General features: G+C 41.5%; 1 protein-coding gene across 1 annotated transcript; it reads left to right on the top strand.

Annotated features, from left to right (window-relative positions):
• Nucleotides 1-35,356: 35,356 nt before the first annotated feature.
• Nucleotides 35,357-63,060, top strand: LOC113595086 (uncharacterized). Its single transcript, XM_053203700.1, has 5 exons — nt 35,357-35,497; nt 40,088-40,801; nt 44,501-44,559; nt 50,688-50,848; nt 60,983-63,060. The coding sequence occupies exons 1-5, from the start codon at nt 35,357-35,359 to the stop codon at nt 61,030-61,032; spliced, it is 1,125 nt and encodes a 374-aa protein (XP_053059675.1). The 3' UTR covers nt 61,033-63,060.
• The last annotated feature ends 9,029 nt before the right edge of the window (nt 63,061-72,089 follow it).

Here is a 72,089-nt window from a genome sequence, read left to right as displayed (position 1 = left end):
TCCAGCTTGCCTTTTTTCTTTTTTGTGAAACATGCTGAATGTACTGTTTGTCTTGATGCAGACTGTGTTATTTATGAAAGGTCTGCATGGAGGAAGAAAACATAGGCAGTATTGTTCAAAGAATCATTAAGGAGATATTATTTCAGATAATAATGTAATTAGATTCCGTTAGAGGGAAATGTAAGTATTCGTATTTTTAGCTTTTCTATAGGAATGTAGCTGTGGCTAATTAAGGGGAAAGTCAACTAATTCACAATGTTTAAATTTAGTGTTAAACCTGATAATATATCTGAAATTACAAAAACCAAAACAACTCCAGTGTTGGCTCAAAAGCAGTTCTTTAATTCGGGGTCAGATAAACACTGTGTATAGTAATCAAAATTCTAATTTTATAGAGCCTTCTCGGTCTTAAAAGAAGTCAAAGGCAAAAGAAAATTCCCTACAAATCTGCCATGTTCAAAGTATCCACTTCAAAAGAGAACTTTTTTTTACGTCCAATTTATCCCGACAAAAATTCTCTTGGGTTTTTATTTCAAGAGATGAAAAATGAGCCATGGCAGTCAATAGTGTATGGTGACTATTTATCTGTTTACACCTATCCATGTGATTGCTAAGAAAACCAGATTAGACTTTGAATGTGATATAAAGAATGTATGCTATTCACAAGCCCCTATTCCCCAGAGGAGAAATAGGTTAAAAACACAAAATTAAGTTTTAGAAACCATACATTTCATTTTGGGGAACAATAACTCAAAGCCTGATTTTTTTTCCAGGTAAAATATATAGGCCCAATTTTTAAATAAACATATCATACAGCAAATCAACCCATGGTTTATACTTTATCCCAACAACAACAAAAAAAGCACAAAGCAAATTATTTAATGATGTCCACATTTTAATTTATGTGACAGGTGTCTATCTGAACAATCCCTATACATCTGCTTTTGATTAATTGAAGAATATCATAAATGCACTAGAGAAGCCTTTTATTTACAGCCTTCTTCAGCAAGTATCTTTACAAAGCAAAGGGCACTTTATCAAATTAATAATAGCCCTGAATCAGTCCCATTCTCAGTTGCCAATTTTCATAGATTGCATTTCTTTAAGAGGGTGTGCACCTGTAGGAAATTTTATACGGCAGGCGGCCACACTGCCATAATCAGAAACCAAATTCATTTTCAGAGGAAAGGAGGAAATACACAATGGCATACGTGCCTCTTTTACGGCCACATCTGCACAGCTCAGGGAGAAGTTTGCAGATATGTCTGGTGATCACATTACGGGGCTGTTATGAGAGAATAAAGTTGCACCTTTGATGGGCCATTGTGGCTGAGTTAGAGGTCCCCAGTTATTAGAAGTTTTGCATGTCACGCAGCGGAGCAGATTGGAGACCCAGAAATACTTTATGCAACTCGCTGAATTTTTGGTCATTCCCATCAAATATCAATGGACTTGTTAAACAGAGATGAACCACACACACACACACACACACACACACACACCAGTAATAAAGATGACTCTAGCTTATTTCTGACTTTCACCTCCATAATAGAAAGTCCCTTGTGCTCATACAGTGCCTTCAGGACACCAGCTGAGAACAAAGCTGCTTTCAGAAGCAGCAAGTGATTTCATTCTATTAATGTCCAGGTGATATGTGAAGCCCATTATCACATCACTAACGTGGCAGCAGACATTTCCTGGCCAACCCAAGGTAGCTCAAATGTTGGCAAAATGCGTAACTGGAAGAGGTAGTCCTAAGAAACCCTCTCTATTTTTTAACCAGTGTCCCTAAATGCTAAACACAACCAAAGAACTGATCTTTTAAATTTCAAAAAAAAAAAAAAAAAAAAAAGTTGAACACATAAAAGATCACAGGAGATACCGAAACGAAACAATTTGTAGAATTTAATTGAAGGGTTTGGGGGGAAGCGTTTGTGTTCCAGATGTAATGGATGGCGTGTTATCAGAGAGAGCCTAGAATATGAGGGGGAAAAGCTATTAATGTAAAAAATGAGAAATTCCGGGTCGCTGTCAGAACACACAGAGTGAACAGGAATCATCCCTAACTGTCCATTGTTCTCCTGAGGACATATCATAACACATCGGGGGCCACGTGTGTGGATTCCAAGCAGGCAGTGTGCCCTGTAAAATTAATGTAAGTTGTGAGCAGGAGAATCCGCTCCTCGACACGTCAGGCATACTGAAATACAGAAGCAAATCGCGAGGCTAAAAACAGAATCTGCAACATGATTAAAAACGACAACTGCTACCTACTTTTGAGAAGGTCTTGGGAAACAGCACACACGTGCTTGTTTAATATTTTTCAACCATTCCAAGTCCATATGACCCGGGACTATCACTTCTTTGAGAACCCACCTCAAATAAATGAAAAGTTGTCATTTTCCACATGGCAACACAGGTCGATCCAACACGTCTGATTTGTTTAAATGAGATATGTTACTTTAAAAACAATTAGGATTAGAATTCTAGGTAAAAATTTTAAGATCCAAAATGAATACAGTAAAATCAATATTGATTATTAGGCGTAAAAGTGCTAATTGAGGCTGTTAAATCTTTTAAGAACTAAGAGGAGAAAATTTCCGGTAAAACTACAATAAATTACTATTATTAAATAACCAGGATATTTGTGTGTAATTTAATGTCAGTACATCAGGCTCCCTGTAATTTTTTTTTTTTAAGTAGTGTATTACTGATTCAGTCCGGAAGACTATTCCAGTAATATTACAAGAGCAATGTCACTTTGGCAAGTTACCTTTTCAACTGATATTTCATTACATTCTAAAGAAACCTACTTTTCAGATTTCTTAGGCTTTTAAGAATTCATTTTTAATTATTGCTTTTTTTTTTTGGCCCTCAGGTCTTTCGGAGCTTAATATCTACTGTTCTCACACTAGTTAAAGCCAAGCGATTTTATTGATGGACCACATTTTAATATTTAACACAACATTCTCACAGCAGATATTCTTGATGGCAATTTGGAAGAATAAGAAGGGCTCTATTCTTTACCGTGTTCTTACAAGGTCTGACCCAAATTTTCAGTAAGCTGCCTTGAATGGGCACATGTTAGCAAGGTCCAAATCCCCTAGAAAAGCTGCTTTAATCAGGGCAGAAGCTGGTGCTGATTTCGGGTCAAAGAACCCCCACATTAAATCTGCATGTTAGCATTTAAACACTCCACTTAAGAACTTTTCATTCCAGAACACTCCAAGGGCTCCACCTAGGCTGAAATCCACAGTCTGGAGCAGCATTTAAATGCCCTGTAATATATTATTGTTCCCTTTAGAGGCATAAGGAATTCTGGTCTTTCTCAACAGCTGCTTCTCTGTCTTTGCTCCCTCTCATTTAGTCTCATCTTTGCCATTTGATCTATCTGCTTCATATCTTCCCAAAAAAGAATTCACATTTCTCACTTTCTAGCCATATTTGAGGTTTCATCCATCCACACACACCCCAAAAATAAGAGGAAAATGGAGACACTGCAAACTGGGCAACAAACTGTTCCTTATAATCTTTATTGACTTGGTCCCCTTCCAGCATCTTATGGGTGACATGGAGTGACAGTGTTGTTCAAGATTCTTGAAGGCCCCCCAGAAATACTGTGGGAAGTGCCCTGAGCTGATGTCAAGCAGGCCTCACCTTCCTGATTGGTCCCTTTTGGTGTTCAAAGAGCCCGCTGAAACATAGATTGAGCACAGATCCATAAAAGCCAGACCTGGAATCTACCTCAAAGACTATCTCTTCAAATAGGTCCTTTTGCAGATGAGAAAACTGAGGCCTATGAAAGTAAAAAGTTAACAGAGAACTGGGACTAATCTCCTGCCCTGGTCTCCATCCCAGAAGTCTCTTTTCAGGACATAGGCTACCCCATGGCTTTTGTGGGCCCCTGTGGTTTTGCTGGAATAGGAGCCTTTGGTGGAAATTGTGTAAGTGGCCCTAAGCATGTAGGCATTATGGGTAGTCTGTGGTCATCCGGAGCTCCCAAGCAGCTTCTGAACAGGCAGGTGGGCAAACCCCAATAACATAAGGCAGATGCTTCAGACTTACTAGGATTTCTGCACATAATCCCAGAATCCTTCAGGCATGTTGTCAGTACATTACAAACAACTCACACAATTGTCAAATGCTCTGCCATGAACAGGTTCTATTTTTAAAATTTTTTTAATGTTTATTTTTGAGAGAGAGAGACAGAGTGCGAGTGGGGGAGGGACAGAGAGAGAGAGAGGCACAGAATCTGAACCAGGCTCCAGGCTCCAAGCTGTAGGCACAGAGCCCAATGTGGGACTCCAACTCAGAAGTGGTAAGATCGTGACCTGGGCCGAAGTCTGACACTTAACCGACTGACCCACCCAGGCGCCCTTGTATTATCTTTTTAATAAAAAACACTAAACATTATAAAAATATCATCACTGATAATAACACCTGTTTGATATCCCTTTATAGTTTATGAAGACTTTTCATGTAGTTATCCTCACAAAACTGTGAGATTCCTCGCAAAAACTGTAACGTAGTCACAGTGTCCCCATTTTCCAGATGAGGAACCTGAAGTTCAGAGGAAATAAGAGATCTGCCTAAAGATACTCAGCCACTAGGAGGCAGAACAAAAACGTAAAACCCAAGTCCTCTGATCCTAAATCACAATCCCCCTTGACATGAGCTTTAAAATGTCCTCTTTACAAGTTTTCGTGAGCCTCTTGCTGAACCCAGGTCTCCGAGAAGCCCAAATGTGTTTTCTAGCTACTGTCTGGCTTCTCATTCTCTTTTTAACGTCCTCTTTTTACTCTTTTGAACTTAATTTTGAGAGAATAAGGCCCCGAGGAGCCCAACTGTGTCCAGGAGACACAGACACGTGAGGACTGGAAGCCAGGAAGCCCACACTTGGGGACCCCGCCCGAGGCAGGACTTAAAAGCTACGTGCCTACCGGGAGCACATCTTTTTAGGCCTCAAGCACTTTATCTGCGCACTTTAAATTTTACCATCTTGTGAATTCACGGAAACCCCCTTTTACTGTAAGTATGTTGAACAAATACAATTGTCCAAGGACACAAATCAGTAAGAGCAACCACAACAAAACCCCCGAGGAATTCAGCAATTTACCTACTACTCACTTAACATTCAGTGTGCCTCAGGGAACATCTATCAGCTTGGGTTGCCCAAATGTTCTTCTCCACAAGATGCCTTAGAATGCAATTTACGACCAGGCCTGATGGCGGAGCTCTTGGGAGAAAATCGGGAGCTGGAGTGTCTGAGAACTTGAAGTGAGCTGTGTTTTCTGCCTCTCATGCTTCAAGGAAGTCTTTCTGTCACCCACAGCTTTAGCAGGGAAGGAGAGCTGCATGAAAAGGGCCACTTTGGGGTCCTTAGACGGAGATTATCTGGGAGCACTGTCCGCCACTACTTTTACTAACGTTCAGCTGGGTCACGGCCATAGCTCCAATGAGGAAAAAATAAGACTCAACTGTCCAACTGCATGAATGGCGGCCATATTGACTCCCTGCAGTGAAGCTCTGGTGTAAATATTTGTGGTTCTCTAGTTTTTCTGGTCATGTTTCTAGAAGAGAAAAGCTACGAGATACATGCCTGCGCATGTGTATACACACACATGTACTCACGCGTGTGAAGTAAACATGACTTAGAGTTGGAATCTGGTTCAGGGATCGACTCTGCCCCGGATTGCATAAAAATAACAGTAGCATAATCTTTTAAACCATTATTTTCCTTTCTAGTTTATCTTTGTGTTGTTCCTTAAGCTTTTTTTTTTTTTTTTAACATTTCATCATTTCTGCTTTGTTTTTCTAAGTATTCACACTTCTCGCATATTTCTACTCTAGTTTCTAGTTTTCACTTCAGGCCAAGAACATATTCAGTGACCTCAAAGCTTCCAAGTAGAATTTAACATGCTAAATTAATGTCTTCTTTATTTGAAGTGTTATTATAACAGTAAATGTGAAAACGCTTAACAAATTGTAAAGCAATATACAAATGCAAGATGATATAATCACAAATCTAATTCCTTGACTGAATTCACATATTCATTTATTAAACAAATATTTATGCAGTGTCCATGGTGAAGCAGTATAATGACAAGTGTTTGATGCTGTCAGGGTTGCCTGAAGACCCCTATGATCCTGGTGTGTGGGCAATAATTTATCAGTGGGTAATATGCCTTTGACATTATTCCTAAGTAAAAAGGATAGCATAGGCAAAACCTTTCAATTTTAAATTTGCAAACAATTGAATTTGACTAAGACTTTGAAAACACACTATTCTATTCAAAGCATGAGTAATTTCTTTTTTTTTTTAATGTCTGTTTACTTATTTCTGAGACCGAGAGAGAGAGAGAGAGAGAGAGAGAGAGAGAGAGACAGAGACAGAGAGAGAGAGGAAGAGCACAAGTAGGGGAGAGGCAGGGAGAAAGGGAGACACAGAATCTGAAGCAGCCTCCAGGCTCTTGAGCTGTCAGCGCAGAGCCCAACATGGGGCTTGAACCCACAAACTGTGAGATCATGACCTGCGCTGAAGTCAAACATTTAACAGACTGAGCCACCAGGAGCCCCCAAAGCACAAGTAATTTCTTAGCCTCATCAGCTGCAACAAATTTTATCTGGTAAACAAAGGCTAGGTCCACACAGTGCAAAATAATATAGCTATTTGGTAAGTGTTTACTTAATTTTATTATTACAGAAAGCAAATTAGAATAACTTATGCCCTTAAGGGGATTTTTCTTCCTTTCTCCCTTTCTTTTTCTATATTGTTGTTGTTAGTGGGTGGGGTATTTTGAGAAGAGGGGATCACTGATTATCTTGGTGAACTGCGTTGATCAAGTGAACAGATTCCATGGGCTGGGCACGCTCTAAATGTTGTTTGGCGTTTGATGCCCCTAAGTCACAGTAGATTTTGTTATTTGGATTTCATGGTCAATTTTATCAAATTGAATAACTTCAACCTAACTTTATCAAAAACAGGGTTTCTCTGATTAATACAGAGGAAAAAAGAAAGGCAGAGATATGGTGAGCAAAGAAAGAGAATCGTTCCCCAATAAGCCTGCATTTGGGATCTATAGACAAACACTCATTCTGCAATTTCTGCCTGTGTTCTGTATAATGTGCCTTTTGTGCCTCATGGCATCAAAAGGGGGATACACATTTTTTAAATAACAGGCTCTTTAAAAGCAGTTTCAAGTTCCCTGAGGTTAGCAAGTTTATTTTATCTCTCTAGCACACAGCTTGGGTGCATCCAGGTTTGCTAAATAAACAAATGAGTGAATGAACAAACCAAAGACAAATAAGGGAAGCATGACCTTCTAAACACAATTTGATGAATAATAATAATGTAGTATTTTCCTCATGTCTTGAGATACAGCACAGTGTTTGATCCATATTATATTTCCAACAAGTGTTTGGTATGTGGTGAATTCCACTGGCAAACGTTAGCAACCTTTGTAAGCAAAGAACGAAACAAAAACCTTATTCAGTCACACATTCACTCAGATTAAGAACACTGAGGGGCGCCTGAGTGGCTCAGTCGGTTGAGCACCCGACTTTGACTCAGGTCATGATCTCGCGGTTCGTGGGTTCGAGCCCTGCATCGGGCTCTGTGCTGACAGCTCAGAGCCTGGACTCTGCTTCGGATTCTGTGTCTCCCTCTCTCTCTGCACCTCCCCCATGTGTACCTGTCTCTTTCTCTCTCTCAAAAATAAATAAAACATTGGGGCGCCTGGGTGGCTCAGTCGGTTAAGCGTCCGACTTCAGCTCAGGTCACCATCTCGCGGTCCGTGAGTTCGAGCCCCGCATCGGGCTCTGGGCTGATGGCCCAGAGCCTGGAGCCTGCTTCCGATTCTGTGTCTCCCTCTCTCTCTGCCCCTCCCCCGTTCATGCTCTGTCTCTCTCTGTCTCAAAAATAAATAAACGTTAAAAAAATTTTTTTTAATAAATAAAACATTTTAAAAGAATAAATAAAATAAAATAAGATAAAATAAAATAAAAAGAACTGAGGGTCTAGGAGTATCCAGTAAATAACAGTTTCCAGAATGTGGCTGGTGGTGTTATCCCCATTTTATATACTAGAGAACTGAGATCCAGAGAGTTTAAATTATTTTCTCAGAATCTCCTAGCTAAGTGATAGAATGTCAGATGGTAGCCGAGGTACCTAATCCCTTGCAGAGAGTTTTTGTGACATCTCAATATGCCAGCCCAACCGTAGGCCTTTAGAAACTCAGGCCTTGTTCACTAGATGGCAAGTAGGAGCTTCTAGAAACAGTGGGGCCATCCAGGGCTCCGCTCTTGTGATATGGAACTGGGTGTTGAATCAGAAGCTGGGTCTTTGCAAGTATTACCCTGAATTAGAGCAGTCTTATGTATTTGTGAATAACTGAATCATGTTAACACCCGCAGCCTCCACCAGAGCCAGCGAACAAGGCTCCAGCCAGTACTAATTGACAAGCCACCAGAATTTTAAAGATCAAGCACACAGAAAGTTAGCCTGAGCTAGGAACAAAGCTATACTAAGGTCATAAGCAGTGAGAATTTTGTGATGCTGCTCAGCATACAGCAGTGACTTCCCAAAGGCAGGTCTGTGCAAAGATTTTCAGAGGTCCATAGCAAAATGAGAGCATTTTTTTTTAAAGGGAGACAACCTAGGGACTCCTTCCTAAAATTAAATGTAGGCAATTTGAAGGACTTCATTGTCAGATTATGGTCTTATACTGCAGTACTAAAATTCCCCTTTTTTGTATGAAACATGAATGTGAGGAGACTGGGTAGCTTCAATGTTTTCACTGGTCTACACGTGGGAGGGAGTTGGCAATTCTTTGTGAGTCCGAGGATTCTTTCTGGAAACTTGGCTAATTCATGAAATGCTATGGTGAGGTAACCAATGAGCCACAGAACTTCACCTGTCTGCCTGCTCTCATGCGAGTCAATAAAGCCTGTGACCACAAGTCACAATGACCCCCTATCACTCTCATGACTGCCTGCAGCAAGGTGGTGACACCCGGACCATCCTCTCCTCCTGGTGTCTACAAATTTCTGGGCGTGTTACTGACTGCACGTGAGGTTTTTCCCAGTCTGTTTTGAATTCATTCCTACGCTGACACAGGCTACATTTTCAACCATGTTTTTCCTACTAAATGCTTCGTTGGATTCCCCGTGATTGGAGGGACTTCAGAATCACTTGGTTCCCGAATCCAAAAAAGCATTCCAATGCGCTGGGATCAGGCGAGGCAGAAGAGGGAATGCTTCAAATGACAGTGGAGGCTGCCACCAACCTCCCCATCCACGGTCCTGCTTTTCATGACGGGATGCTAATTTCAAACCAGAAAGTCTCCTGAGTCAAAAAACAGAAACTCCCCATGTGACACTGGGGCTGTTTAAGATCACACAGTCTATTACTCTGATCACACACACATGGGGCTCTGAAATCATTAAAGAAAAATCACGCCAATTCTGGGCACCCCAGCTGCCTGAACATTCAAAAGCTTAGATTGTCATGTGCTTTTTTGCTGTTATTCGTGCTGAGAAGACCTTTTCATCTTTTTTTTTTTTTTTAAGTTGGTCAGAGAAAATGGGTGGTGCTTTTCCTTAAAAGAACTGGAACAAAAGCTAGAAACAAGATAACATCTGTGACAACTGGAAACTCTATATTGTACTCATTCACTGAAAGCTCTTCTGGCAGGGTCTGGAGGGCCGGCCAGGCCTGGAAATGAGGCTGGACAAGACCGTGAGGCTGGACCAGAAGTGACATTGGGCTGTGAACCTATATACCCCTCATCCAACAGAGCTCATCATTCTCGGTGAACTCAGGGAGAACTTTGGTTCAGCAGAGAAATTCCGTAATGGCAGAGAGCCCCGGACTCGCTGAGCTGTGTGTCTGAGAATGCTCAGGACGGTCCTCCGGACCAAATGTACGATTCACTGACTCGGTTTTCCCAAACCAGAATAGTAGTGGATGATGACTTATTTCCCAAGCCTTCTGCTTTGACTTTCTCTAAGAAGCCTACAAACCATGGCTTCTGGGGGAAAGAATCACATGTTCAAGAGAAGGCAGAACACCCAGATGTTGTACAGGAAGGTCCAGAGCCACTGACTGATACCAGCACATGTACGCTGATGTTAACATCAGATGGCATGCTAAAAAGAGAGTTCTGGACTTAGAAGTAGTGAAATTGGAATTCTGGCCCAAATTCTATCATTAATTAGCAGTGTGTCTCAGACAAGTGATTTTGCCTCTTGGAGCCTTACTCAGTTTCATTATATGTAAAACAGAGCTTGGACTAGAACATCTCCAGGGTCTCAAGCATCTCTAACAATTTCTGATTCAAGTTGTTAATCAAATGTCAAGAGAGGACTGTTAAGGACTAGCATGGTTTTCAAGATCAATTTACATCATCCTCCTCGATCCGTGTTGATCATCTTTTATGGTAGAATACAGCCTAAGGGTCTGGGGGAAGTGGGCCCAAAAGTTTAAATCCAATCTTCACCTAGGAAGGGTCTGACATTCTGGTGTAGGAGATATGACACATGCATCAACTGCAAAGTGCCAATGCTTAGCACAGGTACTGCACGGAATCCAAAGGAAGGAAAGCTGTGCCAACGTTTGGGGCAGAAGGAATTATTTTCAAGAGAGGCAGAGCTCTAGCCTAATCTTCCTTGAAGGCTGGGGGGCCTGGGTGGCTCAGTTGATTAAGTGTCTGACTCTTGATTTCAGCTCAGGTTATGATCTCATGGGCTCATGGGTTCGAGCCCTGTATGGGACTCTTCAGGGACAGTGCAGAGTCTGCTTGAGATTCTCTCTCTCTCTCTCTCTCTCTCTCTCTCTCTCTCTCCTCTCTGTCCCCTGCTCATTCTCTCTCTCAAAATAAATAAATAAATAACCTAAAAAACATCTTCTTTGAAGGTAAGAAGCTAGATTGGACCAGTTCTCTGGATCCTTAGAATTCTAAGATTAGAACGAATCAGAGACAATTAATGTTCATGGTACATAAAGGCTCCACTCTAATAGGTATAACTATAATTATTTGTACCATGAATATTAGTAGAATTTATAAAGGACTTGTGTTTCTAGTACAGATATTTCAGGATAGTAAATTACAAATTCATTTGACTAATTGTATCATACGGGCTAACTGCCTTATATGTGACTTAATAACTAATTCTGGTTTACATAATTGTTTACAAATAAATTGAAGATGATTGCTGAAAACTCTTGCTGCTAAACCATTAGGATGTCATTTCTTGACTTTCCAGTAACCATCTTCTCACCATTGGTCATTCTGGGGTGGCACACGGGCAATTAAAAAGAATTAAAACAGGGGGTGTCTGGGTGGCTCAGTGGGGTAAGCGTCTGAGTCTTGATCTTGGCTCATGTCATGATCTCACAGTTTCATGAGTTCAAGCCCTGCGACTGGCTCTGCACTGACAGTGTGGAGCCTGCTTAGAATCTCTCCCTCTCTCCCTCTCCACCTCCCCCTACCCCGCTCACACTCTCTCTGTCTCTCTCAAAGTAAGTAACTAAACTTAAAAAATTTAAAAAAAAATTAAAACAGCTATTTGGCAACCATAAAGAAGTCCTCTCTTGCCATACCACCAACCTTTTTGTTTTTAAACTGGTGGATAGGGAGAAGAGTAGATTTTACAGTTCTCATAAAGCAGCTTTGTTATGTTGGGCACCTAGAAATTTGATAAGGACGCAAACACAACCTTCTGCCTGGCAAGTGGCAGAGAGATGAGCGGGTGTCCCCTCCTTGCAGTGTTCCCCAAACGCGACAGCAGAACTCCCACTGGCCGTTTTCAGGGTGGAACTTAAAGTGTGTCAAATTTAGAAATAGAAACAGAGACAAAAGGCTAATTTCACATAATTGAGCCGTCCCAGATCTGCAGCTCTGATAATGGCTAGAAAGGGAAAGATTTTAAAAAATAAAAAGAAAGAAGTACAATGGGAAAAGGCTTACTTAAAATTAATGTCACACCTCATTTTCAATTAGTCTCTCATGAACTTTGCCTCACTCCCACACCCGTGCTTGTATATGCTGAAACCTGCAGATGACCATAAAATTAGTTTACATAAAAACGCTAATTAACATACACCGCTGGAGGATAACAAACCCATCTTTTCATCTATTTTTAAATTCTTATTGTGAATCCTTAAAATATGCCCCATTTTAAAGCATCACTGACTCAATTTGAAAACATTGCCAAAACCTGCTTTGCTAATCTGCAAACTCGATAATTCTACCCCAAACCTCAGCACACTCAGCAACAATTTAATAGCAAATATCTCTAGTGGGACCTCGTATTACTAAGATTCTATTACTTTTTATATTACACAAAAAGTGCTAGTACACTCTAAAATATTATAAATAGTTCAGACCGGGCAATGCTTGTCAAAATACGTGGAAGTTTATTTTTTTGCACTCGGTAACCTGGGATTTTTATCTTGTGTGTTTATAATCTATAATGTGCCTCCCATAATTAGTATGAAATGTAGATTACCAATCAACTTCCTAAAGTTTCTGGACATTTTATTTCTGTTAATATGATTACTAAGGGTGATATGTTGTATGGTTAATAACCCAATCCTGCTACTAAATGCAAATTCTAAACATATCTTAAAATAATTGCATAGATGCCGAAAATGGGCTTCTTTAATTATATTCTTCTTAGACTGCTAAGCAGCCTTTTTTGATTAAAGGCATTTGTGTTTATGGTTCTTGAAGAGGTTTAGTTTGAGGTTTTAAGAGACAGCTATTAATTTGGTGCTTATTTAATAGATGTTGTAATACATCTTAAATGACATATAAGAAGTATACATCCCCCTTTATTAATACTTCATATCTTGACAGAAGTCTCTGTAAAACTGTTCAGTTTTTGAAATGTTCGAGTTTTTTCATCATTAATATTAGTCCAACGAGAAGTATATGAAAGTAGGTCAATCTATAAATACAGAGATCTTTCCATATAGAAGAGATTTTATAAGGCTCCTATCTTTTCAGCGAATTCATGCTAGTTCAATTTTTAAATTGACCTTTCCTCATTTATTGTGCGACCACGATGCTATTTATTTATTTATTTGTAATAAATACTATTCACAATGCAAATCGGTTTTTAATAAACAATTCACACTCTTTAATAGAGATGAATTGCAATACGCCACTTTCACCACGAAGCAAATCCACCGCTGACATTTGCACCAAGTGGGAATTGACGTGCTTGGCAGCATGGACCTATCGGTTTCCCACGCTGCACAAAATGTCCCCAAGGGTCACAGAACGTCTTTCTTTTGGCTCAGCTCTCTGCCCCTCCTCCGCCCTTCCCTGTCTCCCTAGTATGTTCTATCGCTTTAAATTCCCTCTCCACATTAATATTGTTACTACTCTTCTTTTAAAAGCATTTACAAGGAACTATAGCTGTCACAGGAACCAAAATACTCCAGCTTCTTTTCTCCCTGTAGGCGGATCCAACCAGCCAGCCAAGTCATAAGGAATGGCTCCTTGATGAACCCTGACTCAAACAAAGGAGGGTTAACTGGAAATCTTACATTTAACACACAAAGCGCATCCCGAGCCCTGGAGTGGTCTTGCTCACAGGAATGGAATTTTCCACCTCCCCACTGAGGGAAGCATAAAACTGCTCTGGGTTCCCTTTGGCAAACGTGCAGCCCTACTTCCTTACCATTTCCGTGGCATAATCTGGACTGTGCCCCAGAATGGGATTGATTGAAATGCAAAACCGGGACGGCACGCTTGGTCTCTGATCCACTAGTCAGGTGCCTGGAAGCGACAAAAGTCAGAATAGCTTTTGTAGGTTGACAAGCAGATGCTATCCTATCAATTTCTTATGCAAACAGTTCTGACAAACCCAAAACCCGCTACTGTTCCAAAAAGGCATTTTTGCTACAGGTGTAGTATTCAATAAGCTTGATGCCCAGTGGCTTGGAATCATCAAAATTCCAAGGTCCTTCTTTTACAGACACAGAAAATAAGACACAGAGAAGTTAAATGATTTTCCAAAATTTGACAGCTAGCTAGAATGCTCCTGCTTTTCTTTATAGGCATTTTTTTTTTTTTTTTTTGGATGAGACTTCATCAACTTTACTGGTTTTACAGCTACGAAGTAAATTAGACCACAAGTGATGATTGCAGCCAGGCAGGTGGGGGCAGAGCGAACAACAGTGTGCTCAACTTTGGTTTCAGAAGTTAATGGGGGTACCTTTATGTTGTTGTTAATGAAAATACCTGCAGCCTGAATAAAAACTGTTGAACTCAAGGTTAGCCCCCTCATAATGAGTCTCTAAATTCTGACTCCAAAACCAAGAAAAAGCCATGTACCTATAGATCATGATTTGTGGGGAACAGTGAAGAGGGGATACATGGATTAACACACAGCCAATGCCCCCCAACTCCTCTTCCTGGTTATTACCAAGTCTCACAACCTATGAGTGTTTCTCCAAATTCTCTCTCCTCCCTCTAAAACTCCTTCGAGGCATTTATCCACTCTCCCAGGGATGCTTCTGCTCTTGAACCCTGCCCAACTATGTTGCTTATATGAAATAGGCGGTTCTTCTCTGGGCTTCTCAAATCTACATTTCTACTTTGTGTGTGTGTGTGTGTGTGTGTGTGTGTGTGTGTATGAGTGCGCGCGTGTGTGGGTGCACGGGTATGTGCGTGTGATCCGTCCTTGCTACCTTTCTAATCTTGAGTCATATACATAAAAAGAATATTTTTATATATTTTCAAGCTTCTATAACTAGAGCCGATGTCAACTGTGACAGTAACTAGAATAAATGGGTTGGCTGTGTCATGGAAAGATTTTTCGACTGGACTAGAGAGAGGATAATCTTTCCCTGTCCTGGTCCTCAGTGTCCACCTCCCCGCCCCATCCCCGCCAGATTAACAGAGGGCATATTTAAGTTATTAAAGTTATTTCCTCCTACTAGTGACATCAGTTATGATGGAAGATGTTCAAGCATCTCCCTTCTGTAATGAAAAAGATTAGAATCTACTGTTCGTGTCAGAAGATATTTATGAACTCTTAGAGTCCTGCTAATTATACCATGTATACAATTCTATATAAATGAACCAAGCAGTCAAAACGTCCAGGATGATACTATAACCAGATAACAATCTGTTCAGATTTAGGTGCTTCTTAACACTGGAAGTGACCCGCAAGGCTCTTGATTGCACCTACCCAAAAGCCTCACGTGCGTCTGCCCCTTCGCATTCCTTTGGTTAAACCAGTCAAGTGTTAGATCAAAACCAGCCCGCGAGGAAGTTGTTCAAGAGTTAAGTATCGATGCCAGAGATAGAAAAAGTAATGAAGACATTTTGGTTGTAAAAAGGCATTTGGCTTTCTGCCATTGGCCAATTTCTCCCTTCAGTAGTGACTGCTGAGCCTTCCTTATTTCTCTTCCATTGTTTTTCTACTTTTTTCAGGAATTATATCACTTCTGACAAAAAGAACTCGAAATGGTCTGCAAGGTTTTCATTAGGCCCTGAGGATACAGCTGTTGGTGCGTAACTCAATTCCCATACCCCCCATCCTGGCTCATCAAGGGGAGATGCAAAGTGTTGTGCTATAGGTTTGTAACAGCAGGTGAGAAAGAATACATTTTAGAAAGGCTTCATCATGAAGTATCCAAAACTAAGGTAAAGTCCCCAAATCTTAAACTCTTCAGAAAACACAAATGCAAAGATCTGAGATTTGGGGTTCTGAAGGATTTTGTGACCACCACATGTTGCTCTATTTGACAGATAAGAATATTGTCAACTGAAAGGGCGAGGATCATTAGTTCTCTGAGATTTTTAAGAGATTAAAATGAGAAAGAGGAAGCATTAATTGGTGCCATTTTAAAAAGTAAACTTTTGTCTGCACAGATCTTCTTATATAAGCCAATTTCTAGTTATTGTATAAATATTAATGCCATGGATCTATTCAGGAAAATAACCATGCTAAGTTACAGAGAACATCTAGTAATGCTGACTTTTCTTAAATACTAAACTGTCAGCTTTTTTTTAAGTTTTTTTTTTAAATTTATTAATTATTTATTTTTTGAGGGAGAGAGGGCAGGTGTTAGTGAGGGGGAGAGAGAGAGGGAGAGAGAATCGCATGAGGGGCAGAGAGAGACGGAGAAAAAGAGAACACACATTGATAGCACGGAGTCCAAAGCAAGGCTCGAGCTCACAAACTGTGAGATCGTGGCCTGAGCCAAAGGCGGATGCTTAACCGACTGAACTACCCAGGCACTCCTAAACTGTCGGTTTTTAAGGACCAGTGTCTCAGCAGAGAAGGTGCCCAGGCCCCCTGACAACTTCAGAGCAGGACCAAACTGGGAGGGCTGATAAGAACATAGAGCCTCTATTGCCTTCTCTGACAGTCTTTTCTGGAGGAAGCAACAGAATCCTAGGAAAGAAGCAGCCTCGGTCCAGTTTTAGATCTGCCACTAAGCAACTGTATGGTCTTGGGCAAGACATCCAGTCTCTCAGTCTTGATTTTTATGTGCAAATTAAAAACTTTAAAACCCCTAAACACTTCCTTCCAGCTCTGAAATTCTGTAAATTCACTACGCAGAGCTAGGGAGTGATCTCATAATCACCATGTGTGTGCTCAGGGCAAATGTTTGGTCCAAACACAGAATTAAGAGGGCAGGAAGGGGTTAAGGAGGTAAGCATGTTGGAACAGCAGCTGAACATAGGAGGGCCCCAGCTCCTGTGTATTTCATGTAGCCATTTTATTGACAGGAGCGGTTATAGAGAAAGGCCTGTCGGTTTTCCAGGCGAAATCAATAGAAACCAAGGTATCCGACTCAAGAGTTCAAGAAGATTGGAGAGAGGAGATGGGCAGGGTGAGGATGACAGTGATATGGGACCACACAAAGACATAACTCAAGGGGTACGCACGAATAGAGAGATCGGCCCAATACAGTCATGCCTCTGTCATCTACTACCGGCATGGTCAGAGAATTTTCAAACTTCTGGCTCTGGAATTCTCTTGTGGCAGCCACTATTGTTAAAAGAACCCATGGCCATTTCTTTCTCTCCCTGCTTCCTGTCCCCCTACACCAAATCTCAGGCCAGCATCAGCTGCAGGTATATGGGGTTCCTTCTCAGACCCAAAGTGCAAAATCGAAGAATCCCATGTTGTATTTAACACCCAGATGTTAATTTTAGTGTTTTGTCCAGGGCCACAGCTACCTCGACACAGATTATACAGCTGGCTTTCAAAAGGGAGTAGCCGGGTGATGTCGGTGCTGGGTAAACCAACACTCCATGACTGCCCTTCTACTCATCGTTTCAACACAGAAATGACAGAGGATGGGAAAATGAGATCCACTTGCAATGAGGAAGAAAGACGGAGACACAGCTAGCCACACACTCCTACCTCATTCGTGAAAGGAGGAGCCTAGGGTAGCAGAAACCTTGCCACACCACCCAGACGTGGCAGGCTGGAGATGCAGGGCCGGTTTGTTTATGGAGTTTGATGGTTTGCTCACTTAAAAATTTTTTTTTCATGTTCATTTATTTACGTGGGGGGGGGGGGCGGGAGGGGCAGAGAGAGAATCTTAAGCAGACTCCATGCCGTGTCAGCACAGAGCCCCCGACACAGAACCACCCCCCCCCCCCCCGCCCCCGACGCGGGGCTCGATCTCTGGAACCGTGAGCTCGTGACCTGAGTTGAAATCAAGAGAGGAGCTTAACCGCCTGAGCCACGCAGGCACCCCTACTTGCTCACTTCTTAATGAAAACAAAAAAGTGGTATTTTCTGTGATTTCTATGTTTTTGTGGTTTTTCAGAATTAAAAATGTATTACTTTCATTGTTAGAACACTAACCCATAAATATCCAGCTAGTAGTGCAAAGTATGAATTTGATAACTACTATTCCTAAGAATACATGAATTTCTTTTAAAACATGATATATAAAGTAATATATATATGAGTGTGCATATATATTTTAAAGGAACCAGTAGTTAGCATAGTATTTCAGAGGGAAAAAATTGTGAATATTGATTTCTTTTTCCTGATGACATATTACCTGGGAACCACAGCCAAGGTAGGACTATTTAGACTACTTTATTCTTAACCTTTCTTCACATGTAAATTCACAGACATCGGACTATAAAATACACTTGCTGCTTCTCCCAAGGGACCTGAAGTCTGGTACAAGCTCTTATTTTGAAAATGAATGGTTCTTATACCGAAAGCACTCCAAAAATTCTTGGGATAGCCCATTCACGAGTTCAGTCATATTTACAGACCATTAAGTCTTCCTGTGTCTAAAAACAGACTCTTTCCTGGTGCCGTTTAGTGAAACTCACTTTCTTCTGCTCTGTCCAGTGAGGTGAAGAAGGCTAGTTGCCCAGAGGTTAATTTTGTCTCTCTTCAGCCTCCTCTTCTCCAGGATAAATAACCCACCTCCTTTCCTTGTGTACATAGTCTCCAAGCCCTGTCGTCATTTTCCTCTTTCTCTACATGAATTCTATGCAATTTTCATACATATGTTTTAAGTTACAGACGCAAAGTGTAGTGTTCAAATAAGAACCCAACCTACGATGAATTTACACAAGGATTATTTCCTAGCTACACATGGTACTCGTCTTAACACAGTTCAGGATAATATTGCTTTCTTAATGCCATCACTAGGTTAATGACTCGTGTATTTCTGGAATACCAGGTCTTTTCCAGACAAGTTTATGTCAAATTATACTCCCCCTATAGCCCTTTCTCCTACCACCAACTACTCCCCCAAAGAAAGTCACTGTTAATAAATTTAGATGTTAGTTCTTTTAGTGGTTTTCACTGAAACGTCAAGTAAATAATATATCCACACCTCTTTCTCTTGGTTTTTCAACCTTAGGCAGTCAGTAGCTATTGACTTCTCTACATGAACGATGAAAACGTTCACTCATTTATATGCCTCCCTTCTCTATCTTCTCCCCAGTTTAGGTTAGTTCATGATATTTTACTTCTTCAGTTGAGGAGCTGCATACTTTTAAGTGATATAATTATACTTTTAAATGTATACTCTTAAATGATATGATTATCCCTCCATTCCTGGATCCAGCAGCTTTACAAAATATTTATTGACCTTGGTACTCTAAAATAAGGAAGTTAATACAACACTCTACCTCCGGACATCTGTTAGGGTACAGCTTTTAGACTGCCAAAGTTTATAATATTTACATTCTGTTTTATAAATATTATGACTTCTGATACTATTATTATATAAATATTATTTATTGCAGATGCAAGAAAAGGGAAATTAATCCTAGGTCACCAAACGCATACTGTTCAAGATATAGTGCTCTAAGCATCACCATCAAATGGATTCTCTATCCTGAAATGCCACCAAACCCTTAAAACCATGCCACAATTTAGTTTACTTCTTATTTGAGTCCTGGCTTTTTGGCAGTTTTAGAAGTATCATGACTGGTTGCAAGCAGTTGAAACTGATCAACAATGAATTTGTTGAAAGAATACGGTGTAACTGTCAAAATGAAAAGAAAATCTAGGGATGAAGCAACTACAGGTTTCCAAGATACTAGATTATGAAACTACAGAGAGAGCTCACCAATTCTTGGGAAAGAGCACCTGATTGGCCTGCTTTGGATCACAAGCTAGGGGCAGAGCACCCTGACTGACAGTCCCGTCAAGGTTACATGCAGTGGTGAAGAGTGGTTCTCAAAAATAAAAGCTGGGGCACCTGGTGGCTCAGTCGGTTGAGCATCCAACTTCAGCTCACGTCGTGATCTCCTGGATCATGGGTTTCAGCCCCTCACTGGGCTCTGGGCTGACAGCTCAGAGCCTGGAACCTGCTTCATATCTCCCCGTCTCTCTCTACCCCTCCCCTGCTGGCAGTCTGTCTCTGTCTCTCTCTCTCTCAAAAATAAATAAAGATTAAAAAAAATTTTTTTAATTTAATAGAACAAATAAAATAAAAGCAAGTTGATATCATCAGAACCAGAAAGAATAGAAGCAGAGTAAGCAAAAGAGTAACATTTATTATGCACAATAACACTTGTTGCATTTTAATTAATAATTTACATAGTTCATTGTTTGATATTGTCCTTCCCCATCAGGTTTGATGTTCCACAGGGAACATAAAATCCACATGCTTAGCACAGTATACAGCATATATAAGCACTTACTAAATATTTGTTGAATATTGTTTTAAAAAAAGAAATGCCAAGGGTTTCTGGCATATGCTGCATAGACTATCTGTATTCCTTTATTTTAATAACAAATACTTTCAGATGGCTGAATTACATATTAAAGTAGGAAATACTCTTTCCAAAGTTTTCTATTATAAGTGTTGTATTTTAAAATAAACTCACCTCTCAAAACCTCTAGACCATGGCAGGATCCCACGATCTTGTCTACTTCCAAACAACTAATAGTATACAATTACCTGATGCAAAGAACTGGTCGGTAATTTGAATTTTCATTATGCATTCAGGACGCAACAGCCTCTGGATCTCTGCAGCTGGATTTGATAAAGTAATATTTAAGACCTGATCTAATATCTCCTCTGTAAATCTCCTTGCCTTCCCAAGGAATCAATCCTTCTCCCCCACTCCTCTGTGTGCCACTCTTCCCAGTTCGTAACAAATTCAGTGAGAGTTATTTGTTTATGTACCTGCCTCTACAGCTAAACTATGAGTCCTGTTAACAGAAGAAAGTATGTCAGATTCATCTTTATATCGCCAGTGCCTATCACAGAACTTGAAAGTAGGAAGTATGTTTAAATGTTCATTGACTCTGAATCACCATCAAGCAAGAAAGTCTTTAACAAAGAAATAGAATTAGTTCATAGAAACACTAGTCCAGACTCTAAGGAGAGATTTCATCTTCATTTAAAATAATAAGATCAAAAAGGAAAAGAAGGAAAAGAGGGAGGGAGGGAGGGAGGGAGGAAGGATGGGGAGTTTTAGTTCTTTAAGTTGTAGAGAAATTGTAAGTTATTTTTCAAGTGAACCCATTCACGGATTGGCCAGAGAGGTATAATGTCTCTAAATCAAATGATGACAAAAGCAACAACAAAGAACGCAGAAATTCGCCTCTCTAAAATTTCCATTTGTTTCTATCAATCAAGAAGAATGTTAATAAGGAAGTTTCAGCAGGAGTCACTAATTCCTCACCAATGTCGGAAATTTAGTTTCACTTTTCAGAAGCTGCTCGTGGCCATGCTTGCAAAATCAAAACTGTAATGCGTCTCTAGACAATACCTAATTATTACTGATTACTAAGAAATAAGTCAACAAAGATATTTTCCTGTTTACATTCTTATCAGACTGTATCAGAACCATCTGTTTTCAAGTTTGTTGGTTGCTGGGGGTTTTTTTATCCCAAGGGATAAATACTCCACATTGTTCTCCAAATATATGCATGCAAAACTGCCTCTTGCTGCACAGCTGCAATGTTCACTGAAACATTTGGGTAGGGGAAAAAAGAAACACATATTCTTCTGGGAATGAAAATGAAAAGAAAATTTGATATCTCACTAAATTCACCTTCAAACGAGGGACACGTCTGTCCCATCTCTAAGTACCATCTCCTCACCTGCATGGGTAACTATTGATTCTGTTAAAATATATGTGTAGCTTTAACACATTAACGTAACACCAACCTAGAAAACATAGTAAAAGACTCTCTAACATGAGAAAGATCCCGCAATTTTAAAACAAATAATATGTGACCTCTTTGTTCCATTGTTCATCAGCTCTAATTTCCTGTGATACACACGATAAATTTTCCTTCTTTAAAGAGAGGCATAATTGTTCCATTGCCAAAGAAGCAAGAGTAGGAGATTAAAATTGTGGTATAGACTGAGTTGCTACATGGCTTCAGGCAAGCAATTAACCTTTGGTGTCTCAGTTACTTCATCTGTAAAATAGGGATAAGGGTTTTAGCACAGGTGTGACGCCTGGACTAATTACTATAATTAGCATTATTGATGGGAAAATAAGGTTGACCACTGATTTCACATCTCATGTTAACATCCAAGATCATTTCTATCTCCTCTACACTGAATCACTTTTTTAAGAAGTCTGTAAAAAAAAAAAATGATGACAAAAGCCACATATGGAGGCTGGGACAATACAATTACAATGGTCCATACTTACATAGGCATGTATCCATTAAGGTGGATTATGTTTTGGTCATCTGTATTTCTCACTTAGATGTTTTCTACACTTAGACTAATTATGTAAACCACAAAAATACAAGGAAACCTCACAAGATACGCATTCAACAGGTAACGTGCACCTGCTGCAAAATGCTCTCCAGCTCGTTGGTAGGCGACATGATGACAGTACTATAGTGGTTTCGGCTTGAACTATAGAAATTAGGGTAAGTGAAGTCAAGTAAAAATATACACTGAAGACCTTGCTCTTACACCATCAATACTCTCTACTTCCTTGTGCATCATCTGCCTTGCAAGAACCCCAGCTCAAATAGCCAGGACAGAGGACAGGGGTACATGAGGTGCCACCTCTACAAGCATGGGAGGGAGCATTGAAGCTGGGTACAGTAGGGGATCCTTACACAAGAGCGCAGATAATGACTGTGCTCTGCGTCAAGGAGAGAGACGGAAGACAAAAATGGGGATTCCCTGGGTTCTCATCTAGGACTCTCCCCCCCCATTCTTACTACGTGCAGCCGCTTTGAAAGAAATTACCTTTGCATGCTGGCGAAAGTGGCAACGAACCACAGAGGGAAACATGAACATTAGAAAGTGCTCCAAAGATCGGTGCTCAACATTATGACCTCTGCATCCTTTTGTGTAAACACGTGTTGTTTGCAGAGCCAAAATGCCTCTCCATGGCTTCCGATACTAGGATTTCTCACCGCAGAGAATTCTCTTTTCTTGAACTGAGTAGACCTCAAGCTCCAAATCTCCCGTGTCTTTGAAGAAGTTAGCCTCTCGACAAGTCCTTCATAACTAAGGACTCTATCCCCTGCCTCCATACTTGCCTCAAAATTATAGGCAACAATTTCCAAATTGGAACACTGAAGCTGTTGCCAGTTTCATACTCTCCTCACCTATCATAGGCAACATAACAATTAGCATTTTAGCAGGACTAAAACTGCTAACACAACTTCTTATGTCCTACACCATTAAACTCGATTAGAAATCCCTTCACGATTAACATTCATCTCGCTGTATCGCGCTTGAAGGTTAATAATACCCACCATCTCCGGAGAATGGGGGGGGGAGGGGGGCGAGGAGGGGAGCGTACGCAGGAAAAGAGGAGCCGCGGAGGCGGCGGGAGAGGGAATTTCCCCTTCAGTCCACTAGAGGGTGGCTCGGCAGGCGGGACGCCTGAGACCGAGGGAGGCACGGCTCCCCGTCTGGCTCGCCTGCCTTGACTTGGTAAGATGAACAACATTAGTATTCATCGTTCTCTGTGCTTCACTCTCCGTAGGTTTTAATTTCTAATAAGCCCCTTCACAAATGCCAGAAGTCATTGTTGGCTGGGCCAAAGCGCGACGGGGGAAAAAATATCCACCTACGATATTAGACTGCTTAAAATGACATCCCGTCTAATTCTTCTCCATCAACACTGGGTAAGAGAAATACATAACATGTATTAGCAGAACCTAAGTTTAAGACCTTCATACGTTATGCAGCAGTACGCGTGTGCTGCGGACGTGGCTATGGGGTGAACCGTGCATGTACGTTATAGGGCAGGGCAGTTACATTACAGACAATGCATAAAGAAATGTACCTAACCTTTAGCACGCCGGCCAGTTCTGCTTCATAGGACCGAGTTATCCATGAAATGCAGTAGGACATTTTGTAGTGAATATCCTACTTAATGGACTTTCTTAGACCCAGCCACCTATGCGGATTTATATAACGGAGGAAGAAACAGAAATGTTACCAGTGAAAGAGAAACCGCCAAATTTTCCCTCGTCAAAATATGTGCTAAGAAAGAAGGCATGGGGGAATGAGCCTGTTTTGGTGGACTCCACACAGAGGTTAAAGCAAAATATAATACCTTTCTCTATCTGTAATATTGTTCAGTGTAGCAAACCCTTTTTCTTGTTACAGTACAGTAAATGGGGTGTTTAATTTGGGATTCAATGTAGTCTAGAGTCAAGGTGCAGCAGTTTTATTACAGAAATGCAATTTTATTGGAGGCTGAAGATTTAATTTCCACCTTACGTAGAGAGCCATAAACGTCATATGCCTATTTTACATTTTGCATAGCATTTGATATATGTAATTTCTGGTCTAATTTTAGAGTTTGAAAAGGTGGAAGAGTCACAATATGTCGATTCAAATTCTCCAACATTTTAGCCACAAATGCCATTGAAAAACGAGCAATTTTCTGTTTCTCAGTCCTGGATTTGAAATTATTTCTTCCCTCCGCTGATTGAATTCTGGATCACATCCTTTCCAGTTCCAACTAATTAGGTTCACCGCAAAGCCACCCACAGAACACCTTTGCGTGGGAGCAAATGCTTCCTTTGTTTAAATTTGTCTACTAGTTAGTATTGTACTTAAAAGTAAGATGGTCACATGATATGGATAGTTTCTCTATTGTGCTTAATATCTGTCTGGGTCACATGTTAATGGCTGTTCCGATGGATGCATTTGGAATACAACAATTTGGAAATGTATTGGGAGGGTTGAATTTGAAGAAAATAATCAAATGAAGTTAGCTGTAAAGCTATATAAACACTGAAGTCCAAATTTGGGAACTGTGTCATTCTCTTTCCATCAAACGTATTCGTTACAGGAAACACACTAAACACTGCCTTTCCCATCTGTTTCCCTTTGCAGCGTTAGTTCTCTTCAACATTTCATACCGTCTCTTGGCCGCCAGGTGGAGCCCTTTGTTTATGGACATCTGTCCATTTCCTTTTTCTCGAAGATGCTACCAGATAAATAGCTCCAAAGCTAAAATACTGTTGCAAACACGAAAATTTAACACCCACAGATAAAAAAGTAAAGCTTTTCCAGGCGCTGGTATAATAAACCTTGCCTTAAGAGTCCTATTGCTACTAGATTTAATAGCGTACACATTTTCCTATTTACAACTTCTGCACGCCAAACAGCAGAAAATAATACTATTGTGTGTGCCATAAACAGTGTTGCTGCAGGTCTGTTTTATGTAGCATCATCGTTTTTATAATCTCAAATGTTTAGCAACTGCGATCAAAAGGCAAAAAAAAAAAAAAAAAAAAACAACAGCCCGCAAACCTATATGCTATGAGCCTCAGTTTTCTTCAGTCTTAAAAAATATACACCTCATTAAGAAGAAAAGGTTTTCCTTCAGACAAAAGAGAGTGGTAATTCAGCCGTAGGTAATAGAGGGCAATGTCAAATTCTTCTCTTATTCAAATTCATCTGTCTTCTATTTGAGATGCAGTTGAAGGTAAGTCAAAATCTGTCTTACCTTTGGTTCTATTTAGCAGCTAATAAAAAAATGAATGCTACTAGCAATGTTTAATTCTTACATTGTTCAATTATTTTGATATCCTTATTTTAAAGAATCAGTTAAAGATCTTCTCATGAACAAAAGGCAGTACTATAAGAAAAAATTAGAGCCCTGATTTGCATGCACAAATAACTATGGAATGAGTTCACCTAAACTAGTTTGCCAATGACCTCAACCTTGATCTGGAAAGATCATTTAGTCACGAGTAAAACATTCACATTCTCTACGCTAACTCTGTCTTGGATCTTTTCTCAAGGTGGATTACTAACTGTGACGTTCCCGGGTCTAGGTCTATTAATAACGTATGCATTTAACAACACTAGGGCGTTCTGTGTTTGATTGAACTATCATTTCTGTTGCATTTTTTTCTTTTAATCAGGATTTTCTTTGTTTTATATATATGTGCGTATATATAAAATTTTGCTTAAGCATCTGCTAAGCAGAGAGTGGAGGAGAATTTGTGGGTCTGCTTTACTGAATCGGTCTCTGCGCCTGAGAAAGGTGGCTTTTCTTTTGGTATCCAAACTGGTTCTGCAATCTGCCATCAGAAGCTAGCTGCGTAGGAGCCCTCATACAACAAAATGCTGGAACCACCATTTTGCTGTCCGCTCGCACACCATAAAATGGTGGGACAGAAAACAGTTAACACATTGTGCCCGCGAGAGTTGTCTTTCAAAGTATTCTACTCTCTGATCCAAATATCGAGCTGCTTTTTTAAAATATTGTTACCAAGGGACTAAAGGTATTCATTTTTCTTTAATATATAGAAACTCTGTGTGTGTGTGTGTGTGTGTGTGTGTGATGCTGGAAGAATCGGCAGTATACATTCCACCAAAGAATAGAAAGAACTGGTGAAAAATAAACACTAGAGCTCAGAGGGAAAGCAAACCTAAATAAAAAACGCAGATCCTGAAATTACTTCTCACAGCTCACAAAAGCCTTGTGGTGAATTTGGCCTCGATGCCTCCTTTCATTTCAGCATCCACTCGGTGCAATTTAGAGTTAGGAAATTTAAGAGGAAATTCTTTCTTTATCTTCATCTTCTTTTTTTTTCTTTTTTTAGAGTAAATGTCCTGTAAAAATTAAGAGCAAGCCCATATTTGACTCTCACCTGGGAACCCCACGCTCATTTTTTATAGGAGAAAAAAACAAAACCAAACAAAACAAAGACCCATCGTCCCCTCTTCTTCCATTTCTTCTGCTCTTAGTTTTAGTCATTAAAAAATGCCACCTTCGCTCTGTTTAAGTGTGGAAATTCTCATTTTTCTGCAGTGCCTCAGACGCTCATAGACTCCTTGGGGACATAGCGAGGAGCTAACCAAGTGCACATGGGAAATGAGAATTTTCGTGGTTAGGAAGACTGCAGCGTTTGGTAATTTTCCACATGGAGTACGAGTCAGCAGTGACTTTTTTCTTTTAAACATAATGACTTTACTCAAGCACTTGGCATGTAGAGTTGTAGGTTCGAATTTGAACACGTGGGAAGTTCTTACAAAATTTAACTAGACCCATCTTTATAAACATTGTCACTGTTTCCGAGTGCATAACAAATAGGTTAGAAGAGGATCCCCTCCCTTCTCCCCGCCACCCCGGACAGAATTATAAAAGGCTACTGTCTATACATGAGAAATAACCCTGGAGGACCCACCAGCCGGTCATGCAGTATGTGACACAGGCCACCAGGGGCTGAAATGAAACCACTAATACTTTTTTCATAGGATCATTAGCTAGAGTGAAACAAGGTGTCAGAGTGAAAAGATGGGAAGGTTGACCTGGCTCCTTACCTTTGCGTTTCTTCACTTTAATTATTTTTTGCATTAAAATTAAACACTAATATTCCATTTTATCATTTAAACCCGTCGTCACCCAAAGACAATACGCCGCTTTTCATGTTGGTAAACGATTCATAATGTATTATTCTGTGGCTACTATTTATGGCCGGTTTTCAATAGATACTAACAATCTTGTGAAAATGCCAATTTAGATTTAAGGCTAAGGGGGGTTATTTTTAAAATTTTCCCTGTTGTACTTTATGAGGCAAAATTAATTGATTGGTTTTGAAATTTGGGTCTTAAGTTAAAATCTGCCTCCAATGAAGATGGGTAGGTCTAGGGTTCACGGAGTGAGTTAGCTTAAGTTCTTGACCTTGTACTGACAGTCACTGGGAAGAATATGTTCTCTTTGTATTAGCTGCTTTACAATTTCAGAGACATTGCTAAGCTCTCGCATGTGCCAATACTAGTTGCCCCCTGTACCTTAAGTAAAGCCAATCCAATAAATTTACGATTGTGGTTGGGAAATAAATGTCACGTCAGTAACTCTCAACCAGGTATCAGAAGAAGGAGTATGTGATTGTTTAGTCCAAAAATTAAGTTTCGTGTGTTTAATTGGTGTCATATCCTGTCCCAAGTCTATAGTGCTTCTATCAAAGGCACCCATATTAACCTGAAAGGGAATCATGATAGCAACTCCTTTTATCCCCTGGCTCAAATGTTTGCGTGTGCAACCCTAATTTTTGTTAAAACACTTTCAGGCCAAGGCAACAGGAAATCGTAAACGTGGCTACACCATGAAAATAATTTTCGAGTGCGTTATTTCTCTCCGTGTTCAGAGTGAGTTGTGCAAGCTGCAGAGGAAACTGTTGTATCATTAAACCCAGTGCGACGAAAACAGCCACTCTCCCAGCAAAATAACTACCCTCCTCCTTTCATAAATCTTGATTCCAACTAGACGGAGGCCAGAAATTGACTCTGTCTCTCACATCAATGGCTTAAAACTGTTGCATCACAGTAGTATGTTCAAAGGGAATCAGAACTATCCAACAACAACTTCAGGGGCAGGGAGGCAATTATAACTGACAGCCAGATGTCTGGCCTGGCTGCTTTAATACCCATCAAGACTGCAGATGGTCTTGAGACCTCTGCATCCAAACAGTGAGTCCCAGTGAATGATAAACAACAATACCACAAATCATCAGCGCAAACCAAAAATGCTGCTGGGACTGATCAAGATTTCAGATGTCAAGAGTTGGCCACCTTCTCTCCCTTCTTCTCCCCCTCCCCCACGCCTGACCCCTCTCCCAAACAAAAAGCTTGTTAGTGGTGGAGGGCCCAGCAGGAAATGTTTTTACACCCAGGGCCAAATGCTAATCCTTCACTGAAGCTTTTAATATATTTAAATGTTTAGATGAAGGAGGCAAAAAAACGGATTCCAGTAGAAATCGCTCGACATGTGGGATATGGAGATTTCATAAGTTGGTTAAGTCTATATTACATTCAGTGGCCTTCCTCTTCAATTTAGGATTACCTTAAAGGAGCACATTCTAACTCAAAGAGAAAGGGAATTGGCTTGAATTATCCTTTAAGCAACTACCAGCATGAAACTTTTCGTTCCTTAAATGCGTGTTTCTGGGACAAAGCACGAATAACTTCTATACCTATCCAGGTGCACGTATTTCTTCATTTCTTCATTTTCACCGGCTGCACATTGTGTTGTCTTGAAACACTTCTTTGCGCATAACTAGACTTGACATGTACTTGCGATTCATAAACTATTACAAATATCAGACCACGCTCCTCCAAATACGGCTAAAGGATTCTGGGCAAAACTCGGTAACATTGTCTTGGTTTGCAAAGTGGTTTGAATTTTTCACGATGGCATCAAATAGTTGCAAACCTGAACGAGCTAGGTTCTTCCAGTAAGCAGTGGTGGATTTTTCAGTGCCGTGACGGGTTTGGCCGTTTTCACTCGTGTCTCTGAAAGTAACTACACATATGCCTTCTCGAGCAAATTCCTTTCTACGAAGTCTTCACAAAGGTGTTTCGAGTTCCCATTTCAGATGCGTCTCCCTTTTGTGACCTTCTCCCCAAGGGCTGCGGTGCACACTCCTGTAGTTATCTGTCCCAAACCCATTTTGAAACTCGGCTTTCTCAATAAAAATGTCAAAACCAGGGGCCTTTCAGAGTAGCTGCTATGAACACGGGCCCTGTCTTCACAGCCGGCCTGACCGTGTCTTCAGTCTCCATCAGAGACCTGCTGCAGTTTTCCCGACAGAGACGCGTCGAATGCCCTTTTCCGGAAACAACACTTCCGGAAATGTGCTGACCAAGAAGAAACAGCAGGGGTGAGAGAGGTGGCCAAAGCGCTCACAACATCTTAACAAGCACTAATTAAATGTCTTTCTTTAAAAATATGGCTTAAGAAAGCCAAATACAATAACTTCTTACAGATGGTTTTAGGAACTAACAAGACCCATAGGAAATGGTGCAGTCATTAAGATTAGTGTCCCCAAAGTCTCCTACAACCATTAGCGACTGGAGGTGCTGTGCACTTTAGGAAGACATGATGAGAGTCTGTCTGATGTGAAGTGCGCCCCCCCCCCCCCACCCACCACCACCATTTGTCTCCGAAGGGAACTTTGCATCTGTGTGAGTGCATTACACAGTCAGTTATTGAAAGAGCTAGTCAACTGAATATAAAAAGAGTATTAGCAGCCTTGAAATCTAGTTTTCTGTCGGGGGCCAAAGTTATCGTGAAAAAGGATCGCCAGTACCAAAAAGGCAGGAACTGTGTGTTATCATATCGATACCTCAAGTTCCAACACATAGTGGGCATGTGGTAAGTGCTCATTCATTTATTGGACAAATATTCCTTTAGTGGTTACCCTGTGCAGGCACGGGCGAAGCTTCGGAAATAAAGTAAACGAGAAGACAGATAAGGCACCTACCTTTTAGAATAGATAGCCTGTGTGAAGATGTTTGTTAAAGGGATGGATGGATGGATGGATGGATAAATGATCTAATAAAAGTATTTCTCAGACGCACTTCTGACTTTCCTTTAGGGATAAGAGCCTTGGGCTGAGCTCATTCAAAGAAATGTAGAGCCAGGTTCCCAAGAGAGATGGCTCAGGACAATCCCCGTGGCAGTGATTGGCTTCAGCATGGGCTTGGAAATAGACGCTTCCATGGCAATCTGAGTTTCAGACGAAGGAGCTACTAGTGTGAAATGAAGTTTAAAGGATCTTAGAACCCCTTCAAGATTACTATCAGCGCTAGCGTTCTTAATAGGATCTGAAGACGCGCTTCTGGTAATAAAGGAAAACACAGGCCTAACACTCAGAAAAAAGATTTTCACCTTCAAAATATAACTAAAAGACTAAAAGGTAAGTGTGTGTCCGAATGTATGATTCAGAAAAGACCTCTTGTTTCTAGCTATGTGTGTAATCCCCCTCTGGAAGACGTGTCTTGACAGCCCCCAACTGCTTTTCCCTCTGGCAGGCTTCTTGATCTCTTTGCTGTTTTGTTTTTCTTAAAAAATTCGATTCCCATTTGCCATTATTCAGCTGCTTAATGCTGATGTTCCACAGCTTGTAGATGCAGGCTTCATGATGCAAACTGGAGTCCAGGAGCAAAATGACTGTTTGGAACCAGTAAGACCAGGGGGACAGGAGACCGTCACACCCGCTTCCCAGGGCAGTTGGCTGAGTGCTTTGGGGACGTAGGCCCTGTCACAGAAAGCATCGGGTAAAACTTGTTGGTGGGAAACAATGAGTCAACCTAGCCTGGCCGTGGGGGAGGTGGGGGAAGGGTTTCAGGGGGAAAACTCCTGCCTAGGTGTTTTCTGTAAAACGACTAGTGAACTGGATGGTTGCTGGTTGCTTTGCAGTATGATGAGAGAGAATTTCCAGGTTATCGGGTTGATGGGCCAGCACCGGACCCCACAGAAACACCTGTGCCAAGTCACTCCATTTGTCAACATGACTTACCAACCACCACCACCACCCTTCACAAACAAAGAATCCTTGCGGCGACCGATGGGAGAAAACAAACTCGCTTTGGATGTGGTGTGATTTATTTCATGTGTTCACTCAACAAACACTTACTAAGAAACTCTTCAGTGTCATTTGCCAAGTAACGCTACCTGAGCAAGTTGGCAGGAAACAAAGAGCTGCTAAAGAAGCTATTAAGGGAGAACATTAAAATTATAGCATTACAAATCAAATCTTCAGGCTTGGGGACAGAGTTGGGGGAACAGTTGCGTGTGGCTACCATTCACAAGGTGATTGCTCTCCACAAGACCGCACTGCACTCCATTCCTTCCTTTCGTTTTGTTGTTTAATGGCTACAACAAATCTGTTAAGTAGGACTCATTATTCTCATCCTATAGATGAAGAAACTGACAGCCAAAGAGGTTCAGTAACATCTAGTAAGTGGGAAGATGTGGTTTGCACTTTCAGTCTCTGCAAACCTCCCTCCAAAGCCCACAGGACTCCCCGGCTTCTCTCACATGCTCTACTGCTCACATTTGAGGCCAATTAATATTCAAGTCGAAACTTTAGGTGATTGTCACTAACACATCTCACACATGTGAGAGTTGAGTGAGTGTCTTTTAAATGAATATGTTAAATGCAACATTCACAGGTATGGTCCAAAAATGTTAGTAATATTTTATGAGCTCCAAATCTCATTCTTTGTGCTCTCTTTTACATCAGACCTCTCTCAGAGGGGCTATAGATACAACGTTTCAGATCAAAAGTTGTTGATCTTGAGGGCATTTTGCTAAGTGAAATATGCCAGACAAAGAAAGAGGAATGCAGCGCAATCTCACTTACATGTGGAATTTTTAAAAATCAGATATGGTGGAAACGGGGATCAGATTTGTAGTTGGTGGGAGTGGGGCAGGAGGGTGATTTAGGTAAAGGGGGCCAAACGGTACAAACTTCCAGTTGTGAGATAAATAAGTCCTGGAGACGTAATGTACAACGTGACAGCTATGGTTAGCAATGCTGTATTGTATATTTGAGAGATGCTAAGAGGTGTGTGTGTGTGTGTGTGTGTGTGTGTGTGTGTGTGAGGTGGGGTGCAGAGACAGAGGGAGAATCTTAAGCAGGTTCCATGCCTAGCGCAGAGCCCAATAAGGAACTTGATCTCATGACTGTGAGAGCATGACTTCCACCGAAATCAAGAGTCAGGTGCTTAACTGACTGAACCACCCAGGCTCCTGGAGGGTAGATCTTAAACGTTCTCCTCATATGTAAGAACTAGTGATTGGATGGGGCCCCTATGTGTGGTGATAAATATTAACTAATCTTATTGTGGTAGTCATGTTGCAATCTAGACAAATATCAAATCATTCTGGTGTGCATCTTAAACATACACAATGCCATATGTTAATTCTGCCTCAATAAAAATGAGGAGGGGGAAGGTGTTGCCTTTTCCTCTCCCCGACAGCACAGTCTTGCCTATGTTCCTACGGCAGCTGTGATGGTCAAGGAGCCCACATACGTGATGCCTGACAGGGAATGTCCCTCAGGGGTCTGAGGTGCTGGTAGGGAAGAGGAAAGAGGAGGGAAGGAAAAGCAAAGCTAGCAAAGCAGAGGGAGAAGCAAGGCAGAAGGAGAGAGAAAACCGCTCTCCTGCCTTCCTCTCGCATCCTTGTAGCCAGTTCTGTGGTCACATCACCAACAGCTGGCCATTTGTCACCATCTTCCAGGTGGCCTCCCCCCTCACCCAGGCTGCTTTCAGAAATGAGCAAAAGAGGTGTGTGGGGGCAGAAGACCCAGAAATATTGGCTTGTCATCTGAAGCTTTTGAACCCAGGCAAACCGTGAGCCTCTCTGGGTCTGTTTCCTCATCTGTAAAAGTAATAAGGTGCACTTCACCGAATATTGAACATCTAATGAGATTGTGCATTTTCAATAGTTTCATTGGGTTAAAATTGATACATGATAAACTGCATATATTTAAGAGACGGCACATTTAAAAGAGCATTTGTAAACCATAGAATTTTCTTCTCCACCAGGCTTAAAATCTCTCAGTAGTGCCTGAATTTTTGAAGACAGTTTCTGCTTAATCTTTTTGATGTTTGTTTGTTTGTTTGTTTGAGACAAAGCACAAGCAAGGAAGGGGCAGAGAGAGAGAGAGGGAGACAGAGGATCCAAAGTGGACTCCCAGCACCCCTTTATTATTTATTTATTTATTTTTATTTTTTTAAGTGTTGAGACAGAGAGAGAGAGAGAAGAAGGGAAGGAAGGAGGGGGAGGGGCAGAGAGAGGAGGGAAGGAGAGAATCCCAAGCAGGCTCCACACTGTCAGTGCAGAGCCTGACATGGGGCTCGAACTCACAAACCGTGAGATCATGACCTGAGCCGAAATCAAGTCAGATGCCTGACCAACTGAGCCACCCAGGCGCCCCTTCCTTCCTTCCTTTATTCATTCTTTTTTCTTTTTTTTTTTTTTCTTAAATCTGCTTAATTTTTAAGAGCCTTCATAACCAGGCTGCACCTTAGCTGGTCAACCTCATTTCTCACCACTTCCTGATGCAGTCACTCTGATACAATAAGACTAACCTTCCTCATTTCACATTCTTTCAGCTGGCTTTTCCCTGGAACACTACCATAAACTCCAAGCTCCCACCACTCATGGGCCAGCACCTTCATAGTCCTGCATTCATTCAGCCCTTGACTGAGCACAGACTGCCTGCCAAGCACTGATCCAGGCCCTGGGGGTGCTTCTGTGAGCCAGCAAGACAAGTCTGCTGTCCTCAAGGACCTCCGAGAGGGCCCTCTGCAGTCTACCTGGTGCTCTCTTGCCGGAATCGTCCCTCCCTGGACAAGTCCTCCCAGCTTCCAGTTCCCTCTCCTCTATGAAGCCTTTCCGAATTCCTATTAACTCATGATCTTGTCCCTCTTTTTTCCCTACGGCACCTGAAGGCTGTTTCATACAATTCGATGTGTGTCATTTTATTTCATAAAATTCCCACAGATTGAAAGCACCGTGCAGGAATCTATTTTTCCACATCCTCACAACCCCAGGTAGACGCACGAAATGCCTATTGATTTCAGAAGAGTACACCAGAAAGGCGGGGCATGTGGGAGAAACTTTCTGAGGGAACAGAACCCCCCATGGCCACTCTGTGTCACATGCACGATGGGCTGGTTGGCTCCTTGGGAAGGGCAGCACCAGCGAGGACAGACTGATTCATGGCTTGTCCAAAGCCAACCACAGGGGAAGCCACGCTCAAGGACATGTTCCTGCCGCCAGCGAAAGACGAGTGTCTCCTAGCAACCAGATTCCAGTGGCTTCCTGGCCTCCAGAGTTTGCCCCTGCTCACTGCTTTGTTGCCTCTGGGTTTGCATTTTGGCATTTGCTGACCACGGCATTCATTCTTGATTCCAAAACTTGAGGAAGAATGTCTGATCCGCAAGCTAGCTGACTGGACTAGCTCTGAGAACCATTTCATTCATGACATCCTTTCGGTAATGCTAGAACTTTCAAAGAACAGAATGTTTGCTCTTAGCTTAAAAAGGGTGAATACATTTTCCCCCAAGATTGTTATTTATATCAGAGCAGCTGGTTTGAAAGATACATAAAAAGGGAAGAGCATACATTCTTTCCATCAAATAATCAAAAAGTACTCAGACATTTTCAAAAAAGATACACTGTCATTCAAAACCTGTTTCAGCAATAAACTTTAACTTGGCAAATTCACAGATGCAGAAGGAAAGGCAAGTCGAATTTGAAGAAAATGACTCAAGGTCCTTAAAAGTTTGGATGGCTAATAAAATTATGTCTGCTGCAATATATGGCCTCAGCATCAATTCTTTCAGGGTTCTTTCTAGAGATTTCCAGCCTCAGCTCTGTTGTAGGTAGTGCTGCGTTTTTAAACTAGCGGGATGAAATTTAGCAGCTAACGTTGTCTTTTTTGTTTTCTCTTGTTCTAATCAAATATTCATCAAGACACAGTCAGTTACTCATCCATTTTTTAAAAAATGTAGTTCAGACTTCATGGTGAGGAGCTCAAAACCAACTCTAAATATAGCCTTAATTCCCCAAGCCCCATAAATGCGCGTGAAAATTCGGATGACTTTTCTTTCAAAAATAACAACTTGGAGACTGAAAGGTGAATGAAGTGCCTGCGTCATGTTCTCAGAGGACTGGTACCCCCTGATACCCGAGCCAACCCCGAACCACTGCTGCCTGAAATTGCCTTTGATTCGCGAGGAGCAACCCCAGGCTTGCAGAGCCCCTGCTTGTCCATTCGCACAGTGAGCTTGGTCTCTGTCGAGTTATGAGTCCTTTGGAGGCATCTCTCCGTTTCCTCTCCCTTTCCCTCCCCTTCCCCCAGCAAGAACAGTCACAAAGTCTCAAGTTGAAGATTCATTCTAACTATTTCAGTGGTGGGGGAGGAGTCTCACTAAACCTAAAATCAAGACTTTGAGGGATGGGTTTTTACTAAAGCAGTGTTGAATATTCCCTAGAACAACTTAACGAGCTCTTTGATACGCTCTTCTGGGGCTCTGTGCACGTTCGTTTTAAGGGTGCAGAATTCATCACGTGGTTAAAACCATGCACCCCTGCGTTACCCACGGCTTGCTCGTTGAGAGACCTTATTTGTGAATGGAGGCTTTTCTTATTGTCTCAGGTTGTTCTTCTTTCCCTGAAATAGTTAGGACACCCACCAACTCTCTTTGGAGAGTGGGTATCCTCAAAGTCCCCCGGTGAAAAGGAAAACCTGTGCTGTCCTGCACTTGTCTAAGGTCTGGTTCCTCACTCTCTTTTCCATGCAACTCCATTCACGTGTTGCATGAGGACTAAGTCAGCTAAGTTCAGCATCGTCATGGCTTTTCAAAGGGGGAAAAGTAATCCTGACTTCTCTGCAGGCCCTTTTTAAGCACCAGTTGGGGATAGCCCCTGGGAGGCAGCGCTGTATCTCACTCCCTTGAGCCCAGCATTCAGATCACTGCACAAGACACAGATGATTCAAGAACAGTGGGCCTAGGTTTCAGCCTTAATCATTTTCCATTTTTACCAGGGCTTATACAATCGTAAATGACCAGATTGCTTAGGGGTTCTATAAAGCCAAGCAGACTGGGAGGCAGTGTAGAATAGTGGTCAACTGACTGCATAGCTTTTACATTCCCATGGCCCTGGGTTAAACTTCCACGTCTGTCATTTCCTAGCTGTGTGACCTTGGGAAAGTCCCTTGACTTCTCTGAGCTTCATCTGCCTTACCTGTAAAACACACATTGATAACTCCCTGTATGAAGGTCAGCGTGAGGAGGAAGTAAAATGACATATCGAAGAATTCAGCATAGTGCCTGCGATTGTTGCTTATTAAATCATAGATTATACCGGAGAATGCTTTGATATGTATTGGTACATTGACTTATCAGTTTTCTGTTACTTCGATACAAGCCACTGTGCTTAGTATAAGGACTTCCTCCCCACCCCTCACCCCGACCCTGCAATTTGAACTCTCTCTTTCCCTAAAAACTATAAGCTAATTGTTAATTGAGAAACAATATAGAATTCCACAGGAAAAGTAAAAGAGCAGTTGGGCACAACTTTTCCTGGGGCTCTATCTATTCTCAGTAGCGTCAGGTCGAGACCTGAGGCTGATAACATGTGTCCCCATGGGTCACACCTGAACAACCAGTGCAGTCAATGAAATAACATTCAACACTCATCCAACAAACATTTATTGACATCGACTATGTGCCAGGTGATGGATATGTCAATCTCCCTGGGGTTTGTTTTAAGCAGCGCTCAAGGTCTGTTTTAAACATTTTCATATAAATTAACTCTTTTATAAATTGTTGTAATGTTCATTTATTTGACAGAGAGAGAGAGAGAGAGAGAGAGAGAGAGAGAGAGAGATGGAGACAGAGACAGAGTGTGAGCAGGGCAGGGGCAGAGAGAGAGGGAGAAACAGGCTCCAGGCTCTGAGCTGCCAGAGCCAGAGCCCGATGTGGGGCTTAAACCCACAAGCTGTGAGATCATGACCTGAGCTGAAGTCAGATGCTTAACCAACTGAGCCACCCAGGCGACCCTAAATGAGCTCTTTTCACCCTTCAACCAAAGGTGGGAGGTACTAGCATTGGTCCCATTTTACAGATGAAGAAACTGAGCACAGAGAGGTAACGTGTCCAGGGCCACACAAGTATTATGCAGAATTGGATCAAGACCCAGCAAAGTAGTTGTAGGGTCTTTCCTCATCATCCCCATGTCTTACTGCTAACTGCATTTGTTCATCTGAGCGGCCAATGTCATGCCTCCAGCTTGGTTTCTTTACTCCCCTTTTCGAAGCTGGATTCCCTAGATGATAGGATTGGGGCTTCACTCTTTCCTCTCTGCTCTGAATACCTCAGAAGGGGCTGTAAAATCCCCCTGGACGCTGGTTAGGCCCTCCATTGATCAAGCCGTGTGTCATCGGTTACTGTGTTCAAGACAATCTCTTGCTCTTTCGAATAAGAATTATAAACGTACTTTGATGCATTAAAAATATCTACCTTAGGGGAGGTTTGCTTCATAATCTAATAAAACAGATTTCTAACTTGCAGGTTATTACAGCCTTTGAAGTATTATTTAAATTGTCCTAGACACAAATTACTTATAAAATTGAACTGTCACTTTATAGTAGAATTAAAATTAATATGCTCCTCTTGATTCCCGTACTTGGGTATAAATTCCCTTATGTAAAATGCTCTGAAATTTGGAAAGCTCAAAATCTGCACCCATTTCTCTGTCCACTCTTGTGTCTCTTGGTAAAAGGGAAAGAATACAAACTGTCAGTAACAACCAGAGTGAAGGAAGAATGTTTATTCAGAGCCAAATGTCACTTTCTTTCAGCTATGTTAAAAAACATCACTTGAAAAAGAGGGAAAAAAAAGCCCTCTCATATTTGCAGATGGAAAACACTATAAAAAAGAGAAAATTGGCTGCCCAAATAATCCCAAGACATAAATTTTTCTTAAGGGGTGGGTGCTATCCTTCATATGCTCTTTTCAGAACCAAGACCGTCCTGCACACACAGTAGACTATTAGACCAGGCACTAAGTTTCATCCCTGGTTAGCAAATGACATACAAAGAACAAAATTGCTCCCTTGAAGTTGAAATCAAAGAGCCCTGGTGAGCAGCCGTATGTCCATCAGGACGGGAGAGCACACACATGTGGGTGATGGAGGCAATCCAGAGAGGGGCATGCCTCCCAGGGGTTGTTTTAAACAATGACAGACTGCAAAATCTGAAAGTGATGTGTTGGAACATGAAACACACACGCACGCATGCACACACACACACACACACACACACACTTGTAAAAAAGATCACCAAAGTCCCTCAGAGCCAAAGTTTAAAAGAACACGTGCTCTGGACATAGTAACAGTAATTTCAAAATCACTCCATTTATGACTCTATTCCTCATCTCTTTGATCACTTTGGCACACTATTCAGGAAATAACAGAAAAAGAAATATGAAGCTGGAGACAGAAAATTTGATTATAAAACAAAGCCACCCACCTTGCTTTCGGGGTCAGGAAGTACAATGGCCTTCTTTTGCAGCAAGAATGAACTTAACACCAGTGTATTAAATAATCATGTATATATTTAAAGGAAAAGGAAATGGTTCTTTAAAAAAAAAACTGCAACATCTCAGTCCTCTTAGCAAGTCTTACCAAAAAAATAAAAATAAAATAAAAGCAGCATACTGTGGTTCTTTGGCACAAGGCAGAGAGCGGCGTCTTCAAGTCACTATTTCCCTGTTTTGCAAAACCGAACAAAAAGCAACGGCAGAAGATGCGGGGAAGGACCTTCAAACATCTCTTGCCCTCCTGGGTCCCTCCCAGTGCCTCCTCTCCGTAAGGGCTGTAGCAGCCGCAAAGATCAACACCAATGTCACCATCGGCTGCTTAAATGCCACAAAAGTACACTTAGAAATGAGAGGAAAGTGACTGACACGGATTTGCTGAGCCAGCCCCACTGCCACTGAAACAGCCTTAAATGCCCACACAAGGAGAATAAAAAGAAAAGCACATTTTGCAATAGAATAAATTCTTTTTTTTTTTTTATTGAGACCGCGGAAAGTCACATGACCCTGCATGTAGCCTTTTAGGAAAGCAACCGAAATGGTAAAGAAAGGCGTGGGGGCTGCCTCCTTCCTCCCGCCGCCTCTCAGCCGGTCCCGCCGCGTGTCCGCATTCTTCTGGGCGCATCTGTGGAGCTATTAAGTGGGATAATCCCTCTGGCCTTTGATACATTTCTGGACATGATTATTTCATTACTCGCAGTATATCAGTAGGATCATAATAAAAAGGACTTCTGACAACCTGCCAAGAGTTTTGTGGCCTTGTAAACACAAAAGTGCTCTAATAAAATTTTATTAAGTGTTAAAAAGTCATAAAAAGTGAAATAACATAAACTACAAAATTTACTGTCCTCAGCAAATGCTGAAAATATCGTCCACAGTAAAATTAAATTAGCATGTAATAGACAGAGAAGCAGTGTGGAGTGGATTTAAAAGAGGATCCAGGGAAAATGACACTGTAACCCAATCTGGGTCACGGGGATTTAATTCGGATTCTTCTCCCTAAATGTGAATAAATGTGCTGATTACAGACAAGAGCTCCGGGGTTATTGGAGTCTCACACATTGTCAATACTTTGGGAGAAATAATATATTGCAGATTGTAATGAGCGGGGGAGCCCGAGCGAGCGCGGCGCGGAGCGGGCTAGGGGCAGGGCGTCCACTAGGGCGCGCTGCGAGACCGGGAATCCCCGCCCGGCGCCCGCGGGGCCGCGCCGCCCCAGCCGCGCGCGCACGCCTCGGCCCTCGCCCCCTCCCCCGAAATCATATCTAGAGGGTTTTTTTCTTTCTTTCTTCATACCCCCCTCCTGTGACATTTTCTCCAAATCGGATAGTGAAGTGTAAGTCGAGCTTCGCCGCAGGCAACCCTGGGTCTCCGCCTTCAGACTCAGGGTCCCTGAGTGGGGTGCGCTGCCCCGGCGCTGCTAACCCAGGGGACCGGGTGGGATCCCCCCACACACCCCCACCCAGCCGAGCGCCGTGGGCCCGGCCGTTCCACCAAGTGAGGCCGAGGAGCCCACGTGTGAGGCCCACGCCCGTCTCGGGCCGGGGCACTGGTGCGCTCCGAGCACGACGGGTGGCCGGCCTCGCGGCGGGTTCAAGTGCACGCCCGGGGTTGGAGCCAGCGGCTCGGCGAGCGAGTTCTCTCCTGTTCGGCCCCCTCTCCGGAGTTCAGTGTGCCCCGCTGCTCTTGGGACGCCCTCTCCCAGCCCTCCCAGTCGCGATGAGCCGCCGGCCTGGGGCGCGAACCCGGGCGCGGTCCTCCCCGGGCCCCAGCCCACGGCGCGGGCTCCTCAAGAGCAACGTGGAGGCTCCGCCTGGAAAAGAAGTCCGACTTCCTCTCCGCGCTGCTCTGGTGCGATCTGGAATCGGCAGGAAATGGCTCGAACACCCGTCCCGCGCCTTTGCAGTCAGCCCTCGCTTTGCTGAAGGGAAGCAGCTCCCACCAAAGTCTTACCGCCCCCTCCCCCACGAAAGACCCGCGCAGGTTTGTAAAGAAGGGTGCGAGATCTGAAAAGTATTTGTCTTCTAGGGAGAAAGATGTTGGTGACGGAGCCCAATGAAAGATGGGGTGCTTTTTAGGTAGAGATGATCAGTGGGCCACATCTTGTTTTGCAGCTCCAAAATGATGCAAACGCGGCCAGCTGCGGAGTCAATATTAGGAGCGTATTGATGAGAAGTTAGTGATATAGGAAATAAATGGGAGTGACATTTCGTGGCATCGTTTTTCCTCCCGGATGTTCAAGGTTTTAAGCTGCACTTAACAATTAGCTACATTCTGCCAGAAAGTAAATATTAAGTAAACTGGTTGCCGAAGCTCAGAAGAGGTAAGTGCAGCTTCCCATATAAGACCTTCCAGTTTCCTGTTGAGGCTTGCACAGGTTACTGGGATGAGGATACCTGGTATTTGTGATTTGACAGATGGCAAGAACGTTTGATTTTGATGTGGCAAGGTAATGTTTAAAGCAAACGGAGCACCCAAGGATCTTTTTGATAAAGTAGTGTTCACTTCTAGCCCGAAAGAAATGTAACTCATTTATAGTGGTAGTAGTTATAGCCCCATGTTTTAGATTTTTTTTGTGTGTGTGTTATAACACACATGAAAAAAAAAGCGGTCTTTTAATAATTTTTTTAAACAATGTCTGTTGTCATTTGCGAAGTATTGAATTCAAAATAGCCTGGATGGGATCATTGGAGTTAAAAAAGCAAACAAGTCCATTTAACTACAGTTTGACATTTGCTAGCCAAGGCTTTGAGAGCTACTAAAAACAGAATTAAAAGAGGAATTGAGCCATTCCCTGCAAACAGCAATTGTAATGTGGTCAGTCAGTGTTGCCTTTGAAAACGAAGGCCAAGTATGTTTATGGAAGTACGGAAACAAATACTTTATTGCATAAGATTTTCTCAGTTCAGACTAAAAGTTTTGTATTTAAAATTTTATGATACACATTTTTTCGTTCATTTATGAAGTCCAAAAGGAAACTTTCTGTGTTCACATTTCAGATTGAAGTTCATCTGTCCTTCAGAAAAAGTATTTTCATAACTACTAAAAACACCATCATGACTAGTATTTTTAATTCTCTTCAGATAGATATATGACTGGTGTAAGTAATTTTTTTTTTTTTAAACAAGATTCGTACAGCCCTCCTCAAGGAGTTTAGGGGAGTGAACAAGGTTTCCAAACCTGTAAGTGCATCTGTGTAAAATGGTAAAATCAAAGATTTTTGTAAGGAAACTTGGGAATTAACACATTTTAAATGAATATAAAAACATTTTTGAGAGGGGTTCTTCCCCACTATTTCTGTCTTCCAGAAAAAAAAATCAGAGGCTGTTTTCCATTCTATAGATCTACTATAATCAGGTATAAGAACAATTATTACATAACAACAGGTCTATCAAGATGGTGGATACTTTGAATGTATTATGAAGGAAAAAGAGCATCTTGGCCTTTGGTATGTTGGAGGTACTTGAAAAGGCAAGAAGTTTGTAGAAATATTTTACTACTGAAATCGACAAGACCATTAAAATGTGCAAGTAATTATATTCTAAGTGGCTGAGAAGTATTTTTTCCAACTGCTTTTTAAACTTGAAAAATTTTGTGTGTACTTTAATTAGTACCTTTGTTAAATGTTCCAAATATTTTGTTATATGAGCTGTATGATGAAACTATTATTGGACTTTGTGGTTTTCCTTTGTACATGAACAGTTAAGAAATGTTTTATTTAAATCTTCTCTTATATGTACCATGGGATAAATTTGAACATGTACCCTGTTGGGGTAAAGATCAACCCAAGTTCATTTTTCTCTCCAAAACCTGACATTGATCCTGATCTCACAGTTTTTATGTACACAATCTGCTTTTGAAATCAATTTGGACATCCCAGTTTGTAGGGAAATTTTAAGACAGTGCAAGTTTTCCATGGAAGAATATATATTAAGGCAGGAACTAGCTAATAACCAAAATTAAATCAGGAGGTGTGTTTGTAGCATTCACTCATTTGGATGATAACTTTTAAAGGTAGTTTTGCACTCAGGAAGGATTTCCTTGTGCTCTGTATTTATGTATATCTAAAGTATGCTACCCTGCAATGTAAAAACTCAGTAACCAGATAGCAAATTTATGTATTTTGAAGGTAACTAAGGCCAAGGCTATGAGGAGCAGATTGGCTCCAAGAAAGAAAGTGAGCATTTAAAATTATATTTTAAAATATAAACTTAATTTTAGTTTCTGACAGAAATCTTGTGGCCAGCTCATCAGTTTTCCAGATCAGTTTTAAAGCAGCATGTAAAAACTACCTTTTCCACATTAGAAGTTCATATTTAAGTTTCCTTAGCTGCAAAATCACTCTGAAACAGAGTGTTTTATGTTAAGGACCGTTCATGTGTTGGTCTCATTGATTACATACGAATGTATAAAAATCTTGTTTAAAGACCAGTAAAAGTGAGGAAATTCCAAGTCAAGTTGGCTAATTCCATTCATAATTCATCCCGAGTGCCTGACTTAAGAAACTTGCAAACAGTTTATAGCTATACATACAAAATCGGTTGACTTGCTTTGTAAGCGGGGAAGCAGGGTCAACTTTGACCTCCTTGTTCAGAGAGGCTTAAGTTGATAAAACTATGGAATGTAGGTTAAGCTTTTCGGTTACGCAGGAATTTTCCAATCTCACCCTTTTTTTGGTTTTCACTTTTTGAAAATGTAAACAGGGAAGGACAACTTTTGTGCTCTGAAATGGGATTGACTTTCACCCACCCATTTCCTTCCCGCTTGCACATTTGTTCAGTAATACTTCTGAGTGCTGGGAGAGCGAGAGGCCCTACAAGGAGAAAACAGCATGCACCGTAGCTCTGTCCCCTTCAGCCATGCCTATCCCCAGCCCTTTTATTCTGAGAGAACTGGACGCGAATTTAGTACTCCTATTAACATGGTTCAAACTGCTGCATCTGCGGCCATAAGTCCTTTTGGGGATTGGCAAGAAATCCCTGGAGACTTTGCGTTCTGAGTGGGGGTGGGGAGCTACTGGGGAGTCCTGTGCCTTGATAATGGGGAGCTTCTGGGCTGACCTTCAAACTGAAGCAATCATCGCTCATTTTCCAAGGCTGCACCATAGGCCAATGCCTTCCCCGAGTTTTCATGTTCAGGAAGACATTAAGACATTTTCAGAGTTTCTTAAACATTCTGAGCTACTGTAATCTTAAACCAGACGAATTTTAAGAGTGAAAACTGGCCCAGAGAGAGTCTTTACGTAGTAACCTCAATCTGATGTGAACTCCAGCGACTTTTTAAAAATAAGGTCTTGAAAAGGTGGGTTTCTGGTGGAAAGGCTGCGGTCTCCTTGGAGTAGGGATCCTCGAGACCCGTTAATATCCACCAGACACGCTTCATTAAACCGGAACAAACATGACTCTGAATCACCGGCTCCCCGTTTTCCTGAATGTAGGTCATTTCGTGTCCTTACAATTTAACGTCCGAAGGGATTTCCTGTCTTTGAAGTGTAGCACTTTGTCACCTGTTTGGATAGGCTCCCTAAAAGTAAGGGCTCTGTTCCTACTTTGCAAGACTTAGTGACTCCATGTTCCCTGGCTGGAGTTTCCCAGATCACTGAAGGCCGCACACTGCAGGTGTGGGTCTTTCCTTTACAAGTCGGCGCCTGCAGATCCCATATTCCAGACTTCATTCCTCTAGGTCAGAGCCTACGAGAAAAGCCCGGAGCCATCCACTCACCTGGGTGAGGCCATAAAGAGGTAAGCTTTCATAATGAGGAGCCATCTATCAAAATTCATAGCTTCTGAGAACCGGAATAACTAGTGCTTAGGCATTAGAGTCTCTTGCTAGAGCAAAACACAACAACTGGGGATAAATGTGCCACAGTGGGCGACACCCATTTAAGTAACGACCCACGTTCAAATGTGCTTTTAAAAATGTATTATTTTTACCTAAGAATGCATATTATTTCATCACCTTTTAGTATATGGATCCTACAGTTAAATATTTTTAGTGAAAATTTGCATATTTACGAGGAAAATGCGATTCCCGTTGAATAACGTGTTAGGAGACGGCCATGAATTGATTCTAGGAACTGCAGGTATGCTTATTTTTGCCAAATGATGCAACATGTGCCAAACCTCTTTATAAACTATAACACACCCTGCGAAGGAAAAGGTATTTGTGTAGATTTAAATGACCATTTAGCTTTAGTATGTCCACCAACTGATCTGTTAGTTAGGCACCTCCACCAACGAATCACTACAAAGACTCAACTTGTTCTCTTTTGGAGAGGTTCACTACTTGTTTGAAAGCTTGGGCACAAATCAGGCATCTTCACAGTATCCCTCACCAAGAGTGTTTTCATGTGAATATTAAGTAAACTATCAGAAGTTTACACATTTGGGGTGCTTTCTTTTCAGAGAACTGGATGCTCGGATACATGAAATTAAGACCTTTTGGTTAAGTAAGAGGGAGAAAGTCAAGGTAGATTTCTACACAGTTCCGGTTTAAGGTCATGATCAGAGAAGAAACTGAGCATGCCTAAAGGAAGGAGTATGGGGCTAAATATGTATCTGATTTTTTCATAATGAATGGAAATGCAGTTTTGATGTCTAGACATTTTTCTTTTGGTGGGTATTAATCACTTTGATCCATTTGATTTCTCGGGAAGAAATTGTAGCCGTTGTAACTGAGTCCATCCTACTGGGTTGCTTTCTCACGAGTGGCATAGGAATCATCTAGAAAGAAACATCACGTGCACAAAGCATCCACCCAAGGGGCACACCTCTCTCATCTCTCACAAAGCAAATGGTAGGCTGTCCAGCAGAGGAAGTAGACTCAGATTCATGCACTTGTCTCATGTTTTTGGTGATCTTCTCCCTGGTCCCTGCTCTTGGTAACTGTAAGCCAAGTGTGTGTGTATCAGATGGATTCTCTAGCTCCCAAATGAAAATTCTGTCTTTAGTCACACACTCCCGCACCTTTCACATTGGGAAAATGTTCCAATTATTCCTTGATTACATCACAGATCATATGAGAACCAGCGGGTGGAAACAGGGTACAGAGCAGCTGAATATCTCTGCAAACTCGGAGCACTTAAAAATACTTTGAAGACACACAGCTGCTCTCTCTTTTTTTAATTGTTTTCAGTAAAACTCCAAAAACCCCACAATGTGTACCTTAAAAGCATCAGGAGTATTTTAATTGGGTAATAACCATCCATATTTTCCTTCTGATAAAAGGATTTAAGAATGAAATTTTATGATGATTATAAACTGTATTACTGACCCAAGGGACAAGAACAATTATGAAAAACATGTCCTACATATTTGGCGTGATGTGAATTTAGACTTCGAAATCATTCATCTTAAATGCTCCAGCATCTTATTAAAGCTTATAAAATAATATTCACATAATGACAACAGGGTAACTTACAATCATGATTGAGATGATGTCATCAATATTGCAGTGGGGCTCCTCACCAAAGACTGAAGCTGACTTGGTCTTTGCCCCTTGGGCTTCTGATAAAACTAGATATACAATAAAAGAGGTCAAAGACGGTAACAGATTTTGTGTATCCGAGATCCCCTTTTGGTCGATGACTGTTTTACAAATGCTTTTAGCACATCATATCGTTTCCCCTTCTCCCCCTCCTGTTCTCTTCTCTTTCTTTCTTTCTTTTTTTTCTTTTCTCCTCCAGTTAAAATTACCAACCACGAGAAGGAAAAGTGATTTTTGGCAAACATGAAACATTGGTGAATTGGAGTCTGACCACTAAATTTGGGAGTGGATCTGGACAAAATGAAAGTTTACATCTAGCAGCTGAGCAGCTGAGAATGAGTTCGGCTCATGTGAACGTGAATCCCCAAGTGAGGGTAAACCACCACACTTAGCCCAGCTTCAGCCAGGCCCCAGGATGAGAGTCCTCTCTGAGGGCAGGAGCATGTCTAGCTTTGAGTCAGTGCTTGCTGCCGGCCCTCCTGATACATTAATTCTCACAATAACCCTTTTCTTTTTTTAACATTTATATTTATTTTTGAAAGAGAGAGAGACAGAGCGTGAGCAGAGGAGGGGCAGACAGAGAGGGAGGCACAGAATCCGAAGCAGGCTCTGGGCCCTGAGCTGTCAGCCCAGAGCCCGATGCGGGGCTCGAACCCACAGACTGTGAGGTTGTGACCTGAGCCGAAGTCGGACGCTCGAGCCCCCCAGGCGCCCCTCTCACAGTAAACTTTCTGAATGAATTTAAGACCGCTAGGGAAACTGCCAGATTTCCACGATGTGGGCGAGAATGGGCATGCTAAGTGGAGGGGCTGCCTGTATCCGAATTTGTCTTAAGCCCAGCCCTGCAGAACCCCACCACTTGTTCCTCAGACACGTATTCTATGTTAGCAGAATTAAGCCCTTTCGAGTATACGTGTAGCTGTAAGTGGCTTGTACCACTGAAGTATTAGTACTTTTTAGCATGACCTGCCTCTGTTATGATGATAGAAAATAGCCAAAGATTTAACCTCTGCCCACGGGCCTGGGTTTTGTTCCAGCTCCATTGTGTGACCTCTGGCAGGTTACTTAACCGGTCTGAGCCTTGGTTCCCTCACTTATAAAATGAAGGCAGTGACACCTCTTTGTAGTATCAGTGTATTAAGTGACCTAATATTTGTAAATCTGGAACACAGCTTGCAGTCAGTAGATACATATTATAGGAGTTTGCAAGGAAAAAAACACGATTGAATCTTTGATCTCGCCTTTTCGTTACCTAAAATTTTAGAGATTGTTCAAGAAAAAAATGGTCAACTAAATGCACAGGTATAACACTAGCATCTGCTTTCCACCCAGAGACATAGCCCCGACCTCAAACTTGAGATTTCAGTGTGAAATCCCATCATAATCTGAAGGAGAAAAAAAATTTTTGAACACAAAAGAACTTAATTCTTTTTACTCCAAGTGATAACCTTTACTAGGCAACTCAGGTTAAAAACTGACCCACAGGCCTTGAAGTACACTATTTACCTAGAGAAAGGAAAAAACAAGTAAGGGAAAAGTGTTTGGGGTTTATGGATAACCCAAGAATGGCAAAGCCCGTACAGCTTTTTTCTGATTTGCATTTTACACAAATTTCTTGCGGGAAGTGGCTTTTATATGCCAAGTTTCCTTCTGTGGTTAGTTTCTATGGGCACTTCATGAACTCCTGAATGTAAGGACCTGGAATAGAAATACTCACACACCTGCAGCTAGCGTGGTATGATTGGCATCCCCATCATGTTGTCACTGACACACAAAATAAACTTAGGATAATTGCTGCGTAGTTTAGGCAACAGAAGACCTACAATAACTGTTATGTCTGAGTGTATGGTAACAGTCTGACAAACCGTTTGATCTCCAGAAATAGAGCTGTTCCTACACATGTCATTCCATTGCTATCCTTGGATAGCAAAACCAACCGTATTGAGGTTTGTGGTCATTATGTTTTTGGCCACACTTCACTGAATTTTGGGCTTGAGATCTTACTGGATATCCTTGTGGCAACTGCCTAGTTGGGATTTGAGATTTGCTTTTAAATTCTGGATAGTCTGTCTTTGCTCTTTACAAGTGCCCAGTTGTCTAAGAGGACTTTCCAATTTTTTTTTCTTGATTACACTCAACTAAATTATAGGCAAATAATACCTCTAAAGCTTAGTTTTTCCCCTCTGGTTTTCCCTGCTGACCTACATCCATATGCCTAGATGTCCTCACATCTAAAGTATGACTCCATAAAGAGTCATTCTAAGATTACAAATTAAAATATATATTCAATCACCTGGGACCTAAATCAAATGGTACCTTTTGGAAGACTCTAGTTTGTTCTCATCCTTTTGTAGGTCGGTGGGGAGAAGGCGGGTGGGATGTGGGGTCCTCGTTTGCAAGGAGAGAACATCCTACTTGGAGTAATAAAGGATCAGGTTATTCAAGAAAGTAGAGCATTAAAAGCTAAATTTTGTGGTGCCTACCTCAGTGCTTTAGGAGATCAAAGGAAAGAAATAGCAACGAGGACAGGAAAAGCTAGGAAGGGATTCTCCAGAAGAGATGGGTTTGCAACTGTGTTTGGGGAAGGTGGGTGGCTTTGGGTGGATGAAAAGAACATATCCAGTAAGGGGGACATAGTGGGTGAAAGTGCGGAGGCAGGAACGAGCTCAGTATGTTCCTAGACCTGTAAGGATTCCAAGTGTGCCGTGCTTACTAGTCTTTTTGTCCAGAGACCGCTAGTTTTCCCAGGGACAGATTTGACAGTCTGCACACACAGAGGTCGACTTCATTTTAGCTTTGTGTCTTGCTTCTCTCAGATCCGGTTAAAATGCTATTCTGGATCATGTCCTTTCCCTGCTTAAGACCCGGACTTGGCTCTCCATTGTTCAGTCTCCCTTAGATTGCTAGCAAGGCCTTCACGACCCACCGCCTCCCCACCTTGAACTTCGTTGCACCTCTGGCCCCTTCTTGCTCCTCCCAACCCAGCTTTAAGCCACCTGGGACCCACCATATTCTCTTTTGTCTCTGACTTCACATTGTCCCTTCTGCAGGGAGACCAGGTTAAGGCTCCCCCACCATTTGCTCTCACAGCTCTCTGCAGGAAGCATATTTTGTCTTGATTTCTTACCTGATATCTATCTTTCCCACAAGACTATAAACTCCTTGCAATGAGAAACCATGTCGGGTTGATCATGAGTGGCCAGCACAGAGCCTGCTCACCCCCCACCCCCCATCATTTATTCATTCAGTCAAAAATCCCTATTAAACACCATATGCCAGGCCCCAATGCAACGGGGAACAAAATAAGCAAAAACCCTCTGTTTTTATATTCTGCTTGGGAGAACAAACGCCAAAACTAGCTAAACATAAAATACATACAATGTATGTATTTATAGGCTAGCATAAATGCGTAAGAGAAAATAAGGCAGGAAAGGAAAACAGAAGTGTCAGGTGCGCAAGGAGCTTTAAGTGGAGTGGCCAGGGAAGGCCTCCTGAAGACCGTGACGTTTGAACAAAGACCTAGAGGAGGGGAGGTGGTGAGACGTGCAGATACTGGGGAGGAACAGGCGGACTGGGGAAGGAGTAGGTGCAAAGGCCAGGACTGGTGTGCCCCAAGAGCATCCACAGGTCGGTGGGCTGGAGTGCAGAGAGCAAGGAAAGTAGAATGTGAGGTCAGAGCACGAGGACAGTGTGGGAAAGACATTAATCATGGGTATAGGATTGTTGCTTGTTGCTGCTGTTACTTCCTATAAGCACTTTGGATTGGGAGACCCAGAGAAACCAGGCTGTGCCTTTTCTGCTTTAAAGACTATTTCAATGACCATTTTGATGATTTACAACATGGAACAAAGCTCCGCTATCATAAGCCAGTTGAGTAAAAAGATACCAACCTAAGCACCCCCTGAGGGTCTTGAGCAAAATGCAGAAGGACCCTATGTGACATTAAGGGGCACCTGCCCCCAACTCGTGTTTTGGTTGGAGATTTATGCCTGGAGGCGAAAGAGCACGAAAGTTGGTAACTTCAGTTACCAAAGGGTTTGGGTTTAGAGTCCTCCCTTTACAGCAGAAGGCGGAGGAGTGTGTGATTATCTAATGATGACAATATAGAAAATAGTTGTGGTTTGAGTTCCAAGAATTCAGTTTTTGGAAGCCTTGTTCTTTGTCTTCTCCTCCTTTACTTAGCAATTAAGTAACTCATTTTATCAGGTGACACTCAGCACCATAAGGAATGAAATACCTAGTCACTCTGAGCCCAGGAAAGGAGTTTCAGACATTCCAGAAAGGGAATGGAAGGGGAAGAAATTCCTTTTTCGAAATACCTCTCCATGGCTGCAGACTGCAGGGTTCGTAACGTGTGGGGGTCATGGCAGTGCCTTCTGTGCAGGACACCTGGCCCAGCCGGCCGTGTGGAACGTCACTCAGCACGCCTGAGGGGCTCCCTCGCCGCCCGTGCTCCGCCAGCACAGCCCGCACACCAGCCTTCCTTCTCTCAACACTTGGCTGCCAGCCATCTGGCCCCCATGACCGGAGCCTCCCGAGCAAAAGGTACACAAGAAACGAGCTGAATGCATACCACGTCTTTTTCAAAACTGGCAAACTAGTCATGAGAACAGCCTTCCAAGCCTTAAGGCTTGGGTTCAGCTCTCTCGCAACAAAGAAAAACAAATCTCTGTGTTTGTCCAGAGTCTAGAACACATCCAAGCCCTCTGACTGCCGTAGCCCACAGGACATGGCATGGAGAACATAAATGCACCAAAGAAACAGCACTATAGAGAAAGCTGTTGGTGCTCAAGAACTACGTAACAAGAAGGAAATGCGAAAAGACACGATATCTGTGAGGGAGGTGTTGATGCTTCTGTTCTGACCTAAGTAAGGCTCAGACAGGGTTTGTGAGGCAGACATTAGCTACTTCTCCACATAATGTTATGCCCTTAGCATATGATTGCAGTTCGGGGGGTCTTTCTTGCTTTTCTCTGATCTCTCCCTTTTGTCATTGTTCGTGAAAGTAGCTGAGCTTCAGGTTGGCCTGAAATCCCGTGGCACTTAGAGCTACATGATCAAAGTCTGTTGTAGGCATTTGGGCTGGTGCCAACAAAGTTCAGGTTGTGCTTCAAACAAGGCTTCGGGCACCTCTCAGCCACGGGCGAGGGGCTGACTGGGTTTGATCTCGAGCTGTGCGCATTTGGGGAGTCTCAGGTCCCTTGTTGGTAAGCCCTGCTTGGCAGAGCTCTGCTTTAATTAACATGGCCCTCGGGTTGGTTCGATTTCCCATGTTTCAGCACCTCACTGGGTGTAACCTTATCTTTCCATTTCATACGCATGATGGATCTGAAACGGCACAGGTGAAGTTTGTCTTTGACTTGACAGCTGGATTACTTCTAAGTTTCACAACTACAGAAGAAAAGTCCCAAATCCCAGCTCTTCTTATCATTTGGCATTTTATGGAGCAGCCGCAGTGGGTGAGATGTTAATATGGTTAGACACGCTTCCAGCAAAATGAACTTACCGCTTAAAAGTTTATGCATCTACTAAGTGTAAGTGTTAGAGGCAAGGGAAATAAATGAATGATAGATGTAGTTGGGGGTGACGGCGAGGCATTTCTGAGAAGCTTGGAAAGAGGGCAAGTGATTGTCACCAAGCATTAAGCTACTTAAATAAATGAATATAATTGAAGGAGACAACATGTTTCATTACCTTTCGGGAAGAGTGTTCAGATGAAAAAGGAGGACAGTGTCCTGAGGAACAAGTCCTGCAAGCCGCTTCTCTAGTCAGTTTGAGGCAATCTTTGGTAGATAGTCACACGCCCCTTTTCCTTTGGTTACATTTCCATTTCTCTCAACCTTTTTTTTTTTTAAACCATGAAACCTCATCACCACCCCCAAACTTTGTTTTTTAAATCATGCTCATTAGCATACTGAGAAACTCATTTGCAAAACATACCTGCTCTGGGACTATAGCATGGCCCAAAACACAAGGAGAGGAATCACTCCGGTAGTCAGAGACTCTGTGTGTGTGTGTGTGTGTGTGTATGTGTGTGTGTCTTGAAGTGTTATCTGTCCTTATCATGGTCCACATGGAGCATCTTCCGATACTATTCACTCTCCCTTTGCAGATTTCTAGATAATGACAGCTTCTCAGCTAGTGTGATACCAGGAAAGTGTTGTTAAGGGTAGGAGAAAAGGTATTTCTCTACCCTGGAAAGGGATATCCTTCACTACAGGTAGTCAACACCTTCACATATTCATCAGTTTCTCGTGAGTTAACGCAAGACCATGACCAGCTTTGAAAGATGTGGGTCCAGGTAATACCTTTGCCACTTACTAGATGTGTAGTTTTCATCCTGGTTCTGTGGCTCGGTTTCTTCACTTGTATACTGGGGTCATGAAACTATCTTGGAATGGCTGTATTAAACAAGCCAACATATGCTTAGTGCCTGCCACAAATATATTTCATATTGTTTTGTTTCTATTATGATTCCTTATTTCAGAGATCAGCAGATGTCAACATGATTTTTATAACACACTAGAACTCTCTAAACAAGTTCCCCAAAAGGCCATTGTTAACAAAATGTGCATTGTTTCTTTTATTCACCATTGCAGAGATATAGCCAAGCATTCAAAGCCGCCACTCACAAGTGGCTCTTATCTTGCAAAAGCCAAAGAGGTTTATAAATAGAGTCCCTACTTTAAGAATTTTACTTCCTGGGGGCACTTGGGTGGTTCAGTCAGTTAAGCATCCAACTTCAGCCTAGGTCATGATCTCGCCATTCTGAGTTCAAGGCCCACATCGGGCTCTGTGCTGACAGCTCAGAGCCTGGAGCCTGTTTCTGATTCTGTGTCTGCCTCTGTCTCTGCCCCTCCCCTTCTCATGCTCTGTCTCTCTCTCAAAAATAAATAAACAAAATCAGGAGACTATAAATGCTGGAGAGGATGTGGAGAAACGGGAACCCTCTTGCACTGTTGGTGGGAATGCACATTGGTGCAGCCAGTCTGGAAAACAGTGTGGAGGTTCCTCAAAAAATTAAAAATAGACTACCCTATGACCCAGCAATAGCACTGCTAGGAATTTACCCAAGGGATGCAGGAGTGCTGATGCATAGGGGCACTTGTACCCCAATGTTTATAGCAGCACTCAACAATAGCCAAATTATGGAAAGAGCCTAAAGGTCCATCAACTGATGAATGGATAAAGAAATTGTGGTTTATATACACAATGGAGTACTACGTGGCAATGAGAAAGAATGAAATATGGCCCTTTGTAGCAACGTGGATGGAACTGGAGAGCGTGATCCTAAGTGAAATAAGCCATACAGAGAAAGACAGATACCATATGTTTTCACTCTTATGTGGATCCTGAGAAACTTAACAGAAACCCATGCGGGAGGGGAAGGAAAAACAAAAAAGAGGTTACAGTGGAAAAGAGCCAAAGCATAAGAGACTCTTAAAAACTGAGAACAAACTGAGGGTTGATGGGGGTGGGAGGGAGAGGAAGGTGGGTGATGGGTATTGAGGAGGGCACCTTTTGGGGTGAGCACTGGGTGTTGTATGGAAACCAATTTGACAATAAACTTCATATATTGAAAAATAAATAAATACATTAATTAATTAATTTAAATAAATAAATAAACATAAAAATTTTTTTTAAAAAGAATTTTACTTCTTTTTGTTGTGGGTCTGTGATTTTCCAGCCAGTGAAGGTCATAAGATAAGGGCATAGGTAAGGATTTGGCTAGTTAGGCTGTCACATCTTCTCTTTTACAAGACCAAATATTTGTGAGTGATGCTAAGCTGGGAACATAGAAAATCGGCTTCCTGGCCTTCGTTGGCCCTGCCAGCCACAAACATATAGTGGCATTTGAGCAAGTTGATGGTTTTTAATTTATTTGTTATACGTTTAAAAATCTGTTGAAGGTTTTTCTTTATTAACATGCATTATGCTTTCTAATAAACAGACTCCGAAAGTGAAAAGTCGACATTTAAGTCTGACTTGGTGGCATTTAGCATACAAACGTTGGAAGGCCAGCAAAACAAATTTTTGGATGCAAGTCGTGTGCAATAGAAAGAAATGAGGAACCATGTATCGAGGATGGCCTATATACTCCCTTGCCACCCAGAAATTCTCTGCATCGCCGCTCTGGGTACGGAAGTGACCGGTGACTGTGACTGGTTACAACACTGATCCTATTTTCATGGGGTTCTTTTCTGTTTGGCTGACTTATAAGAGTTTCACCATCACCTGGTCCCAACATCATCACAGCCCCATCACCAGCAGGAAAGATGCTTTTCCTGCCAGGACCACTGCTGCTAGGAGAGCCAGATCTTTGGGCCCAGCGAAGACTCAGGACCCCATGGCATGGAATGTGAATCCTGAACAAAATATAGCTGTGTCTTGAACCAGGAGCCATATTCTTTGTACGTGCCTCACGCTGTGTCCGAGTAGCCACACCCAGCAGCTGCTACCAAATTTGTACACCTGTTGAAAGTTGTTAAGATTCCCTAAGACTATCACAGCACTAACTTCTGAAAACCAATGATAGCAGAGTAACAGTTGGGTGGAGGGTCTCCTGTGGGAGCTGACCTGGGAGGTGCTACAAAAGATTGGGTTTTTAGATTTCCAGAAGAAAAGGGGCAATCTGAAAACAGAACCAAAGAAGTCTCGCGTAGTGAAGGGAAATCACGGAGCTGGGGTTGGTAGACTGGAATCTAATCACACATTCAGAAAATATTGAGCTCTAGGTTTCTTCCATCTATGACTTTGGGTGACACCGTGTATCTAAGTCACAGCTTCCTCTTCTTGAAGGCAAGTTTAATAGCACCTCCTCTACTTCGCATGATACTGTTGAGGCAAAATGAGTGATGATATATACAAAAAGTGAAAGGATATCTATATATGCAAGACTTCTATCTTCTCTCCTAGACTCGGAGCTCTTAGGACACAGGGTCTTACATCTGTATACCCAGAAGGCACTTATGTTAAATGATGGGATATGCTAATTGTTGACTGTTGACCCTGAAACAGAATGTTGCCATTGAAGGTGCTGAGTAGAGCAATAGTAGAAAGCAGGTCCCGGAAGGGAACACTAGCTTGGAACATGCATGGGAGAAGTGGGCCCCTAAGAAGCTATTGCTGTGTGGGACTATAGAGAAAAGAAAGTTTAGATTGGGAGAGGGAATAGCCTAAAGGATTCCTGTCCAGGTCTTTATTCTGACAGAAACTTGTGGGAAAAGGTCCCAGCTCTCTGATGCTGTGAATGCCCGTCTGAGTGAAGCAGAAAAGTCAGGTGAAATCAGTTAGGGTGTTCTGCTCAGTGCGGCTGAGTGTGATGGATGGCTTGGTATGCTGTTTATCTGGTGCAGGTTGGTATTTCACCTCTGTTTTCATTAGACTGATGGTAAGGTAATAATTCTTTCCTCTGGCTGAAAAATCTGTCTTCAGCCATTTGTTGATCTTCTTGAACAGGCACTTCAGGTGCACAGAAGTCACCCTAAAGGAGATTTTGAATGAAAACTTAAATAATGCTGGTCGGCGTCCGTGGAGCTCTGGAGCAACACAGGCCATCTGTGAGACTTGCTGTGGTACTTTGGCGCACAGAGTCCCATTTACTCAAAGAGAACCAGCCTTGGGGGTGCCTGGGTGGCCCAGTGGGTTAAGCGGCCAACTTCAGCTCAGGTCATGATCTCACGGCTCGTGAGTTCGAGCCCGGTGTCGGGCTCTGTGCTGACAGCTCAGAGCCTGGAGCCTGCTTCCGATTCTGTGTCTCCCTCTCTCTCTGCCCCTCCCCTGCTTGCTCTCTGTCTCCCTCTTTCTCTCAAAAAGAAATAAACATTAAAAGAGAGAGAGAGAAAGAGAGAGAGAAGCAGCCTAAAACATGGACCAAGGTAACCACACCTCCAGGAAACAAAGAGCCAATGTCATACCTTTGTCTCGAAAATTTCAAGTTTATTTGCAAACTAACTGAAGGCAGGGCAATCTTCATGGGGTGTTTCCCCAAAGTTGTGTGTGGCAGTGGGAAGTGCCCCAGACAGGGATTCAGAAATCTACTCCCTGGTTCTCACTATGGGCAGATTTTTTCCTATCTCTAAGACTCAATTTCTTCATCTCTGAAACAAATAATAGTATATGCAGTGGTTTTAATTGAAAGCTCTTACCAAGATAACATAGCTTTTGGGTTTTCTCGAAGGCTAGTAGGAACACATTGGAAACAATGACAGAGGCTTGTGGCGTTAATGAGTTGCAGCTCTATGGCCCCTCCCTCTTTCCAACCACTTTGATGAGGAGCATAGAAAGCAAGAGAAAGATGTTAGCTCAGTTAGCATTGGTCAAGGAAGCCATCTTCCCACAACTGACAGGATAGGTCCTTCCAAGCAATGTTACGGGTTTGTGAGCTGAGGAGTAGGTGATCAGACCTCTACTCACAGAGTGCATGAAGTTGCTTTATCTGCAGGGACCAGCTGTAAAGTTTCATCCACTTAGTATAGTCCAGCCATCAGGGGACATAGTCGGGATCTTGAACTACTTGTCTCCTCTCAGGTTTCCCATTCACGAGAGTCGCTTCCATCCCATCAACCTGTGGGGACAGCCCGTCCATCCTTTCTGTACCACAGGCTCCTTATCTTGACAAATTGTTCTTATTTAATATAACTAGGGTGAATGTATATCCTGATTTGTCCTTAACAGCCCTTTTTTGTGCCAGAATAAATATTATAACACTCTCATTAACTTTCAAAATGTTTGGGTTTGGAGAGAAAATTACATGACACCCCAAATACAACAGATTAATTTTTCTGTAGGAACCTTCTCCACCCCCAAGGAATGCCTCATGTATGTCACTAATATCCTCTCTGCCATCATCTTTGTTTATGACATGCAAATACACATAAATTGTTACTTTATAATTTTCACGTGGCAATCTGTATTCAGCAATATAATTTTCAAGGTACTCTTGACTGGATGGGGAGAGTCATTATGAAGAATTGTAATTACTACAATATAATGCTTCCAATGAGGAAGGATTTTCCCCCAAATCCTTTGGTGAAGATAAACTAATATAACTTCTGTGGCATGTCAATCAAATGTAAGCTGTAAAAATTATTAATAATTCTGAAATAACAATTCCAACTAAAGAATTATTTTTATTCACTCCCCCTTCAATTAAGCAATTAGTCAACAAATATTTGTGTAATGTTTCCTGGCTCTATTTCCTGGAAATACAAAAATGAAAGACAATCTCTGACCATAAGGAATTGATAGAAAAATGGGATAAAGAGACAAGCTCGTGAAGACAGTCTGGCTATGGTAGCACAGAACAGAAGGATCCAACTCAGCTTTAGGCCACATTACGGGAGGTGCAGGATGCTGGTGAGGGATGGCTTCCAAGAGACATGGAGTGTCTCAAAGGGCGTGTAAGAGTTGGCCAAAGAAGAAAGATATGAAAAGTATTTTCTTCCAGATCTTTTTAAAAAGTTTTTAAAAGTTTATTTATTTTGAGAGAAAGAAGGAGAGAGGAGAGGAGGGGCAGAGAGAGAGGGAAAGAGAATCCCAAGGCTCTGAGCTGTCAGCAGGGAGCCCAACCCAGGGCCGTTTCCCACAAACCATGAGATCATGACCTGAGCCAAAACCAAGAGTTGGACGCTTAACCAACTGAGCCACCCAGGTGCCCCCAGATTGTTTCTAATATTAGGAAATAAAATAAGGAAGAAAATTCAAAAATCAGGAAACATTTCTTTGCTCGCATACTGACGTCTTCCTGTTGATTCTAAAGGAAGCTCTTGTTACCAGCAGAGGCTTCTGGTAGTCTGGAGGACTCAATGGTTGAATAAGCTTTCACAGTTAGAAGACCCTTAAGAAGCTAGAATTCTATGAAATCACCTTCCAGTACAAAGTTGTGATCCACATATGGAATTTCAAATTTTCCAGTAATCATATTACGAAAGTAAGAAAAAACAGGTGAAACTCATTTTGATAATATGTTGTATTTAACCCAATATATCCAGAGATATTATCTTATCATGTAATTTATTGAACTATTTTTGCAATCTCATTTCCACATTAACATTTAAAAATCCAGCATGTATTTTACACCTAGAACACATTTCAGTTCATAGTAGTCATACGTGAGGGCTAGTGGCTCTCGTATTGCACAGTGTGGTTTTATAACATCAGAGCTCACTGTGGTCACAAGTAAAAATGAACCCAAAGTGCCCTGACTTGGTTTATTCCTGAATATTAATTCTCTCACATATATGAGGAGCATATACTTCTTCAAGAAGGGATAAACAAAGATTCCACAAAGATCTGTGTTCTTTCCTAAGTATTCCCTTATATTTGACTACCAGCAGTTTATGGCAATAAGCCCTATACCTCAAAATATAAATGTTCTCATTGTGGGTACAAAGCATTTTGGGCTTCACAGGTTAATTATAGAGTCCACTGCCACAGGGGCCAGTTTGTGAGTATGATACAATTCAGAACCAATTATTCCATCACAAAAGATGTGCTCTAGGCAACCCTTCACGCGTAACATCACTTATGTTAAGTGTTTTTCTTTCTGAAATAGTTGCATTGCTATCTGTATATGACTGACTACATTTTGTGGGCCAAGACAGAAGAACGATATCAGGATGAAAGTCCTGCTAATGAGTCCCCTTGGGAAGGCAGTGATCTCTGGATCTCCACTTCTGTACCTGTACAATGGCAGTCATAATTTGGGGCCCAAGGTCTTAGTACCATGAAGGTAGGAACAGATACCTCTTATCTTTCTTATTCTCAGTTTAGCACAGTGCTGATGTCAGAACAAATTTCTCCATCTCTAAAAGTGTCTGTGAGGGGCGCCTGGGTGGCTCAGTCGGTTAAGCGTCCAAATTTGGCTCAGGTCATGATCCCATGGTTTGTGGGTTCGAGCCCTGCATCAGGCTCTGTGCTGACAGCTCAGAGCCTGGAACCTGCTTTGGATTCTGTGTGTGTCTCTCTCTCTGCCCCTCTCCCACTTGTGTTCTCTCTCTCTCTCTCTCTCTGTCAAAAAAGAATAAAGACATTTAAAAAAAAATTTAAAGTGTCTGTGAGATACAGAGTCATCCAGTGAGTCACTTTTTCTTAATTCTCTTTAATGGGTCACTCACAGTTTGTGACAAGAACATTACTAATTGCATACCCAGTGCCAGTGGCAGTGTGGAGTCATCGAGGAAATCACTGTTAGCTACAACCCGTATAAAAACGGATTATTCTCTAGAGAGGCCACATGCCATCCTGAGAGAATGCGGGGCTGGTGCCTCAAAGTTCTTAGGCAGATGAGGTACACAGCCTGGGGCCCACTGTGTTAACTGCAGCCTTCTCAGCTGTGAAAAATGAGAACAGCAATCCTTCCTGCTCTAGAAGAGAGTTGTGCTTATTAATTAGTTTGTATTTCAAAGTGCTTCCCAACTGGCAAGTTTCACTATTGAATTAAGGAAAACTTCCTTTCATTTTATCCCCCACCACATTAGGATGAAAAGAAACTGTGCTCACTGAGGCTGTGAGAAAATTGGAGGGGATTCAGGCAAAAAAGCTAACAAACCTGACTTCCAAAGGTAGTGGCTCATTTCCCCAACTGCAAGATGGCACCCATTAACGGAGCTTGGTAAATTAGGTATCTCAAAGGGCAACCGAATCTGCTTTCTGAAGAATTACATTCGTTTTAGATTTAATTTTTATGATCCCTTCAAGAAAAAAAAAAAGAAAAAAAAAAAGAAAATGAGCCAAATCACACTGTGATGGTGGATTTGAAAATGGAAACTTCCCCTTCTTCCATACGAAGTGGTATAAACACTATGGTGTTTTCTTGACACTTGCTTGTATCCCAACTTTTAGATCTTCAGATCACTTTGTCTTTCTAGTCTCTATGCTAGTTTATGCTAGAAATTATGCCCACCAGACTTCTCTTACTAAGTGTTCTATTGTCATCTGAAGATTAATTGTTCAAAAAGAGTTCGCTCCTACTCTCCTTGTGGGTAACTGTCCACTCACCTTTTTGTTTCCTTCCATCCTGTGGAAACGCAGCTGCCCAGCTGGGACTGTGCTTCCCAGTCTCCTTTGCATCTCGCTGGGGTCATGCGACAAGTTTTCACCAGTGGAAAATGAGGAGAAGGAGGGCTTCTAAGAACTGAATGTGCCTCTTCACTGTCTCGGAGGGCTGAAAATGATTCTGAGACATAGACAGAAACCTGAATCCTTTAACCCACAGATAAGGAACATCTGCTTTGGATTATTATCTGAGTAAGAAACACTCTTCTGTTGTGTTAAGCCATTTTTTTTTAGTTTATTGTTACAACAACTAATGTAACCCTAACACATACACTGCCAAAGCTGACACTCTTCCCCAAATTTCCTATTATAGTTGTCTTTTGCATGTCTGCCAGACCACAAAATTTCTTTAGGACTTTGATGACACCCAGTATAGTTCAGAGCATATAAGGTATTTTAATAAATGCATGTGAAATGGGGGGAAAGAAGGAAGAAAGGAGGGAAGGAGGGAGGGTAGAAGGTAAGTAAGAAGAAAGGGAGACAGGAAGGGAAGGAGGAAGGAAAGAAGAAAGAAAGGAAAGGAGGGAGGGGGGAGGAAGGAAGGAAGGGAGACAGGGAGGGGGGAGGAACGATTGAATCAATGTGGACGCATTTAAGGTGACTCACTTATTTTCCTTTAAGCTTTCCAGCTCAACATGCCCATCCCTCCCCCACCCTCCATTAAGTTGTAAAGCAGGGAAATATTTTTCTTTTCTTCATGGCCTTCCAAAGAATGGACACAGAACCACGAGAGAAATTGCTGGCCAGAGGAAAGCAATCCCTTAGAGAAAGCAATCCAACTATCATCACCCTAGAGAGCTGGGCCACCGCCAACATCTCCATCAGCAAGTTGGAAGAGTTGTCTGACTTCCCAACACAATAAAAATGGAGACATGAGCATCCAGAGCCCCAGCCAGCACAATTACATGAAGCCAAAGAACATTATCACTTCTGGGTTGCAGGATTTATGACCAACTGTGATGGAAAATAAAGACAGGGATACTTGCTTGAATTCATCATTGACAAAAGGCAGTACGTTTTAATCATAGAGAAGTTGTATATATTATACTTTTTAAATGAAAACCCTAGCAAACAGAGCAGAAACAGATGCCAGCATCCTGGAGAAAAAAGAAACATGAAAAAGATTGCCAGTTTGCTCCTGTTTAGAAGATATGCAAGTGATATCCTTTATTGTTGAAAAACTTTTAAATGCACTGAGGCAAGCATTTCTATCGTGGTGGTTTCCTGGATTTGGGAAACTGTTTCTAAGGAGTAGGCTTGTATTCGGCATAGTGTCTGCTGATCTAGGAATCAAGTAATGAGGATAATATGCCACTTCGAGGAAGCCTGTGATTTCCATGTGCCATGAATATTACTTTCTTGCCAGTGCATCTGTCCTGAACTCCCCTGGAACCATGCTCTTTGCCCAGCAGAGCATTCTTAGGTATTATTACTGTTCTCAATAGTTGTCTCCACTCTAAGACGTATACCCACCCTATGAGTGAAGGCTCATGGTGTTCCCGGCCCAGGGCTGGCACATGATGAATACTTAGAAAATATCGAAGAGCTCTGATTAAGTTGTGATTTTATGTAATTAAAATTCTTCACACAGATGATCTGTTTTCACTGTTGGCAATGAAAAGGTAAACCAGTATGGTTTTAGAGTTCAGCTGTTTATCAGAACCAAAATTAGCCTCAGAACCACTGAAAGTTTAAAAAGACTGCTTGAGGAAGGAAGGAAGGGTCTACATAATCCTTCAAACACAAGATTCATTCTATCAATGCTTGGAATAGCTCCTCGAACCCTAAAAGTGAGTTTGTTTCCAGAACACCTGAAAAAGAGACCACATTTTTATGATGTTTGCTTTCCACAGTCAAGTTTACATTAGGGAGCTGTATTTTCCTTATATTTATTTTGAAATCATTTGAGTTTTCCAATGAAATAACATTCTCATTTTCTTCCCTCTTCCCAGATGAACACATTTATTGTTTTAATCATGAAGGGTTCTACATGGGACTGTGGTTGGTGGTTGGGATGCTCTGGAGTGGTGCACTTGGAAAAGAATGTGTTATTTGCATTTAAGAAAAATACTTAGTGGGCTGAATGTCTAGCCACTAAAATAACAGTTCATGAAAACCCAGTTATCCCAGATAGCCTTCCAAGAGTGGCAATCAGATTTCCTAGAGTCCAAGAAGAGGATGAGAACTGTGAGGAGGGGCAGACCAGAGGGACAAACTATATTTGGAAGCAAGAGTAGGTCAAGGAACTAAGGATTTGAAGTAGAGGAAAATAAAGGGGGAACACATGGGTCATCTCCTCTGTAGATATCCAGTTTGAACCTAATCTTAGTGGGAAGTAAAATCATTATCTGACATCTTGTGGCCACCTCAGAAATATGTTGGTAATTTCAGCCAGAGTCAACATTGAAAAATCACCAGCACCACTGACGGGCTGCACAGCACAACTATGGCCCAAACCTGCCCAAAAAGGTCCAGTGCCATTTATGCTCATGTAATGGGGCACCACATTGAGACATCCACTCCTGGGCTACACATTCAACTCCTCTCTGGAGCAATAAAGAAATGGCAAAAGGTTACGCTCCTTTAGTTAATCTTCTAAGGTGACCATAGATTCAAAGATTTATTTTTTTTATTCAGTAATGACTTAGAGTTTAAGTATTTGTACATGCATATATAGGCCTATATAGGCCTACATATAGGCCTATATATGCATATATATGTACCTGCATGATTATTATTTATATAAATGTGAATGAATTAAAGCATTCACAGAGGCAGAGGGAGAGGAAGAGAGTATCTTAAACAGGCTCCACACCCGGCACAGAGCCCAGTGTGGGGCTTAATCTCATGCCCATGAAATCATGACCTGAGCTGAAATCAAGAGTCGGATGCTGAACCAGCTGAGCCACACAGGTGCCCCTGAATTACAACACTCTAATCTTAGATGGTGGTGATGGTTGCACAACTCTGAAAATGCTAATGCCCCTTAAATTGTAAGTTTAAATGGATAAATTGGTGGGGGCGCCTGGGTGGCGCAGTCGGTTAAGCGTCCGACTTCAGCCAGGTCACAATCTCACGGTCCGTGAGTTCGAGCCCCGCGTCGGGCTCTGGGCTGATGGCTCGGAGCCTGGAGCCTGCTTCCGATTCTCTGTCTCCCTCTCTCTCTGCCCCTGCCCCGTTCATGCTCTGTCTCTCTCTGTCCCAAAAATAAACAAACGTTGAAAAAAAAAATAAATGGATAAATTGTATCTGTGAATTGCATCTCACTGAAGATGTTTTTTAAAATGAACATATTCATCCCTTTATTTTTCTACACATAAAAAATCATACACTGGGCTCTGTCATTATTATTAGCTTCCTTCCTTCTATGCTTTCTTTTCTTTTTCTTTTCTTTTTTTTTTCCACTTCTCGCAGTCTTGGTAATCCCAGGGTATATGCCAGGATCGGTAAATGCTGGCTGATGAATTATAGCTTTATTCCAATTTTAAAGCTGCCAGGCCAGGTCCATGTGATGGGGTCAGCCGGAAAAACTGTACCAAAGATGAAAGTGACCCAGAGTGGTGATCTACATGTGTGGCACTCCTGCCCACCAACCTTCCCACTTCTCATTGCCTCTAAGGGTGTGGATGTTTATTGTGGTCTCAGGCACCACCAGGTAAAGATGATGTTTTCAGTGATACCTTCTTCTTTTTTTTAATTTTTAAAATGTTTTTATTTATTTTTGAGACAGAGAGAGACAGAGCATGAGCAGGGGAGGGGCAGAGAGAGAGAGGGAGACACAGAATCCGAAAAAGGCTCCAGGCTCTGAGCCGTCAGCACAGGGCCAGGTGCGGGGCCCGAACTCACGGACCGCGAGATCATGACCTGAGCTGAAGTCGGACGCCCAACCGACTGAGCCGCCCAGGCGCCCCAGTGATACCTTCTTCTAACATGCTATGATGTGGATTATGTGGATGAGATTGGTGGAAGTTGTTGAGAATGTCAAAACTGGTGGTGGTGTTTTTTATTGAAGCATAACTGAAATACAATATCATATTGGTTTTAGGTGTACAGCATAGCGATTCAATGTTAATATATATTGTAAAATGGTCACCATAAAAGTCTAGTTTTGTGGTTATTTTAAAACCTGTCTTCAGAGTCAGTTCATATGCAATAATTCAGCTGTACACAGTCATGGGTGGTATAATTGCTGTTGTAATTGTAGTTGTTGTTATAATAGATGATAAAATCTTAAAGGGTTATATTCCTCAGTTGCATAGGAGCTATTCATCTCTCTTTCTCTCTCTTTTTTTTTCTGATGGGTTGATAAATCAAGTGAAAGCATAGAGCAATGCTTCTCAAACTTTTGTGGAAGATCTAATCTTACAAAATTTCCAACAGATGGGTAACTTTTATGAAACCAATAAAAATAAATTACCAGTAAAAAAACAAAGGCATACAAAATACATGCTCCTTTTTTAATATTAGGTTCAATAGACATTAAATTATATTTCATTAAATATCAAAACAAATATAGATTGAATTTTTTAAAAACTATATACATCGTTCATTGAAAACATCTGTAGAGGTAAATAATGGAGAAAATTTCTGTTACACTCATAATTTTGATGATTGTGCCATCGTAACACAAAATCACTAGTGGAATACATTCCCATATTAAACACCTATATTCACACTTTTAGCGGCCAATTTTTATATTAATATTTAATGTTAATGTAATGGATGAATTTGCCTCTTGCTTCTTAACTTACCTCATCTAGGTTAGATTGATGACAATGCTTTTCATAGGAGAAAATGTATATCAAAACTCTTTCTGTGTCTTCATAATACTTAAAATAGAGAAACCAGTCTTGCAGGGATGTATACATGGAAACAAGGACAAAACATGATATTCATTTTTAACTTTTTCCAAAATGAATTAGTGATACTCTATTTGTAAACTTTCTCAATTCTTTATCAGCAGTGAGTTCCAGCTATTTATTCTGTAAAATTAGTTACATTTAAGTTAACTTTTGAAGAAAGATAGGGATTCTGTCTTTATATACTTTGGGGTTATAGTTGGCAAATTAACTTTAGAATATCGTGTTTTAGACAGCCCTACTTCTCACCACATATGACTTACCTCACAAGTTCAATACTTTCTTAGAAAATTTTTTCTAATATTTATTTATTTTAGAGAGAGAGAGAGAGCACAAGCAGGGGAGAGGCAGAGAGAGAGGGAGACACAGAATCTGAAGCAGGCTCCAGGCTCTGAGCTGTCAGCAGAAATCAGATCTGAGCCAAAATCAGACGCTCAACTGACTGAGCCACCCAGGTGCCCCTCAAGTTCAATACTTTCTGATCTGGCCTATGTGCTGTTCAATGAAATGAGTTCATTGGCAAGTGCATTTGAATGTCAAGGCAATGCCAAATTGTTATACAAATTTGTACCCACTTACTCTCAATTTCTGTACATATCTCATTGTGGACCAGTAACAGTTGAGGGACCAGCACTGATTCTTAGACCACATTTTGAGTAACACTACTATGTAGATATAGCATTCCTTAACTTATCAAACCAATTGAAATAATCTCTTGAGATGAACACTAGCATTAGATGGGTGTTTGGACTTTAAAAACTGAGATTTTAGAGAGGAGCTAAGATGGCAGAGTAGTAGGAGGACCCTACGCTTGCTTTGTCGTTCAAACACAGCTAGAGAAACATCAAATCATTCTGAATACCCAAGAAATCGACCTGAGGACTAACAGAACAAACTGTATAACTAGAGGGGAGAAGAGGCCACATCATGGAAGGCAGGAGATGCGGAGATGTGGTTTGGGGGAGAAACAGATTGTGGGTGCTGTGGAGGGGAGGGAGCCCTGGTCATGGAAAGAGAAGAGAGAGAGAGAGGAACACACGGGTGATCACACAAGGAAAACACTTGCCTAAAGCTTTTGGGAAAATGAGAGGGACAGATTTTTGTAGTTTTTAGAAGCAGCAGGGCTCAAAGACTGGAGTTTTACAGGTCTGTGTCATGGCTGGTGTAAAGCCCTGAGGGTGCTGCAGTGCTCCTGTGGTAAAGGAAGGCAGAGCCTGGGAGCAGACAGCATGATCTGAGGATCCCTTGGGATGCGCTAGGAGAGATTGTTCCCCCTTCCTGGAGTGTATCTGGGAGAAGCGGCATTGCTTCTCAGTGAACAAAAGAGTTGGTGGGCACCATTGCACTCCCATGCCTCTCAGCATAGGTGCAGAGACACCTGCTGAGGGTGGCTAACCTGGACACTGGTTCTTCACTGTGCTTTACTCCAAACTCCATGCCCCCGCACTTTGGTGCAAATGCCCTTCTGGGACAAACCTGCATCAATCCCAGTGCAGTGAGACCCTCCCCCAGAGGACTGGAGCAAGTTCGCACCATGCCAGGTCTCTAAAATTTGGTGTTTTAAAACTCATCTGGCCTGCCTGGGATAGACCACAGGTGTACTGTGCTACTGGACGGGCAGACAGCTCAGACACAAACAAGGTGGAGGCAGGGATCTGAGAGAAGCCTGGAACACATGAAGAGAGATTTTTCACTCTTCCGGGTGGCTTCCTAGACAGCGGAGGGTGCAAACTCCCCTCTCCAGGGATGAGAGAGGGGAGCTGGTGCCATTTCTCTCCCTTGCCCCTCCCTTACTAACTTCAGTAAGCAGCACAATGCCAACAGTGTGCCTAAACAGCTTGCACCAAGCCCCACCCACCTGTGCTCTGCACGTGCTGCTTTCCTTCAGCAAGTGTGCCTGAGATCCAGAGCAGCAGGCCCCTCCCCCAGAAGACCAGCACAACTCCCCCCCCCACTACACACACACACACACACACACACACACACACACACACTACATATACTGACCATAGAGTGCTGCAAAGCTTCAGCTCTAGTGGAAATAGCATCGGGTCTCTTTTAACAAGCAGACCAGAGCACACCTACTTAAAATTCACCACACTCTGGCCAAGGTCCAGCACTCCCCACAGCAGGCAAGGAAAAATTCTGCAGAGAACTGACCTGAGGGAAAGAGCAGCCAAAACACAACAGCAGAGTGCACACAGCATACGCTAGAGACACTTCCTGAAGTGCCAGGCCCTGGACAGTATATGACCTCTTCTTCATAAAACCATTACTCTCAGTAGCAAGAAACATAATAAGCTTTCTCAACACACAGAATAAGAGACTTAGACAAAATGCCAACATGGAGGAATTCAATCCAAAAGAAAGAACAAGAAAAGGTCACAGCCAAGGATCTAATTGTAACAGATATAAGTAATATGGCTGATCCAGAATTTAAAGCAACAATCATATGGATAGTAGCTGGGCTTGGGAAAAGCATAGAAAACATCAGGTAGTCCCTTACAACAGAGATAAAAGACCTAAAAACTAGTCGGTCTGAAATGAAAAATGGAATAACCGAGATTTGAAACTGACTGGATGTAATGACAGGAATGGAAGAAGCAGAGGAACAAATAAGTGATATAGAAGATAAAACTATGGAAAATAATTTAAAAAATAAAACTATGGAAAATAATGAAGCTAAAAAGAAGAGGGAAAGAAAAATTAGATCACAAATGTAGACTCAGAGAACTCAGTGACTTCATAAAGCATAATAACGTTCATATCATAGGAGTCCCAGAAGAAGAGAGGGAAAAGGGGTAGAAAATTTATTTGAGGAAATTGTAACTTAAAACTTCTATAACCTAGGGAAGGAAACAGACATCCAAATCCAGGAGGCACAGGGAACTTCCATCAAAATCAACAAAAGCAGGCTAGCATCAAGACATATTGCAGTTAAATTTGCAAAATATAGAGAAAAAGAGAAAATCCTAAAAGCAACAAGACAAAAGAAGTCCCTAACTTACAAAGGAAGACAAATAAAGTTAGCAGCAGATCTTTCCACAGAAACTTGGCAGGCAAGAAGGGAGTGGTGTGTTATATTCAACATGCTGAATGAGAAAAATATGCAGCCAAGAATACTCTATCCAGCAAGGCTGTCATTCAGAATAGAAGGAAAAATAGTTTCTCAGACAAACAAAAACTCAAGGAGTTCATGATCACTAAACCAGTCCTGCAAGAAATATTAAAGGGGACTCTTTATGTAGGAAAGAAAGACCAAAAAGTGACAAAGACTAGAAAGGAACAGAAAGAGTATACAGAAACAACAACAAAAGTAATAAAATGGCACTAAATTAATATCTATCAATAATTACTCTGAATGTAAATGGACTAACTGCTCCAATCAAAAGACATAGGGTGTTAGAATGGATAAAAAAAAAAAAAAACAAAACAAGACCTATATATATGTTGCTTTTTAGGCATAAAGACACCTGCAGATTGAAAGTGGGATGGAGAACCATTTATCATACTAATGGACATCAAAAAAAAAAAGCCAGAGTGGCAATACTTGTGTCAGATAAACTAGATTTTATACCAAAGACTATAAGAAGAGATGAAGAAGGGCACTGTATCATAATAAAAGAGTCTATCCAACAAGAAGATCTAACAATTATAAATATTTATGCCTAACTTGAAAGCACCCAAATATATAAAAAAATTATAACAAACATAAAGGAACTCACTGATAGTAATACAATAATGTTAGGGGACTTTAACATCCCACTTACATCAATGGACAGATGACCTAAGCAGAAAATCTACAAGGAAACAATGGCTTTGAATGACATACTGAGACGGATGGACTTAACAGATATATCCAGAACATTTCATCCTAAAGCAGCAGAATACACAGTCTTTTCAAGTGCAGATGGGACATTCTCCAGAATAGATCACATATACTAGGCCACAAATCAGACCTCAATAAGGTTGAGATGATACCATGCATATTTTCCAACCACAAAACTATGAACCTTGAAGTCAACCACAAGAAAAAATGTAAATGACCACAAATGCATGGAGGTTAAAGAGTATCCAACTAAAGAATGAATGGGTCAAGCAGGAAATTAAAGAAGAAATAAAATAAAACACATGGAAACAAGTGACAAAACACAACAGTCCAAAACCCTCTGGAATGCAGCAAAAGCAGTCATAAGAGGGAAGTATATTGCAACACTGGTCCACTTCAAGAAGCAAGAAAAATCTCAAATATGCAACCTAAGTTTACACTTAAGGAGCTAGAAAAAGAACAACAAATGAAACCTAAATCCAGAAGAAAAAGGGAAATGATAAAGATTAGAGCAGAAATAAATGATATAGAAACAAACAAAGAAACAAAACACTACTAGAACAGATCAATGAAACCAGGAGCTGGTTCTTTGAAAAAATTAATAAAATTGATAAACACCTATTCAGACTTATCAAAAAGAAAAGAGAAAGGACCCAAATAAATAAAACCACACATGAGATAAGAGAGATCACAACCAACACCACAGAAATATGAACAATTAATAAGAGAATATTATAAAAAATTATATGCCAACAAATTGGGCAATCTGGAAGAAATGGATAAATTCTTAGAAACTTAAAACATAAACTACCAAAACTGAAACAGGAAGAAATAGAGAACTTTAATAGACCAATAACCAGGAAAGAAATTAAATCAGTAATCAAAAATCTCCCAACAAACAAAAGTCCTAGACCAGATGGCTTCCCAGGAGAATTCTATCAACCATTCAAAGAAGAGTTAATACCTATTCTTCTCAAACCGTTCTAGAAAAATAGAAATTCATTCTACAAGGCCAGCATTACCTTGATTCCAAAACCAGACAAAGACCCCACTAAAAAAGAGAATTACAGGCCAATATCCCTAATGAACATGGATGCAAAAACTCTCAACAAAATACTTGCAAATCGAATCCAACAGTACATTAAAAGAATAATTCATGACGATAAGGTGGGATTTATTCCTGGGCTGCAAGTGTGGTTCAGTATTCTCAAATCAATCAACATATTTTACCACATTAATAATAATTTAAAAAAAAGGATAAGAACTATAAGTTCCTCTCAATAAACGCAGAAAAAGCATTTAAGAAAATACAGCAACCATTCTTGACAAAAACCCTCAACAAATTAAGGATAAGAGAAAACAGACTTCAACATCATAAAGGTCATATACAGAAGAGCCACAGCTAATACCATTCTCAATGGGGGAAAAACTAAGAGCTTTTCCTCTATGGTCGGGAATAAGACAGGAATGTCTTACTATTTAACATAAATGTTACTATTACCATTACTATTTATCCATTACTATTTAACAGAGTACTGGAAGTCCTAGCCTCAGCAATCAGACAACAAAAAGAAATAAAAGGCATCCAAATCAGCAAGGAAGAAGTCAAACTTTCACTATTCACAGACAACATGATACTGTATGTAGGTAACACATAAGATTCCACCAAAAAACTGCTAGAACTGATAACACAAATTCAGTAAAGTTGCAGGATATAATCAACATACAGAAATCTGTTGCATTTCTATACACCAATAATGAAAGAGCAAAAAGAGAAATCAAAGAATCAATCCCATTTACAATTACACCAAAAAATGTAAGATACCTATAAATAAACCTAACCAAAGAGGTAAAAGATTTGCACTCTGAAAACTTTAGAACACTTATGAAAGAAATTGAAGATGACACAAAGAAATGGAGAAATATTCCATGCTCAAGGATTGGAAAAACAAATATAGTTAAAATATTTTAAAAATTGTTATGTGTCAACATTACTCACAGTAATCTACAGATTTAATGCAATCCCTATCAAAATACCACCAGCATTTTTCTTTTTTTTAAATTTTTTTTACATTTATTTATTTTTGAGAGACAGAGACAGAGTGTGAGACAGGGAGGAGCAGAGAGAGAGACACACACAGAATCTGAAGCAGGCTCCAGGCTCTGAGCTGTCAGCACAGAGCCTGATGCGGGGCTCGAACCCACGAATTGTGAGATCATGACCTGAGCCGAAGTTGGACACTTAACCGACTGAGCCACCCAGGCGCCCCACCATTTTTCACAGCGCTAGAATGAACAATCCTAATATTTGTATAGAACCACAAAAACCCCAAATAGCCAAAGCAATCTTGAAAACGGAAAATAAACCTGGAGGCATCATAATTCCAGACTTTAAGATACATTACAAAGCTGTAGTAATTAAGACGACAGTACAGTACCGTCATAAACACAGACACATAGATCAGTGGAACAGATTTAAAAAACCCAGAAATGGACTCACAACTATATGGTCAACCAATCTTTGACAAAGCAGGAAAGGATATCCAATGGAAAACAGATAGTCTCTTTAACAAATGGTGTTGAGAAAACTGGACAGCAATGTGCAAAAGAATGAAACTGGATCCTCCCCCCCCCTCCTTTTTTTTACACCATACACAAAAATAAATTGAAATGGATGAAAGGCCTAAATGTGAGACAGGAAACTATCAAAACACTAGAGGAGAACACAGGCATCAACTTCTTTGACGTTGGCCATATCAACTTCTTACTAGATACATCTCTGGAGGCAAGGAAAACAAAAAGCAAAAATGAACTATTGGGACTTCATCAAGATAACAAGCTTCCGCACAGCAAAGGAAAGAATCAACAAAACTAAAGGGGAACCTTTGGAATGAGAGAAGATATTTGCAAATGACCTACCTGATAAAGGGTTAATATTCAAAATCTGTAAAGAACTTATCAAACTCAACACCCAAAAAATAAATAATCCAGTTAAAAAATAGGTAGAAGACATGATTAGACACTTTTCCAAGGAATATAT

This window comes from Acinonyx jubatus, chromosome C1 (assembly GCF_027475565.1).
Source record: "Acinonyx jubatus isolate Ajub_Pintada_27869175 chromosome C1, VMU_Ajub_asm_v1.0, whole genome shotgun sequence".
Taxonomy (NCBI): domain Eukaryota; kingdom Metazoa; phylum Chordata; class Mammalia; order Carnivora; family Felidae; genus Acinonyx; species Acinonyx jubatus.
Note: the sequence above shows the minus strand (reverse complement) of the source record. Positions and strands in the feature narration are given on the sequence as shown.

Bases quoted from the DNA above. Each gene is read 5' to 3' on its own strand.
- LOC113595086 (XM_053203700.1), top strand. From the start codon at position 35,357: ATGAAGTGCCTGCGTCATGTTCTCAGAGGACTGGTACCCCCTGATACC. The intron at 35,498-40,087 runs GTGAGCTTGGTC...AATCATATCTAG, and splicing joins CCTGCTTGTCCATTCGCACA to AGGGTTTTTTTCTTTCTTTC. The intron at 44,560-50,687 runs GTAAGCTTTCAT...CCTTCTGTGCAG, and splicing joins CTGGGTGAGGCCATAAAGAG to GACACCTGGCCCAGCCGGCC.